We start from the raw sequence: 72,089 nt of genomic DNA, 5'->3' as shown, positions 1-72,089 counted from the left end.
CATGACCAACCTGTTAAAATAAAGTTAAAAATAAATCGAAAAGGAGTTATTCCAGTCCATTCTTTAATAATCTGATATTAGCACACAATAAATCAAGCCAATTAAAACAAATAATTATATATAAAAATATAATCAGAAAGTTCAACATTTAACACACTGCTTAGATAGTTACTGTGCATATGCAATACGTATAGATTATTTACATTGTAACCTTCAAGGTTAAAAGAATTGGAACACATTTTATGTTGGTAACAAACAATCCTTAACATATTACAGGGACACTATAGGTATCCACGTCATCTCATTAAGGTGGTCTGGGTGCAGTGCCACTGTCTCCTTAACACTGCAGTTGTAAAATCTTGCAGTTATTGAGAAACTGCAATAATTACCTTGCAGGGTTAACTCCACCTCTAGTGGCCATCTACCAGACAGCTACTAGAGGCGCTTGCGGGTCCTTAGTGGACTTTGCTCCTCTAAATGACGCTGGATGTCCTCACATTTTGCAGGAATACATCCGTCAGCTAAAACCCAACAGGAAAGCATTGATTCAATGCTTTCCAACAGGGAAGTCCTAATGCGATTACGGCGCTCGCAGCGCATGCGCATTAAGTTGCCACAAAGGGTTAGCGATGAGCAGACACTAATGCGCATGCGTAGCAATTGCTGTACATGCACTAAGACCTCTCCTTATGAAAGCATTGAATCACGGCTTTCCTATGGGGAAATAGAGTGTGAGGAGGTCCAGCGTCAATTATCGGACCAAAAGTCAGTTAAAATCAAGGAAGTGCCTCCAGTGACTGCCTGGATTCTCTGGAACTGCAATGCTTTACATTGCAGCATTAAGTGCTAAGGGGGAGGGAGCTCACATACACATGTATGCATACAGAGTAACAATTTTTTTTTTTTTTTTTTTTTTTTTTTTTTTTAAATGATATATCATGCAGTGAAAAGTTCATTACCTCATCTTCTGGAAAATGACAGTCAAGTACCAAAGTCTCCTTGGTATCCTGTTTTGTAACTTCAACAACAAAGTTGGGTGTAGATACGAGTTCTGGCTGCAATAGAGAAAGTTTAAAAAGTTGTTTTATTTATTAAATCATATCTTGAGTAGTAACTATATTTTAAGTGCCAATATGTATGCTTTTTGATTTAACTAGGAAAAAAATATATATATGTATTCCACGTTTCATACCTTTATGGAGTTTCGATTATGTCTTTAGTAATTAAAAAGTCATCAAATAGAATTAAAATGTTAGAATCTTAATAATTTATAGGTAAATATTGGCAACAAAGACACTTTTTCCTCTCTTTAAAAGAAAGTCTTGCATGCATCATATGGCCTCTAAGTATTATTTTGTAATTCAGCTCTTCATTGTATCTTCTAGCTTACACATGCGCCAAGGATGCCACCATTTTTAAGTCCTCGTTGGTCAGAAACTTACATTGTCCTTGTTGGTCACAGCTTATCCAACCAAGGCCCATTCAGGTAGCCAAATGCAAGTGTTCATCCACAATTACATAGACCATGTGCATAATCCAAAATGCTCCCTAATCTAGTTTCAGACATTCAAATTGTACATAGTCAGGGTAGATCTACTGCTTCTGACCAAATATAGCATGAATGACGGCCACCCCGTAGGGCTATGGTAAGACAAGAAATACACTGAAATGAGAGGTATTTACAGATGTGTGTGAAGCAATGTAAGTGCAATAGTATTTCCAATTAAAAAAAAAAAAAAAGCTGATTGTTTTCTTCTGAGTATATGTATTCTCTCTTTTTTAAATGTTTATTTTTGACTCCGGTCATAGCTTAGGCAATAAATCGTTACATGAGATAAACATATGACACACATTTTTGACAAAGCGTAACTGGCAGGGTGTCTAACATTTGGGTAGTGGGCCATGAGCTGAGGGAGTTTGGTTTTGGGTAGTGGGTGCTAGTGCTTAGTAAGCCCAGTATGCCTAGGCGTTTGGCCATTTCTCAGGTGGGGTTGAAGGTGTTATAGGCAGTAAGGCAAGAGTTACCTTTAAAAGTAAAACGGTGTTGTGAGTTGGTTTTCGAGTCGTGGGCAGGTGGACAGCGCGTTATCTGCGGTATGGGCATTCTTATGTTGCACTCCTGCATTGTAGGGGACTACATGTATGTGGTATAGATAGTTAGTGGCTCGCTTGGGCTAATAGTTGATGGGTTATATATCGTCTGCCATAGTGTCTCTGGGAAGAGGAGTTCTGCTCGCCCCATTTGGCTAGCCCGTGCAGTTAGAGGGCTGGTACGAGGTGAATTCTGGTCTCCATCAGGTACTGACCGCTATGGGGGCCCTCTTCTCTTGCCCATCGGGGGATGAACGGGTGTTCCCATGCCGTGGGTAGTGCCGCTGGCTTGCTTGGTACCGCAGGGGACATGGCGTCCTCTTGCAGTCCCAGGGTTGGGAGGAGGTCCAACGAACCTTGCATGTCTTGGATCTTGAATGACGTATTACCGTGGTGGATTAAAAGTGCTGGAGGACACCTCCATTGTTAGGTAATATTGTGTAGACGTAGGAGAGCTGTGAAGGGTTTCATTGTGCGGCGCTAGGCCAGCATTGGCCCTGATAAATCTGCGTAGAATGAGAACTGCATGTTCTCAAAACACATATGGGGCTTGGCTTCTTATCGCTTGAAGCACCGCTGCTCTGTCTCCATGACTCTGAAAGCACACCAGGAGGTCCCTAGGTGCCGTGGTCAGAGCTTTGGTGGGTCTGAGAAGGCAGAACATCCCTCCCAGGACAGCTTGTTTGATCTCGCCTGATGAATTGCAGTACCTCTGACTCCGTATCTCCTCTCCTAGTCCCCTGATCTTGAGGTTCAGGTTTCGCCGTTGGTCCTCCAGCTCTGCAAGCCGCTGTTCTGTTTTGCGATTCTGCTGTTGTAGCTCGTGTACTGCTAGTTGCAGCTGTGTTGTGTCGTGCCTGTTTCGGCGGGAATCTTCTTCCACCGTGCTCAGTCTGTACGGATCTGGGCCATGTCAGCCTGCATGGTAAGCTGAAGCCCCGCTACCAGCTCTTTCATTATTGCTGTGTTCACTGGGGACGCATCTACTTGTGGATGAGTTGGGAGAGGAGCCAGCGAGTGATGGATTTCTGCCTCGCTATTTAAGTCATCTGAAATGTCTGAGCAGACTTTTGCATAGTCAGCCTTGTTGGCGCCCATGGTACTGCGTGTTAGCTTCCAGAGGTCTCTGATATTTCCACTCTGCCTGGGTTTATCAGACTTTGGTATTTTTGTTTTCCGACCCATCTCTCTCCCGGTCTTGGTGGTGCCGTTTGTTACCTTGTGTGAGGGATTTGGGCTGTGTTAGAAGGTCCAATGTGGCCGTTTGTTACGGAGCTTCGATTACATGCGGCCATTCAGGTCAGCAGCTTGGCTCTGCCCCCGAGTATATGTATTCTCATGTTAAATGTAACTGACTTAAGGGATGGTGAGATGCCTGTCTTTATAAAGGTTAAATCCAAAAGCCTGATTTGTAGTTTCAGGTGCTGCATAAATATGGTAAAATGTGGCTTTGCCACAAACTGTCCCTGTTTGCAAAAATAAAGTACGCAGCACACCCTTGGAAATACTCACTACCACATAGAATGTTTTAAAGTATCTTTCTTTTAAATATTGTTTTAAAAAAGAAATATCTCACCGCATACTGGACTCATTGCCAAAATTTCAAAAGGTGTAGGACAAGTGGCACAGGTTTTCAGCTATTTCTCCTTAACTCAATTGACAACTTATTTTCTCAACCCACTCCCTGGTGGTCAGCATTATCTAAATTAAATACAATTTGTTATCCATTTACTTATGTGCTATGCTACCTTAATGTACACATTCATTTTTGTATTACTATGTACCACCACATTGCTACTACGCACTGAGTGTCACCTTTGTAAAACCTTAATGAAGATTATTAACTGGGGGGGGGGGGGAATAAATAAAAACCTGACCTTGTTCTGTGCACTACTTACTTAATGATTCACTTGTCCTCATTTACCATATCTTTATCCAGATTAGGTCTGAGCATGTGCAAGCATGCAAAATGGAACCCTGTGAAGTGAATCCTTCTTTGTATTGAAAATATATAAAGTTTTCAATTTTACCTCATTCTCCTCTGCCTTCTGACCTTCTTGTGATTCTTCATCAAACGTTGGTGGAATGCTGTTATTGGTATTGAATGTTACGGTTACCCTTTGGGGAGGGGAAAAAGAAAAAAAAAAAAAAAGATCTGATTACAAGAAGAATAAACTTAATATTTTCAGAGCCCAAACATGCCTAGATAAAACCGAATAAAAAGCAAAATCTGTAATGCTGTATTAAATTTCAAAATGTTTTTTTTTTTTTTTTTAAATTCTTTATTTTTGTCGTGCAAATGAGATAACACGCATGAGGTACCCCAAAGGCAATCCTCACGCTTTTTCATAAACATTTGAAAACAGAATGGGGTATGGTAATGCATGCACAATTTTATAGTTAATATTTAGTTTGGTATGATTGTTCACGTTCTGGAATCTCCTGCCTGTTAAGCTGTAGTATAACATATGCAACTCAGATAAGGTGGAAAAAAACAAAAAAAAAAACAAAGAACGCTTGGATAGGGATGCTTGTGTCTAAGTTGCTAGGTGTGACTGAGCTAGTTGCCCTTGCAATTAGAAAGACATCATATAAACAGTTGCTGGCATTTGAGGGTGCTGCACATTTTGTTAGAGTACATCTGACATGTGATTTTGATTTGTCCTGAGCTTATCTAACTGCTTATAATTAATACATTTTAACAGATTTTAACAGTTGGATGATCGTAAATAACAGGTAATAAGAAAATAGCGAACAAAAAATTACTCAAACAGCTGGAAAGATCCAGACTGTCCGAGTATAACTGGATATGATAAGGAGAATAAGTAAATAGAATCGATACAGTCAAGTGAAAAATACTTGTAATTAAAAAGATAGTGTGAAACTTGCCTTAATGGCTCACCTCTCTAATGCCAAGTGATACTCTAATACCCATAAAAACTCCAAAAATTGCTAACTGGCTACTGACTTTATTGGGCATAAGACTGGTCAAGTCCAGAGCTAGGAGCGGAAAGGGTAGGTGTATGTCACTTGGCTGACATAGGTATCTTAGGTATGGTTACTAAAGTATAGAAAATTCTAATGCCGTATGGCTAGTGACTGACTCCAGACTACAGGTCATCAAATGTATATAGTAACAGTAATAAACCGAGTCATGGATCAAGCCGGCATAAGGGGCAGCATATGGCTATTCCCTGTAGAAATAAAATCTAGCTATTAAGGGAGAAATACGGAGATCCCTTAAAGATATTGAGCTAGAAAACTGTAACATCCAGCAAATAACTGTTGCAGTTGATACCAGGGGTCCCCTAATTCAGTGAGAGTAAATTCTCAGTAGGCTGTTATAAAGTAACCATAACCAAAATTAAAGAGAGGTGAAATGAAACAAAGTTAAAGTGGCTCCATGTGCAGAACCATACTTAGAATGTTGGTTGCCTGCACATGGTGATAGATAGCCTTAAGTGTATAAGTGGTGAAAGAAGAGAGCCCATAGAGCCCGACGCGCGTTTCGGTGCTTTCTTAGATGCACCTTCGTCAGGGGATGATAGGAGACTGGATGCTAGTCTCCTTTTAAATGTATTCAGGTCTCTGTAAATTAAGTAGCTGTCCAATCAGATAACCAAAATCGAGCGCCAAGAATCCCACGTGGGCATAGGCTAATGACCCTGACTGGTCAACCAATCATATGCCTTGTGTCCTGACGTAATTCCAAGATCGTTAACCAACTGTGTGCCGTTAGGGAGACAGAAACACCGAGCTGTCAGTGTAAATCAGGGTATGCGAAACTGTATCAGTGAACTTGGCAACAGTAACTACATAGACTAAAAAGTCCCTCTTATTATATTTACCGGCACACGCTTGTACAGATTAACTTTACATAATACGATGTATCTATGTATATATTGAAACTCCGTCAGCTTATGCTAATGGGCTGGTCCGAAACAGCCTATCATTAGCATTGTGTTCTGACGTGTTAGAGTTAGATTTTAACCCTCTCACTGCCGAGAGGGGTCTGTATGTGTCTAGAGTGGGATCCCTATGAGGCTGTGGCGGTTATAGATCGTCACAGTTTCTAGATCAAAAAGGAGGGTGCCAAACTTCCACAACTTGTCGGCTCTAACTTCAGCCGTACGTATGATGTAACAGTCGTTGGTTTATGCTAGTACGCAAATGCAAAAAGGAGACTGTGACGATCCATCAAAAATATCCCAATAAAGGATTATTCCATATGTCCCTTTGAATGCTAAATGGCTAATCTACTGTGCGTGAAGTATATACATAATTCCATATGTCTCTGGATGGGATTAAAGGAACATCAAAGCAGTGGGAGTAATATTGATGTGAGGTCTCTTATCTCTGGCGTGTTGGTGAACAGTGCCTAGGTTTGCATTATGTACTTCGGTCTTGGACGATAAGGTATCGAAATACTAGTTGTAAGGACAGATGATAATAGGACCTACAAGTACGAAACTTTAAATAATAGAAAAAAGGAGAAGAGAAATTATATATTAATATTTACAAGTATTTACAATATATATAAGTATATTTACAATTTGGTAATGAGTATTAACAAAAGCGTGCTTAAAAGATGGATATAAAATTATAGATATATATATTTATATATATGTGGCCATCGTGGGGCATGATACAGTCAGTATATTTTATAGATAGTTCTCATATAAACGGAGTGTAGGAGAAGCCTTCGTTCAGACCATTTGGGGACAGAGTTTTTAATGTAAAAATCCAATAACTTTCTCTTTGGAGTAGTTTGTTGTCTATATCCCCTTTCCTGGGACCAAGCTTTATTTTTTCGATTCCACTGAACCGTAAACCATTCGCTGAGCCTCCGTGTTTTAGTTTCAAGTGTCTAGAGATCACTGTATCAGTTTGTCTAGTGGGGTTCACTGAGTTGACATGTTCTAGGATCCGGTTTTTAAATGGTCTAAAGGTTTTTCCTACATACTTTTGATCACAGCTGCATGTTAGAAGGTAGATCAAGCCTGTAGTTTGGCAGTTAAAGAAGGTCTTAACCGCATGAATCTGGGTATTTGTGGAATTCGAAAAGGTTTTTGAATAAGAAAATAGCGCTATTCTCATATATGCTATGATGCAGTAGGAAACTGTCAACAACACTACTTCTTGCTTACAATATGGGGAATATTATTACACAGTGTAAGGCAATGTGGGACATTGATATTAACATTATAGCCTCTCATATCTGTAATTATTATGCCTCATTTAGCTAGGGCCTGTAGCAATGTGCTGTACATTATGCATGAGAGGTATTTGCGTTTGCCTGGGTTTGCAGCTATAACGTTCAACCTGAGCGTGTGGTGGCTGATATAGGCCGGGGAACGCTCCTGGGTGGGCATCGGAATATTACAATGCAGTGCTATACGGTCCCCTGGGGTCTCCCAGGCTTAAGTCCCTCCTTAGGATTGCCTGCAGAGAGCTGATCGTTTTCCCGGTGAGGTGTAGCGTGCTGCGGCCGGCCTTTTGGTCTTGGACCCAGGTATGCAGTGACCTTTCGATTCTTCAGCCGATGCTGGGGCTGTGCTGGTACCTGCCACGGTTGCCTCTTCTGTCGCAGTTCAATACGGTGGGACTTTGGACACGACGGATGTCGCTTGGGTGAGTCAGTAGACTGGGGTAGAGTTTCCCTTATAGTAGAGGGAGCCTGAGGTATGCCCATGCTGCGTCTTGTTTGAGTTCGTGTGTGCTGTTTGGCCCATCTCTGGGGCTTGGGGTCTTGAGCTGTGGCGTCCGAGGTACCCGGCCCTGTTTTCCGCCGTATTGAGTTTCGGTTTTGTTTCCGTCTGGAGGCCTTTTTGCTTTTACGAGGGGGGTTTCCTTGCAGGTGGCGCCGGGCGGATCCACGCTGCTACTGCTCTTCTCGCCAGCCTATAGTACCCTCCGCGGTCAATATGCTTGGTCCAAAGGTGGGTGCACAGCCGTTCGAAAAACTCCAGGGTATGCCTGGGTGGCGCAGCAAGTGTATGCAGAGTCACAGGCCGTGTTCGGCCCTGTCGGTTTCGCTTGGTGGTAGGCGTTTGTTCATGCAGTGGTGTGGGGGTAATCGTCCCCTGCGAGGACCGGGATATCCCCCGCCGGTCCAGAGGGGGGGGCAGCAGGGCTGTAAAGGGTTCTCGCTTGCGGGCGCTTCCCGTGCCGGGGGATCGGCCGACTCCCCCGGGCACTGGGTCCTGCTCCGGTGTAGGCCGCATGGCCGGTATGGGTTTTTCCGTGGAGCTCCGGTGTCGGACAGGCACCCGTTTGTGCATCGGGTTGTGGTGCATCTTTTCCCGGTCGCCTTTTGCTGCTCTGTTAGTTTGGTCGTTAGCAGCTCAATTATGCCCGGAGCTGTAGGAGCTCTCAGAATGTGCGGCCGGCCATCTTGGCTGTCAGGCCCCGCCCCGTTTTTTAACCCCTTAAGGACACATGACATGTGTGACATGTCATAATTCCCTTTTATTCCAGAAGTTTGGTCCTTAAGGGGTTAAAGTATATTAATAAAAACTAAAATAAAAAAAAATCAGATAGCATGAGCAGTACAGAATTTCAATGAGTTACATGAAAAAGAAGAGACTTGACATTTTTTGAAAATAACCACAACATTAAATGGATATAGAATATTAATGGAAGTATAATGCACCAAAGCTACTGCTGACTACTAGGGTCTAGTGAAAATGTTGGGTCACATAAAGGAGACAATTGAATTTCGAATTTAAATGTCAATATAGCTAGGCTGGAAAAAAATATATATCAAGCAGTGATGCTTCCAGTTCAGCAACTTTAGCCTTCAAATTGAAATGTATTTGCATTCCCACTAATTTTCATTTTTGTAAATAACCCTGAATGCTGTTTGGCAGATTTGTCCCTATTATGAGATGGTTGGGGTAGGGGAAAGCTAGACATGGAGAGCATTGGCAATGTTCTTATGCAACCATCCTAAGGTTCTTATTTATGTATTTCTGGTGAGCCATTTGTGGATGTAAATTATTCCTATAGTCTGAATTCTTTTACCAAGCATGTTTTATACAAGGGAGTACTTAAAGCATGTATTAGCAACAGCCAAGACCACCATGCTTTGTGTCCCATTTGTGAATCAGTGGTCACAAACCAGAAGAGCACGGTTTCATTTTTGTGACATTACTTACTTCTCCCCTGAAAGTTTCCTGATCAGTTTAGCCTCTGTGCCATGGACGTCCAGCTCCCACCCACCAGTCATCTTAGGTAGGGATTTGTGTTTCTGTATTTTCTTTTCTTCTTTGATTTCATCGCTGAGGAATTCTGCAAATGCTTTGTCTCCTAAAATAGAACAGAAGAAGGAAAGCAGTTATTTAAAATTCGAGTGTGTTAAATCTAAGCATTTTGTTTAACCCCACTGAAACAAACTGTCAGATAAAAAGGAGCCATCTCAATGTATTAATAAAACAAACCACGGGTATGCTTACTAATCCTGAATGCTGTAGCTCACTGTAACACTTACATATCAAGGTGAGCGTCTACACATATAATAAATACGATTTACCATTATATAAAAAAAAAAAAAAAAATTACCCAAGAAAAAAAATACTTAAAAAAAAGCTTAAAAAACCACACACTTCTTCTTAATCCAATATAAGTCATAACTCCAGAAGAGTCAGTTACAATGATCTATATTTTGTCATGGAAAGCCTGTGCTGGACAAACAATTACAGTCTATACAAACCGTCCACACCGTTTGACACTCACCCTCTGTATGCAATCCTCCACAGCCGCATGACACCGCCGGGAATCCCCGGTAAGGGTAAAGAAAGGCTGGCCTTAGAGCAGAGCCCTGGCCGCCATGCATCCACAGAGTGCGGGTGAAGGAGCGCGCAGGGCACAGGGAGGAGAGCATGGACACGGGCCGAGAAGTGGCGACCCTGGCGGTGGCGATAAGAGCTCGGGAGAGAGAGGACAGCATGGTTGCAGCAGCCGAAACACACGTGTGCGACAAGAGGACACCGTGACACCCCTGACCTTTCAACTTCTCAAAAGGAAGTGTCGCAGAGGAAATGGCGTCACGACGGTCACTATGGAGATATGTCAATAACCTTGGATCTCAACGTTCTAAATGCTAGAGATACTGTGTCAGCTTTACACTATGATACAGAGTGGCCCATAAGTCCCTACCCATCCATATATCTTATGTACCCAGTGTATCTGTCTGCTGGATGGGTACGGATTTATGGGTCACCCTGTAGGAAGCTACCCTGTTACATCTGAGATTTTTATAAAGACAGAAATAATGTGATGATATCTTATTGCAGAGTATTTTATTTCCTATGACGAGAACATGTGTTCACCCCCAAACACTGTTAATGATATTATAATTACTGGCATATATAAAGTACCAACACATTCTATAGTCATATATCAATACAAAACATAAAGAGGGATTAATTTTATTATTGCCATTTATAAAGCGCCAACAGATTCCGTAGCGGGTTACAATATTATGAGAGGGGGATTTAACTATAAATAGGACATAAATTACATGAAAACCTACAGGAACAATAGGTTGAAGAGGACCCTGCTCAAACGAGCTTACAGTCTATAGGAGGTGGGGGTGTAAAACACATTAGGACAGGAAATATCAATCAAATAGGGTGGGAGTGAAGCAGAGCTGGAGGAGAGGGTAGAGTGATGCCCTTTAGAAGAGAGCAAAATACAGATATGTGAGGTAGAGGTTACTCTGGAAAGCTATAAGCTTTCTTAACCCCTTAAGGACACATGACATGTCTGACACGTCAAAATTCCATTTTATTCCAGAAGTTTGGTCCTTAAGGGGTTAAAGAGATGTGTTTTGAGGCACATCTTAAATGATTGAAGAATTGGGGAGAGTCTGATGGGGGTAGGCAGGCTATTCCAGAGGAAGGGAGCCGCCCGTGAGATGTTCTGCAAGCGCGAGTTGGCCATACAGGTTCGAGCAGCGGACAGGAGAAGGTCACAGGCAGAGTGGAGGGACAAAGAAGGGGCATACCTATGGATCTGTGAGGAGATATCAGAGGGGCTAGAATTGTTCAGTGCTTTATATGTATGGGTTAGCACTTTGAATTGACTGAGGGGTGAGGTGTGAGAGGACCGACTAGAGAGGAAAATCAGTCTGGTGGCAGCATTCACTACAGACTGTGGCGGCGCAATACGGCTTTTGGGAAGACCAATCAGAAGAGGGTTGCAATAATCCATGCAGGAAATTACTAGAGCATGGACAAGCTCCTTGGTAGCATCTTGCTTAAGAAAGGGGCGGATGCGGGTTATGTTTTTAAGTTGGAATCTATATGATTTGGCAACATGCTGGATGTGAGGCTCAAAGGTGAGGCCAGAATCAAGTATGATGCCAAGACAGCGTGCTTGCAAGAATTGACTTATGTTGATAGGGAGAGTGAGACAGGAGGATCAGTATTTGGAGGAGAAAAGACAAGGAGTTCAGTTTTAGAGAGATTGACATCCAGTCAGAGACGGAAGAAAGGCAAGCAGTGACACGTTGCAGGACGGCAGGGGAGAGGTCCGGGGAGGAGAGATATAACTGGGTGTCATCAGCGTACAGGTGGTAGTGGAATCCAAAAGAGAAAATAGAAGGGGACCAAGGACAGAGCCTTGGGGAACACCAACCGAGACAGGACGAGGGGAGGGGGTATCCTTGGAAAAGGAGACACTGAATGAGCATTGGGAGAGATAAGAGGGAAACCATGAGAGGACAGAGTCACAGAGGCCGATCGATTGAAGAGTTTGAAGAACGAGAGCATGATCAACTGTGTCAAAGGCAGCAGAGAGGTCAAGAAGAATTAGTATGGAGTAGTGGCCTTTGGATTTAGCTGCGATTAGGTCGTTAGTAACTTTGATAAGAGCAGTCTCCGCAGAGTGGAGAGGGCGGAAGCCAGACTGAAGAGGGTCAAGGAGAGAGTTGGAATTGAGGAAGCAAGACAGACGGGTAAAGACAAGTCTTCCCAGAAGCTTTAAGGTAAAAGGGAGCAGGGATATGTGATGATAGTTAGAGGGGGAGGACGGGTCAAGAGATGTTTTTTTCTGGATAGGTACTACAGTGGCATGTTTAAGGTCAGCATGGACAATGCCAGACTAAAGAGGGTCAATGAGAGAGTTGGAATTGAGGATGCAAGAACAATGCCAGAAGAGAGAGATCAGTTGAAGATGTTTGTTAAGGAAGGCACAAGACAAGGGGAGAGAGATCTGATGAGGTGAAATGGGATAGGATCGAGCGGGCAAGTGGTGGGGCGAGAGGAAAGGAGAAGCACAGCCACCTCTTGTTCAGTAGCCGGGGAGAAAGTCTGAAGGGTAGGAAAGGCATGATCTAAGTGTGGTTGAGAAAGAGAACCGCAAGGTGGGGAGAGTTCTTTCCTTAGCTGTTCAATCTTGTCGGTAAAGTAGCATGCAAAGCTATCGGCTGTTAGGTTAGTTTGGGGGTGGTCACAGCAGGGCAAAGAAGAGAGTTAAAGGTGTCAAAGAGACGCCTGGGATTGCGGGAGCATGAACTAATGAGAGAGGAAAAGTCTGACTGTTTGGGGAGGGCAAGGGCTGTGCTGTAAGAACACAATATGAATCTATAATGGAGAAAGTCTGACTGGGTGCAAGACTTCCTCCAGGAGCGTTCAGCACAACGGGAGCAACTTTGCAGATAGCGTGTTGATTTAGTATGCCACGGTTGGAGGTGCGTCCTCTTAGAGGTGCATGTTTGGAGCAGGGCTGCAGCGTTCAAGGCAGAGGTGAAGGTAGTGTTATGTGTGGAGATGGCCAGTGAGGGACAGGAGAGGGAAGGGATGGATAGCAGTTGTGAATCAATATCAGCTGACAGCTGCTGGTGGTCAATAGAATTAAGGTTCCTCCTCAGTTGAGGGGGGTTAGGCTGAGGTTGTTGGGTGAGGGGTACTCCAGAGCAAACGATAAGAGGTGGTGAGTAGAGAAAGGAAATGGAGTGTTGCAGATATTAGATACTGTACATGCATAAGAGAAAATGAGGTTGAGGGTATTGCCAGCTACATGGGTGGGAGAATTAGCCCACTGCAATAGCCCAAGGGAGGAAGTAATTGAAAGTAGTTTAGAGGCTGCTGAGGTCAAAGGTGGGTTAATGGGAATATTGAAGTCCCCAAGAATTAGGGATGGAATATTAGAAGATAGGAAGAAGGTTAGCCAGGCAGTAAAGTGGTCAAGAAAGAGTAAAGGGGAACCAGGGGGACGATAAATAACGGCAATGTTAGCAGATAAGGGGTTGAAGAGGTGAATTGAATGATTTTAAATGATGGAAAAGAGGGAGGCGGGGCGGACAGAGTTTTAAAGGAGCAGTCGGGTGAAAGCAGAAAACCTACACCGCCGCCTTTCCTCTCAGCTTGTCTTGGGTTGTGGGTAAAGTGAAGACCACCAAAGGATAGTGAGGCAGGAGTAGCAGTATCAGAGGGAGAGAGCCATGTTTCCGTTGCATGTAGGTTTAGGGAGTGTGAGAGAAATAGGTCATGGATGGAAGTTGATTTAAAGTGCTGCACACCGAGCGTTCATTCCAGAGGGCAGATTTAAAGGAGGAATTAGAGTGAGAGTTACATGGAATGAATATGAGATTGTCGAGGTTTCTGGTGTTAGTACCAGGTGGCTTAGTAGAGGAGGGACCAGGGTTTGGAGAGACATCACCAGCTGCTAGGAGCAGTAGTATGGAAAGGAAGAGAAGGTGGGAGTAAGATTTAAATGTTAGAGGGCAATAGGGGAACCAAAGGATCTCTCCATCAGGTTTTTTGGCGGTACGTGAGGACGTAGAGACGCAACACGTACTGGAGGTGGACGCACCCGGCCTGGCGATGAAGCGAGTAAGCTAAGACTATTGAAGTGAGTCTGAAGAAAGGAGCAGAGGTATATGAAAATCTCACGGATGCAGTGTTACAATCGTTTAAACGACATTTGGGCTGGTTAATATTACTCAACACAAGGGTAATATTGCTGTCTGCACGCTGGAAGTTAAATTTGAAGAGTTGGGAAATACACGCTTACATGTGGACGACTGTCCAGTGGTTTTGAGGAGCATTTGAGTGTAAACTGAAACACGACGCTGTAAAGTGGGCAGTGACTACACGTGGGATTTTGAAAGCGCCGCTTGGCTCCAGCCATGAGAGAGAATATTTGAAGTCCTTATAGATGCTGATTGCAATATAGACCCCATTATCTGCTGATCTACTCATTTGGAATATAATAAGAAAGTTACAGCCCGAGAGGGAAAATTAGCAGGGTTGAAAACAAGTAGGCAAAATTATATTCGTTTGGTAAATCGTACGTGTTCCAAAAAAAAAAAATCCTTGCAAAAAAAAAAAATATATATATATATTGTGACAGAGTCTATGGGAGGGTAATAGAAGGAAGGTATCTAGGACCCAGAATCCTCCATAGTCTATACTCATTCACCTGCCCAATTAGCAACTGCTGAGGCTTTAATTAGCAGGTCTCAGAGAAGAAAGAGTCAGATACAATCTGACCTGCAGAGAGAGAGCAGGTCTGTGCAGAGCAGCATCTAAACAATGTGCTAAAGGTTGGTGAAACCAATGCTTATTTTTGTGTAGTTTATTACCCTGGTGAGTAAGGGACATTTCTTTATGTTTAGTTAGTGCTCAAATTTGAGCTAGGATTTATTTTGTAGATTTTCCTTTCTGTTGTGCTGCAGTTTTTGAACAAACTGATTGCTGTATGGATTTTGTGCACGCTATAAATAAACCACACCATTTTTGTTGTTCTATGCCTGTTACCCTAGAGGACTGTGTTGCTTTGCCCATAAAGGTCACAATATATATATATTTATAAACTCCAAGTAAGAAAGGCTGCTCTCCGTTCTTTAAAACGAAAAATGTATTGAAGAAGTTTAAAAATAACGACCAACGTTTCGGTCCCCGTTCGGGACCTTCCTCAGGGTCAAATATAACAGGTAACAGGACAACGGTTGTCCTGTTATATTTGACCCTGAGAAAGGTCCCGAACGGAGACCGAAACATTGGTCGTTATTTTGAAACTTCTTCAATAAATTTTTCATTTTAAAGAAGGGAGAGCAGCCTTTCTTACTTGGAGTTTGTATCTATTGGAGCTCTCGTATTGCGCCCGGCATTGGAGTACCAAAAGCGTGAGTGCAGAGGATTTTTGTATTTAAAAAAATAAATATATATATATATATATGTATATGTATGTATATATATATATATATATATATATATATATATAGAATACCTTGTAGGAAAGCACTCACAGGACTTGATATGGTTAAAAAATAGTGCTTCTTTATTGCAGCAAAAATTTCAAGTAAAAAGTGTCAACGTTTCAGTCCCATCTGGACTTTTATCAAGACTTGATAAAAGTCCAGATGGGACTGAAACGTTGACACTTTTTACTTGAAATTTTTGCTGCAATAAAGAAGCACTATTTTTGAACCATATCAAGTCCTGTGAGTGCTGTCCTACAAGGTATTCTATATTATGGCCAGGATTAGCACGAAGGCATTACAAGACCGGGAGCAGTGAGTGCGGGACACGAGGAGTTTATATATATATATATATATATATATATATAAATCACTTTTTAGCACTTTAATGTACATAAAAGCAAGTGAATCCCTTTATGAAAAGATAAAATTTCTATGACATTAATGTAAATATGATGAGAATCACGTTGCACTTCATTGCACTTTATTGTACATAAAATACTAAATCACTTTATAATATAACACAGAGTATATAATTCCCAGATTTTACTAGTAACATGACGTAAAGTCATGATTTTATTAAAGACACGGAGGCTCATATTATGCATAACTCTTTCTTTATTTCCTCAGCAGCAAAGATAGAGGAATATAAATATTGTCAAAATGAAAGAAAAAACTGTATAGGCATAACGGGTAGCCGATCACATGGTAGAGGAAGTAGCTATATAAGTCCTGTGTCTCCCACAATCCCCCTCTTTCTTGCGAAAACCGAAGACCAGGTAAGAAGAACGATGTCCTACTTGATCAACACAGGAAACAGGAACAATGCGATAACTTCAAGCTAAAAAAGACAGAGAAATATGGTAATTTCCAGACTCAAAACTGTAGACTTACCAAACAACATTGGAAGGAGTCACAAACAACAAACTGGATTCTGAAATACAAAATATAAATAATTAGTAAACATAATAAGACGTACCAAACCATCCAATCATATAAATAAATACATATAATTAATACATACCTAATTGAACAGCAAAAACCCGTAGAGTCTCAAGCATCTCGTATCCCAACTCCACACCGGGAGGGCGGGAGGGGATAATACTCGCCTCCGTGTCTTTAATAAAATCATGACTTTACGTCATGTTACTAGTAAAATCTGGGAATTTTATTAAAGACACGGAGGCTCATATTATGCAAGTTCAAAGCTGTGCAACCACTCGAGATGCGATGTGTTCAATAGGTCTGAAATAGAAGTCTCTAAAGGTCGATTCTCTGGACCAATCTGCCGCCCGCATAATATCCTCCAGACGACATCCGACTGAGGAGGCTTTAGAAGCCATCGCTCCTCGTATAGAATGGGGCGTAAATACAGAGGTGTCTATACCTGCAGAGGATAACAGTTCACGCACCCAACGTGCCAGGGTAGGTGTAGAAACCGTCCGATGAGGCGACTTAAAAGATATGAACAAATCGTGTAGATCGGCAGAGCGAAGGGAACTCGTGACATCCAGGTAAACCCTGATGCAATCCACCGGACAGAGCGCCGGACAACCAGAAAACCTGGGATACGAAAATGACTTGGATGCAGATTTAGTCCTCCTGGATATGTCAAAAGTAACACCCTCCGGGGTGAATGCAATGGCGTCCCAATCCATGGCCCTGACGTCAGAGACCCTCTTGCAAGAGATCAAACAGAGTAACATTACCAACTTGGATGACAGTCGTTTCAAAGTCAGCTCCTGATTAGGGTACCATGAGGAGAGGAACTGCAACATCACGTTAACGTCCCAAAAGGCAGAGAAGCGAGGCCGAGGAGGACGAGCAAGGCGGATACCCTTGAGAAGACGACATACAAAAGGATGTCTGCCGACAGGGGAACCATCCAAACCCCTGTGTCCGGCCGAAATAGCCGAGCGGGAAAGGTTAATCGTGCGGTACGCCTTGCCTGAGTCAAACAGGGACGTGAGGAATTCCAGGATCAAAGGTAGAGGGGCAGATACGGGATCCACTGCCCGTTCCATGCACCAACCAGACCACGATCTCCATGAAGTTCGATAGGCAGTTCGTGTGCCTGGGGCCCAGGCGTTATCGAGGAGCAGGAGAGTTGTCTGCGGAACGTCTGGGACAATCCAAGGTCCCCTGAAAGGAACCACGCTATCAGGGGCAGCTGGTGTTGTAACACTAGTCCGTGTGAGTTCCCATCCGGGTCTAGAAGGAGGTCCTGGAAGATTGGTATCAACCGAGGATAATCGATCGACAACTCCATCAAGCGGGGGAACCATGGTCGAGATCTCCAAAGCGGGGTGATTAGCGCTACACGACAGTCGTGGCGAACCAGTTTCGAGATCGTGCGCGCTATCATGTTGAATGGGGGAAATGCGTATAGCAGACCCTGCGGCCATTCTTGAAGGAAGGCATCGGTTGCCACCGCTGCCGGATCCGGCCTCCAACTGAAGAACTTCGGCAGTTGAGTGTTCAGTCGAGATGCGAACAGATCCATCTGGAATCTTCCCCACAACATGTCCAGGCTCTGGAACACCGAAGCGTGTAGACGCCAATCTCCAGAGTCTCTCAAGTGTCTGGAATTGCAATCCGCTCCCGAATTGTCTAGGCCCGGAATGTGTTCCGCTGTTACCGAGACGTTGTTGAAAAGGCAGAACTGCCAGAAGTCTTTCGCTAGAATTGCCAACATCTTGGACTTCGTACCTCCCAGGTGATTTATGTAGCGGACCGCTGACACGTTGTCCATCTTGAGGAGAACGCAGCAATTCGCCCGTCCTGGGGTAAGGCTGCGGATCGCGAAAGCCCCAGCCAGGAGTTCCAGGCAGTTGATGTGCAACGACTTCTCCACGTCGGACCCATCTGCCTCCTGTGGAAACGTCGCCACAACGAGCACCCCAGCCGTGCAAGCTGGCATCGGATTCGATCACTATGTCCGGGATGGAGCCGAAGATGGCTCTCCCATTCCACGCCTCCATGTGTGCTAACCACCACACCAACTCGTCTCTGGACTCTGCGTCCAAACGTATCCGAGACTCGTAGGAGTGACCTGACCGAAGGTGTGACCCTTTGAGTCGTTGAAGGGCCCGGTAGTGTAGCGGGCCCGGGAAGATCACCTGAATAGAGGCCGCAAGAAGGCCAATTATTCTCGCCAGCTGTCTGATGGACAAGTCTGCGACACGCAGAGCTCTTCGAATTTCCACGCCTCCATGTGTGCTAACCACCACACCAACTCGTCTCTGGACTCTGCGTCCAAACGTATCCGAGACTCGTAGGAGTGACCTGACCGAAGGTGTGACCCTTTGAGTCGTTGAAGGGCCCGGTAGTGTAGCGGGCCCGGGAAGATCGCCTGAATAGAGGCCGCGAGAAGGCCAATTATTCTCGCCAGCTGTCTGATGGACAAGTCTGCGACACGCAGAGCTCTTCGAATTTCCTTCTGAATGGCTTTCACCTTGGAACTCGGTAGAAACAGGAACTGTTGGACGGAGTCCACTCTGAATCCCAGGAACTCTATGGACTGGGCGGGATCCAGGACCGATTTGTCCCAGTTGATCAGAAAACCCAACTTCTGTAGCAGGGCGGTAGTCCATTCTAGGTGTAGAAGGAGATTCTCCTTCGATTAGGACAAAATCAGAATGTCGTCCAGGTAAACAATGAGGCGAACCCCTCGGGTACGGAGGAACGCCACCACAGGCTTCATAAGCTTGGTGAAGCACCAGGGAGCCGAAGAGAGACCGAAAGGCAGGCAGGTGAAGCGCCAGCGTCGCCCGTGCCATGTGAAATGGAGATAATCTCTGAATTCCAAAGCAATGGGGACCGTGAAGTAAGCGTCCTTCAGGTCTAGTTTGGCCAGCCAGTCCGACTTGCGCAGAAGGTCTCTGAGGCAGTGTATACCTTCCATCTGGAAGTGTTGGTAACGTAGGAAGGCGTTGAGGGGACGAAGATTTATTACAGGGCGAACTCCGCCTCCTTTCTTGGGCACCAGGAACAGATTGCTCGTAAAGCCCTTGGCGGCGAATGGCAGTTCCTCTATAGCGCCCTTGGAGAGCATCTCCACGACCTCCGCGGAGATCATCTCGTCCTGCTCCCGTGGAAGGGACAGTTCTCTGGGGGAATAAAACTGGACAGGCACTGAAACAAAATCTAGGCGATACCCCTTTACACACTGCAGAACCCAAGCATCCGAGGTGAGCTTCGTCCACTCTCGGTAAAATAAGGCCAGCCTCCCTGCTACTTGAACGGGAGGGAAAGAAAGGGTACTCACCGTAAGGACGTCTGCTGGTGGTACCACCGCGGGGGTATCTGGAGCCCCAAGCCCGACCTCTGGCTGGGAAGAAGGGGGGGGTCCTTTGGTCCTGAAATCCCCGGGAGGGAAAAAAGGAACCTCTGGTAGCGCGGAATGCGCCTCGGAAACCCCGGCCGGGTGGACGGTTCCTGCTACGCCCGGCCCCTCCGAAAACCTTAGGCGCGAACACACGTTTCATGCTCGCCTGCGCCTTGTCAATCGCCGTGAAGGTCTTGACATATGACCCCATGTCTTTAACAAAGGAGGTGCCAAACAGCAAACCCTCCTCTGTCGGGTCAGGTTCCGCCACAGTCATAGTGGCCAGTTTAGGGTCGATTTTTAATAATATAGCCTTACGCCTTTCCGTAGACATCGCCGTATTGGCATTCCCCAGCAAGCATATGGCTCGTTGGACCCAACCTACGGCCACGTCCACGTCCAAAACTGAATCCCCAGCTTTAGCAGCATCTAGAAGCTCATAGAGTTTCGAGAGGGGTCCCAGTGTATCCAGGATCTTGTCCTGGCATCCCTTCAGGGAATGGTCAAGGCCCTTTTTGGGCTTCCAGCCCGACTTACCCAGGAACTGGGCAATCTGTGGATCAATGTCCGGGGTTTTACCCGCAGCGCCCGGGAGAGAAGGGCGTGGGCATTCGGCCCGCAGTTTATTGCGGCCTTCTCTGGAAAGGGGTGTGCGGATACGTTTGGCCACATACTGGGCAATATGATCCGGGGGGACCCATTCAGCGGACCGGGGGTGATGCAGGTCGTCTGGGTCAAACAGGGGGTTACCCTGTGGATCAAGGATCGTTTTGTCATCCCCAGAGGGGCCTAATACTGGACCCCGGGCCTTGGCAGAGGACTCCGATGGGGTAACGCCCGTAAGGGGCAAATCCTCTCCAGATACATCATCATCATCAAAGGAGTCATACTCCATATAGTCGGATTCCTCCTCCACACTCCGGTCGGTATCCGACCCATCATCAAGGGCTCTAGCCCGTTTCCATAACCTAGCCTTTTTAGCCCGGCCAGGGGCTCTTTTGCGCGTGGGGTGCGCGCCATCTTCGACCGCCTCAAGCGTGTCAGTCATGGCAGGTAGAACCTGCATCGAGGAGTGGGAGCCGACATGTTTGGACTTGGCCTTTGCCTTACGGGCTCCAGGCACAGTCTGAGCAGGGGAGGGGGACCCCACACCCGTAGGGGCGGGGGAGGCCAGAGCAGGCAAAACCAGGGAGTGCATGGATTGCGAAAATGAAGTAGTAACAGCCCCCATGGCTGAGGCGATAGCCTTCTGAATGGAGGAGGCCATAGTGGCTTCCAGCATGGCCTGAAACTCTTGGGAGGCCATAGCACCCTCAGCACTGTCTGAGTGAAAATCCCCAGGGGGACCTGTAGGCCCATCCTCCCTATCCTGCATGATGAAAAGCTGTAGTGGGCAATTAAAGAAATTAAATAGCTAAATGACACTAAGGAGAGCAAAGGGTTGATTAACCCACAGAAAACGATACACACAGACCGTCTAGCGTTCCCAGGGGACCCGGCAAAGCTAAGGTGACCGCACGGCAGCACAGGGAATGGATCGAGGTCCGCCCAAGATGGCCGCCGCACGTGAGGGAAGGCGCACGCGACCGGGCACCCGGCGGGGGAAGGGGCTCGTGCACCCGACCCGCCGAGTCCGCCCGCGAGCGGGGAAGAATGCGTGCGCAGCCGCGGCCGAAAACAGAGCGGTCGCGGCAAAAGCACATAGCCGGGACCCGTGCGGAAGCACGAGGAGGAGGGAAGGGCAGGTTACAGGAATCCCCGGGCAGGGAGTAGAGCACTAAGGGGTCCCAGGGGGAACGCTAGCGGTAACAGGTTAAAACTGTACAATCTATAAGCCAGTATACAACGAAAAATCAATACAAGTAAACGAATATCAAAATTGAGTCAGAGAGAAGCAAAACACTTATCTGTCTGAGGAAGCAGCAAAGAAAGAGGAGGATTGTGGGAGACACAGGACTTATATAGCTACTTCCTCTACCATGTGATCGGCTACCCGTTATGCCTATACAGTTTTTTCTTTCATTTTGACAATATTTATATTCCTCTATCTTTGCTGCTGAGGAAATAAAGAAAGAGTTATGCATAATATGAGCCTCCGTGTCTTTAATAAAATCTGAGTGCAGGGAATAGATATGTCACTTTAAATATGGTCGGAGAGATAACGGCAGAATAATTTTCTAGAATTATTTAGAATTATGCATACTTGATATGGATTATTGAGTGTTGATCTAGAATTATGAAATAAAACAATTTGAATAAGATAAACCTCTAATTGGTTAACAGTAATATTGTGTTTTAAAAGTTTTACATGAATTAGTATGTTTGATTTGTATAGCTGCACGATCGGCGCACAGAGAGATGAAGTTGTTTATTAGGTTGCTAGAGAGCCTGGTAAGGTATCGGGTAACCATAGCAACGATTACGTCAGCACGCTACTTCTGGGTAGCGCCATGCTGGCGCATGCGCAGATGTAACTGAAAGACGCCGAAGAGGAGAGACAGCTATACAGGTGGTGAGTGATTTATTGATTGAATTATTAGCTTGTCTAGCTATATAAGCATGTTAGTTACAATGCATATTTGAGCTGTAATGATCCTGATGAAAGCCACGGACGTTGGCTGAAACGTCGATCGTATTTTAAAGGAATGAAATAAAGGAACCTTTTTAAAGAAAAAAAGACTGTGAGTGCAAGCCTTTTTCAATATCTATCCATCTATCTATATATATATATATAAAATAGAAAAAATACCGGCACTCTAGGTCTTCCCAATGGTGGTGTTTAATTGCAGATCATCCAAGGTCAACGTTTCAGCCCTGGTTCAGGGCTTTCATCAGGACACATAAAAAGCATTAGTGAACATGACAAGCTTATATAGGACTGTATAACCTATGAGCACTTACCCGATCAGCTGTGGGGAATCAGCCACGATATCCGGCGTCTAGCCGCGCCTGACTGCGCATGTGTGGAGCTCCAGGAATGCCCTGTCCGTCACCATTCCGCTGAATCCCCCACGTGACGCGGCTACGTCACGTTACCCCAGCAACCACATATACATTGCGGCTGTGGGTAATCGTGCTTACGTGCACCGTCAGGAGAGTCCCTCCTCTCGTCCGCGGGTGATTGGACCAGCGAGGTGACGGCAGAGTCACTTCCACGCCCCTTCTCATCCAAACGAAAAAAAAATTTGGATAATGAACAGTGGGCATATGCTCATACAGGGAACTATCTATATATAATATCGACAAGGGGATAAAATCCTTGTGTATACTTTAATGTGATCTGCTCAATTCAGAGCAGTAATATTGTAGTATATTATCTACATCGTACCAGTGAAAACAGTGATCAACTATGTAAAAGAAAACGTGTATAATATAAAAGTGATATGTACATATTTATAGTGGTAACCTAAACTAAGTGTAACCCTATCCAGGGAAGGAAAAAAGCATCATTGTCTCATTTTAAAAGAGAAGAGTGTATTAAGTGGGAACATCTATAGGGCCTCTCTATGGGGGCATCTCTATGTGTATGAGCACTCTAAGAAGTGTCAACAGGCAGTAAGTGTAAAGTGATAATCCCCTGTTGGGGATTATCACTTTACACTTATTGCCTGTCCTGTTGGGGATTATCACTTTACACTTACCTGTTGGGGATTATCACTTTACACTTACTGCCTGTTGACACTTCTTAGAGTGCTCATACACATAGAGATGCCCCCATAGAGAGGCCCTATAGATGTTCCCACTTAAAGGACCACTCTAGGCACCCAGACCACTTCAGCTTAATGAAGTGGTCTGGGTGCCAGGTCCAGCTAGGGTTAACTAATTGTTTTATAAACATAGCAGTTTCAGAGAAACTGCTATGTTTATCAATTAGTTAAGCCTTCCCCCTAATTCTCTAGTGGCTGTCTCACTGACAGCCGCTAGAGGCGCTTGCGTGATTCTCACTGTGAAAATCACAGTGAGAGCACGCAAGCGTCCATAGGAAAGCATTATGAATGCTTTCCTATGTGACCGGCTGAATGCGCGCGCAGCTCTTGCCGCGCGTGCGCATTCAGCCGACGGGGAGGAACGGAGGCGGAGAGGAGGAGGAGAGCTCCCCGCCCAGCGCTGGAAAAAGGTAAGTTTTAACCCTTTTCCCCTTTCCAGAGCCGGGCGGGAGGGGGTCCCTGAGGGTGGGGGCACCCTCAGGGCACTCTAGTGCCAGGAAAACGAGTATGCTTTCCTGGCACTAGAGTGGTCCTTTAATACACTCTTCTCTTTTAAAATGAGACAATGATGCTTTTTTCCTTCCCTGGATAGGGTTACACTTAGTTTAGGTTACCACTATAAATATGTACATATCACTTTTATATTATACACGTTTTCTTTTACATAGTTGATCACTGTTTTCACTGGTACGATGTAGATAATATACTACAATATTACTGCTCTGAATTGAGCAGATCACATTAAAGTATACACAAGGATTTTATCCCCTTGTTGATATTATATATAGATAGTTCCCTGTATGAGCATATGCCCACTGTTCATTATCCAATTTTTTTTTTCGTTTGGATGAGAAGGGGCGTGGAAGTGACTCTGCCGTCACCTCGCTGGTCCAATCACCCGCGGACGAGAGGAGGGACTCTCCCGACGGTGCACGTAAGCACGATTACCCACAGCCGCAATGTATATGTGGTTGCTGGGGTAACGTGACGTAGCCGCGTCACGTGGGGGATTCAGCGGAATGGTGACGGACAGGGCATTCCTGGAGCTCCACACATGCGCAGTCAGGCGCGGATAGACGCCGGATATCGTGGCTGATTCCCCACAGCTGATCGGGTAAGTGCTCATAGGTTATACAGTCCTTTATAAGCTTGTCATGTTCACTAATGCTTTTTATGTGTCCTGATGAAAGCCCTGTAGCAGGGCTGAAACGTTGACCTTGGATGATCTGCAATTAAACACCACCATTGGGAAGACCTAGAGTGCCGGTATTTTTTCTATTTTATACGTTTTTGTTTCACTGTGCACCAGGCTATAATTTAACAAGTTGGAGTGCAGGAATTTTTTGTTTCACTATATATATATATATATATATATATATATATATATATATAGTTTCAAATGAAAAAAAAAATAAAAGGAAAAAATAAAATAAAAAAAGTCTGTGAATAAGAGACAAACCTTTCAGACGAGAGAGGTTAAAACAAGAGATTGTGGAAGAAATTAAAGCATCACATGTAACATAAGAGCTTCAGTTGTTACCTATAAGGAACTCTAAATACATTAATTTTCTTCCACACTCCGTTTAAAATGGCAACAAAAAAAACTGCAATAGACAAGAGAAAAGAACTAAAACCAGCAGAAAAAACTGAACAGAGGCTCTCAGGCTTTTTTATTTCCACCCCTTCAAAAGACCCACAAGAAGCACAGACAGAAGCAGAAAGCTCCTTTAAAGGACCACTCTAGTGCCAGGAAAACATACTCGTTTTCCTGGCACTAGAGTGCCCTGAGGGTGCCCCCACCCTCAGGGACCCACTCCCGCCCAGCTCTGGAAAGGGGAAAGGGGTAAAAACTTACCTTTTTCCAGCGCTGGGCGGAGAGATCTCCTCCTGCTCTCCTCCTCCGATCCGCCTCTTCTCCTCCCCGTCGGCTGAATGCGCACGCGCGGCAAGAGCTGCGCGCGCATTCAGCCGGTCACATAGGAAAGCATTCTCAATGCTTTCCTATGGACGCTGGCGTGCTCTCACTGTGAAAATCACAGTGAGAAGCACGCAAGCGCCTCTAGCGGCTGTCAATGAGACAGCCACTAGAGGACATGGGGGAAGGCTTAACCCATTCACAAACATAGCAGTTTCTCTGAAACTGCTATGTTTATGAAAAAATGGGTTAACCCTAGAAGGACCTGGCACCCAGACCACCTCATTAAGCTGAAGTGGTCTGGGTGCCTAGAGTGGCCCTTTAATGCAACAAATGCAGAATCTATGGCTGTACAAATAAGTGAGCATAACAATCTACATGAACAGCTAAACAATCATTAGAGTTGTGGTGGAATCTCGGTAAAAATAAATTTAGTAGGCCGAGATTACCACGTGGCATGTGTACGTGCATATGCTGACGTATCGATCAGTTGGTTGCACGAGGCAAGATACGATCAGTAGTGTACGGAGCATGTGCAAGAATACAGGATGTAGTATTCCCCTCCTCCATTGTGCTGGACAGGCCATGCGGTCAAGCAGGAAGTTAATTCTTATTTGTATTGATTGGTCAAGAGAATGTGCGGGTGGAGCTTAATATGGGAGGAGTTATGTGCCTATATAAGGAGCCTGCACTATTGTCCGGGGCTCAGAACTTGCTGTATTTTGGTGACATTAGTCCCTCTGAGTCCCGATCGGTGATCCAATAAAGAATCTCTTCCTTCCTGAAGAAACCTGTGTCCATCTCTCTGTGCTTTGCTTCCGTCAGTTTCTCCGGTATCATTTGGTGCATTGGCCGGGAAGCTCATCGTTCAACGGTAGCTGAGAGGCAGAGGCGTGAGACGGTCTATCTTTGCCCACGTTCTCTACGGCTGCACCCCTGAACTTCTGCGTGGACCTCCCTTCGTCTCGGCGCCACTGGTCTGTTGTCCAGGAGATCATCGGCCTCTACGTAAGAAGTGCTGGGGTGTCCCCGTCGATGAGTGTGAACTCAGGTTCAGGAACGAGGAGGTAAGACAACTGCTGTTTTAGACGGCAGACCCACTAGGGGTATACCGATTGTGCGGTAGGCCCATAAGGGGTTATTTGTGTATGGAATCTGCCCCCTCTGTCGGAGGGAAGGAGCGAAGGCGCACCGCTCGATCGAACGCTCTGTAGTCAGACCGTTTGATTTTGTTAGTCAGGCGGGGTTCTGGTGTAAATAGCCCTAGCCGGACACCGGTGTCTTGTCTAGACTAGCGTTCTAGGGTGTATATTTTGTTCGCTAGGTCGGAGGGACCAGGAGACTAAGCGGCGTCTGTGTAAATTCGGTTCGCTAGCTCTCAACCTATCTTGGCTAAGTGGGAAGGCGTGTAAATTTGGAACCCACTAGATTTTTGATAGTAATCGACTAAGAGGCGTCTGTGTAAATTCGGTCCTCTAGCTCGCTATATGTGGTGCTTGGGCAGTGTGGCTAACCAAAACGGATGTAGATAGTTTTAGGTAGTCCATTCAAGGTACTGGCCAATAGTTTAGTTGGGAATTGTAAATGTGTTAAAGATTGTTTAGTAAAGTGTATATCTTGTTAGATAGCGCGAGCTCAGCAGTCTAGCGAGAGTGTTAATAGTGTGTTGCTGTATTATAGTGCACGGTACCATAACCCTGTATATTTACTGACACTGTATATAAGTACTAATCATTGTCGTCCATTGCATGTTTAACACCATAACCACTAATAATTGTATTGTGACCTTAAATTGCGCCTTGACCTATGCTAACCGTACTGTAACCGCTATTTGTAAAAGACGATGTTACTGGGGTGTGTTATAGACGGGTAATTCATATATAGAGAATTATAGCGTGGGTGACTGTATAGTTTCGCCAAAGGGCATAATATTGATTATATAGTGACTGGTGTAACAGCTGTGTGTGTACGGGAATTCCCTGAGTGTTTATTGTGTTATTGTGTACGTTTCACTTGGTAACCGTACCACGTGGTGCTGTTGCCAGAGGAAGCGGGTGTGACTGTTGAAAAGTACGCGTCCATAGTATTCGTTGTCAACGACGTTCCATTGATAAGTATAGGCGCGTCGCAGTCAACGATTCCGGATCCCTTAGGTTGTATGGTGAAGAATTTTAAAAAGGGATTCAAAACATGTGATTTTGGGGTTAAAATGTCTCCTGTACGTTTGGTCACTTTGTGTACTAGGGAGTGGCCTACTTTGGTTGCGGCATGGCCGCCACGTGGTAGTTTGGATCCAACTCTGGTACAGCGCTTACACGTGGCTGTATCGGGTAGGCCTGAACTTTACGGGCAGTTTCCTTATATTGATTGTTGGAGACAGGCCGTAAATGACTCGCCAAAATGGATTCAGACATGCCACGAGGAGCAATGTCGCCTCATGGTGGCTAGGACTTGTTTGTCCACTAGGACTGGCGTTAGGCCCATTTTGGACATGCCCCCTGAGTCCGAGATTCCTTTGCCGCCCCCTTACTTTCCTTTAAGAGGAAGTGACGCGAATGCAGGAAGTCCTGCACCCCTTCCCCCATTGCCCCCATCCACTTCCGCTTCCTCCTCCAGTACAGAATCCACCCCCTCTCGTACTAAATCTCCCCTTCCGGAACCAGAACCAACCCCCATTAGATCTGAATATCCTGATTTGGCGCCACTTCAGACTTCCGGTCAAGCTTCTTCTAGCTCGGCTCGAAGTGTTCTATTTACTAACTTTTCCCAAAACCAAGCTCCCACATCCTCATGCTTTATTACCCCCCGACCGGAACCTCTAACTGACGCCCCTCTACGTAGCCCCATACTAACCCGACAACTGACCGGTACCCAACAATTAAAACATTATCAGATGCCTCTTTGTCTGAATCCCGGGTCAGCCTATATCGATGCCGCAGGTCAAATGGCACATGCTGACCCAGTCTTCGTATATGTCCCGTTCACGACTACCGATCTCTTAAATTGGAAGACCCACAATTCCTCGTACACTGAGAAACCACAAGCTATGACCGATCTGTTCACCTCAATAGTTCAGACACATAACCCGACATGGGCTGATTGCCAGCAGTTATTAATGACTTTGTTTAATAATGAGGAAAGGACAAGGATTAATCAAGCGGCCATTAAAGCGCTAGAGGATAGAGCCCGTGCTTTGAATCAAGCCAATCCAGCAGCATGGGCCGCAACACATTATCCTAACACCGATCCCGACTGGAATGTAAATGGTGCTGATATGGTTCAACTCAGAGCCCATAGAGACGCTATAATTGCTGGCATGAAAGCCGGAGGGAAGAAAGCCATTAATATGTCCAAGACAGTTGAGGTGATTCAGAAAAGTGATGAAGCGCCCAGTGTCTTTTATGACCGATTACTGGAGGCATACCGCTTGTATACCCCCTTTAATCCGGAAGACGCAGATAATTCCCGAATGGTGAACTCCGCCTTTGTCAGCCAAGCTTACGGAGATATTAAGCGCAAGCTACAAAAGTTAGAAGGGTTTGCAGGTATGTCTATCACCCAACTAATGGAGGTAGCGAATAAAGTATACATGAACAGGGAAACAGAGACTAAGAAAGAGGAAGAGCGTAAGATGCGTAGAAAGGCAGATATGTTAGCGGTAGCGAGCGCAGGCGTAGATAGACGGGGCCCAGATAGAGGCGATAGTAAGTGGAATGAGGAACCTCTAAGTAGAAATCAGTGCGCATACTGTAGGGAAGACGGGCATTGGAGAAATGAGTGTCCGCGAAGAGAACAGTATGAGAGAGACAGACCTAGGACAGGTTATGGAAACTTTAGAGGCAGAGCGAGAGGTAGAGGAGGCCCCGGAGGGAGTAATGGTAATAGAGGGAGCAATGGGAACAGAGGAAGTGTTAGGGAAGATAGGTATTTTCCAGCAGCGCAAAGGTCCCGCGATAGAGAAGGTAGGGACTTTGTAGGATTGGCTGACACGATCATGGAGGACTATTGATACCGACCGGGCTCCATCCCCCTTGGTCGAGCGGAGCCTATGGTCGATGTATCAATAGGGGGAAAAAGGAGTGCGTTCATGATCGACACTGGTGCTGAACATTCAGTGGTGACTAATCTAGTTGCTCCTCCATCTGGAAGAACTATTACTGTAATAGGAGCAACTGGAAGAAGTGCTGAAAAACCGGTTCTTAAAAGTCGACTCTGTACATTGGGAGGCCACGTAGTAAAACATAAATTCCTTTATATGCCTGAATGTCCAGTCCAATTGCTGGGACGTGATATGCTATCTAAGTTACAAGCGCAGATTACGTTCCTACCAAATGGAACAACATCCTTAAAGTTTAATGGACCTTCAGGTATTATGACATTATCCGTACCAAAGGAAGAAGAGTGGCGACTTTATACAGCGGTGACTAGCCAAAACCCTAGGAGTGATGAGTCCTTATTTAACATACCAGGAGTTTGGGCAGAGAACAACCCACCAGGACTGGCCCGCAATATTCCACCTATTAAAATCGAACTAAAACTTGGGGTTTATCCAGTGAGCCTAAGACAATATCACATCCCGCAGAAGGCTAAGAAGAACATCCAATCTTATCTGGATAAGTTCATACGGTATGGTATCCTAAAATTCTGTACTTCCCCCTGGAACACCCCATTGCTGCCTGTTCAAAAGCCCGGTACAGATGAGTATCGACCTGTGCAGGACTTGAGAGCAGTCAATGATGCGGTTGTTAGTATACACCCAGTTGTACCCAATCCATATAACCTGCTTGCTTTAATTCCGGGCGGGGCTACTTACTTTACAGTCTTAGACCTCAAAGATGCCTTCTTTTGCCTCCGAATTGCCACAGAAAGTCAATGTATCTTCGCTTTCCAATGGGAAAACGCTGTAACGGGCTCAAAACGCCAAATGACCTGGACAAGACTGCCCCAAGGGTTTAAAAATTCACCTACCCTATTTGGTTCAGCTCTAAGTCAAGATTTATTGGATTTTGAGTCCATCCCAGGAGAGTGTGTATTGTTACAATATGTAGATGACTTGTTGATAGCAGCAGTTACAAAGGAAATATGTCAGCAAGCAACGCACGATCTACTACACATTCTCTGGAAGGCAGGATACAAGGTGTCTAGAAAGAAGGCTCAGTTGTGTTTGCCAACTGTCAAATATCTGGGATTCCATATCTCTGAAGGTCAAAGAATTATGGGGCCAGAGAGAAAAGAAGCTGTGTGCCAAATACCGATACCCAAGAATAGAAGACAAGTGCGAGAATTCTTGGGGGCAGCAGGCTTCTGTAGGATATGGATTCCCAGCTACGCGATACTGGCAAAACCTCTGTATGCAGCTATCAAAGGTACAGAGCACGACCCCTTCTTATGGACTCAAGAACAGCAAACGGCATTTGAAGATGTGAAGAAGGCTTTGATGAGTGCCCCAGCATTAGGTCTACCTGATCACACACGACCATTCTACCTGTATGTACATGAGCAAAGAAGAATGGCTGTGGGAGTATTGACACAGTACTTGGGATCATGGCAAAGACCTGTCGCCTACATGTCTAAGCAACTGGATGCAGTGGCCAGCGGACTTCCACCTTGTCTAAGAGCCGTAGCTGCAGCCGCCCTGCTAGTAGCTGAAGCCGATAAACTCACTCTAGGTCAAGAACTTTATGTACGAGTCCCACATGCAGTACAGACGTTGTTGGATTACAAAGGAAATCATTGGTTTAGTAATAGCCGTATGACCAAGTATCAAGCAATGTTGTGTGAAAACCCAAGAGTGCATTTAGAGACTGTAAACACCTTAAATCCAGCTACCCTTTTGCCACAACCTACTGAAAGTCAACATGATTGTTTGGAAGTAATGGATGAAGTATTTTCAAGTAGACCAGATCTTCGTGATTTTCCCATCCAGAACCCCGATGTTCAATATTATACCGACGGCAGTAGTTATGTGAAAGAAGGGATCCGCTATGCAGGATATGCAGTAACAACAATAGACAAGGTGATAGAAGCTCGGCCACTGGCGAAAGGAACATCAGCACAAAAGGCAGAATTGATAGCACTGACACGAGCGTTATAATTGGCTGAAGGTTTAAGAGTGAACATCTACACGGACTCCAAGTATGCGTTTTTAACCACTCATGCCCACGGAGCTTTGTATAAAGAAAGAGGACTATTGAATTCAGAAGGCAAAGAAATCAAGTACGCAGCTGAAATCCTACAACTATTGGAAGCAGTGTGGGAGCCGAAAGAAGTCGGTATCATACATTGTCGAGCGCATCTGAGAGGAGATGGTGATGTAACCAAAGGAAATCGGATGGCAGACAGTACAGCTAAGCGTGCCGCTGAATCAGGAAGACAGGAGTATGTGGGGCATATAGCTGCTCTTATACCAACTCCACTGTCTCAATGGACTCCAGTTTATACAGCTCAAGAAGAGGAGTGGTTAAAGACTGAACCTGGAAAGTATTTGGAGAACAAATGGTATCAGTTAGAAGATGGAAGAATAGTCATTCCAGCATCACTAGCGGTAGAAATTGTCCAAAACTATCACAACGGGACACATTCTGGGAGAGACAGCACAGAAGAATCTCTCAGAAAACATTTCTACATACCAAGATTGTCCAACTTGACTCAGGCCATTGTACGAAGATGTGTAACGTGTGTGCTAAAAATAATGCAAGGTAAGGACCAGTAAAGCCACCTGGAGTCCAGTTTATGGGGGACTCCCCATGTCCGATTTACAAATTGACTATACAGTGATGCCTAAATCGGGTGGACATCGTTACCTGCTGGTAATTGTGTGCACCTATTCAGGCTGGGTAGAAGCATGTCCTACTCGTACAGAGAAAGCAGGAGAAGTTGTGAGATTCCTGCTACGAGAAATAATACCCCGATATGGACTACCCTGCTCTATAGGATCGGACAATGGTCCAGCTTTTGTTCACCAGTGCCTACAACAACTGACTCATATGCTTGGTATAAAGTGGAGGCTTCATACGGCATATAGACCCCAGAGTTCTGGTAAGGTAGAGAGAATGAATAGAACTATTAAGAATCAGTTGGCTAAAATGTGTCAGGAAACCCAACTTAAGTGGAACGTTCTCTTACCCATAGCTCTATTGCGAATCCGCAGTACCCCTACCAGAAGGATGGGCCTCTCTCCTTTTGAAATCATGTATGGGCGACCACCTCCCGTACTTGGTAACTTAAGGGGGGATTTGAGTCAGTTGGGAGAAGGAATTACCCGGCAGCAGGTTGTAGAGTTGGGTAAGACTATGGAGGAGGTACAGAAATGGGTACAAGATAGATTACCTGTGAATATTTATCCCCCAGTTCATAGTTACCACCCAGGAGACCAAGTGTGGATTAAAGAGTGGAATAATGTACCGTTAGGGCCCAAGTGGAGAGGTCCTTATGTTGTTCTTTTGTCTACCCCTACAGCGATAAAAGTAGCCGAAGTGACTCCGTGGATACATCACTCCAGGGTTAAACCAGCAGCAGTCGATTCTTGGCAAGTTACAGCAGATCCAGAGAATCCCTGCAAGATCCGGTTAAAACGCACGACTCAGTCGGAGTGACGAGGAACTTTGTGGATTACAAAATTTTATTGTTTCAGAGATTTGGTACGTGAGTGAGAGGGCCATAATAAAGCCTGTCCGCTCACCGACGTATAGTATATAAGCCAGGAAAGTCTCGAAGGGACTCCTGTGAAGACGAGCAGAACTCCATTCCCTGCAGCCCTTACATCCTGGAAGCTGAGGTGCCTTCGCACGGACGAAGACTGAGGATGACGACGAAAGATGTGTTTATGATAATGTTTATTTATGTGTATTTTTATATTCAGGAAGGTAGAGGTACCGACACTCCTAGCTGTGAGGTATGCATTAAGACTACAAGAACAGGTAACCATATTTCCCAAACCCTAATTTGGCATTCACAATACGAGTGTAAAGGAGATGTATCAAGATGTAGATACCTAAATATAGAATATAGTGTGTGCCATTTAGGAGTAGGAGAACCTAGGTGCTTCAGTCCGGAGTATCAACCTCGTACAATTTGGTTGACTCTCAGGAATGGAGATCCTCAGGGGACCCTAATTAATAAGACGGTGTTAGAATCCGTACATTCTTCGGGTGTTCTGCTATTTGATGCGTGTAAGGCGATATCAAGTGGTAGAAAGCCGTGGAATGTATGTGGGGATCTTAGATGGGAGAGGACGTATGGGTCTAACGATAAATATATTTGTCCCAGTAGTAAAAATAAATATGTGAGTCCTAGATGCCCAAATAGAGATTATAACTTTTGCCCATATTGGTCTTGTGTGGGGTGGGCAACTTGGGGACAGACAGTAGACAAGGACATGATAGTGACTAAGTTGCCTACCAGCCCATATTGTAAGTCTATGGAATGCTATCCAGTCCATATACTTATAAATAACCCCGACAAGTTCTTAGACAAGTATGGTAATTTATTTGGGTTTCAAATATATGGGACGGGTTTAGATCCTGGGACAGTATTGTTTATAGGGATAGAGACTGATACGGTATCCTCCCAAACTCATCAAGTATACCATTCCTTTTATGAAGAGATGAGCATAGATAATAAGATCCCCCATAATGCTAAAAACCTGTTTATTGATTTAGCTGAAAGTATTGCCGGTAGTCTTAATGTTACCAACTGCTATGTGTGTGGAGGTACTAACATGGGAGACCAATGGCCTTGGGAAGCAAAGGAGGTAATGTCCGGTTCTGAGGCAGTTGACCAATTAATATCTACACAAGCCGATTATCATATGAGTGTTAGAGGTAAATCTGAGTGGAGATTAAAGACCTTCATCATAGGTTATGTTTGCATAGCAAGGAAAGGAATGATGTATAATACTTCTGTAGGAGAATTAACTTGTCTAGGGCAAAAAGCTTATGATGATGATACAAAGAATACAACTTGGTGGTCGGCTTCAAATGTCTCAGAACCATCTAACCCGTTTGCTAGATACGCCAATTTAAAGGATGTGTGGTTTGACCTATCTATCACATCTACCTGGAGAGCCCCAGCAAATTTGTACTGGATCTGTGGTAAGAAAGCCTATTCGGAGTTGCCACAGGACTGGGAAGGGACATGTGTGTTGGGTATGCTCAAGCCATCCTTCTTCTTGTTACCTATTGAAACAGGTGAGACTTTAGGTGTTAAAGTGTATGATGTGAATCATAGGAAGAAAAGGGGACCCATAGAAATAGGCGTCTGGGAAGATAATGAATGGCCTCCCCAGCGTATTATAGATTATTATGGGCCAGCCACGTGGGCAGAAGATGGTACCTTTGGTTATAGAACCCCTATTTATATGCTCAACCGTATTATACGACTACAGGCGGTGGTTGAGATTATTACTAACGAGACATCACAAGCGCTCAATCTTCTAGCGAAGCATAATACCAGGATGAGGACAGCAGTCTACCAAAATAGATTAGCCTTGGATTACCTTTTGGCAGTAGAGGGAGGTGTATGTGGGAAGTTTAACCTGAGCAATTGCTGTCTTCAAATAGATGACGAAGGGCAAGCAATAGCTGAGCTTACTAGCCATATGGTTAAACTAGCGCATGTGCCTACTCAGGTATGGAAAGGGTATAATCCAAGTAGTTGGTTTGGTAGCTGGTATGAGTGGTTTGGAGGGCTTAAGGCAGTGGTAGGTGGAGTCCTACTGATTTTAATGTTGTGTCTACTCCTGCCGTGTCTTATACCCTTAGTAGTTAGGTCTGTGCAAAGCCTGATAGAAAATATAGCAGAGAGGAAGGCTGCTGCACAGATAATGGCAATTTATAAATATAAGGCTCTAGATCAGGGAGAACCAATGCAGGAAGATGAGTGTTGAAGATTCACATCATAAGATAAGTCTGGTCTGGTTCAAGGTAACTTGCGGTGTATGCAAACTAAGGTTAAGTGATGCCTCAAGTAATTGTGAAATATCAAGAGGCATCAAAGGGGGGAATGTGGTGGAATCTCGGTAAAAATAAATTTAGTAGGCCGAGATTACCACGTGGCATGTGTACGTGCATATGCTGACGTATCGATCAGTTGGTTGCACGAGGCAAGATACGATCAGTAGTGTACGGAGCATGTGCAAGAATACAGGATGTAGTATTCCCCTCCTCCATTGTGCTGGACAGGCCATGCGGTCAAGCAGGAAGTTAATTCTTATTTGTATTGATTGGTCAAGAGAATGTGCGGGTGGAGCTTAATATGGGAGGAGTTATGTGCCTATATAAGGAGCCTGCACTATTGTCCGGGGCTCAGAACTTGCTGTATTTTGGTGACATTAGTCCCTCTGAGTCCCGATCGGTGATCCAATAAAGAATCTCTTCCTTCCTGAAGAAACCTGTGTCCATCTCTCTGTGCTTTGCTTCCGTCAGTTTCTCCGGTATCAGAGTCACAGATACAAGGACTCAGATATGATATGCTAACCAACTTTAATGAGATTAAACAAGATGCAAAAAGGATCACAGAAGCAATAAATGTGATGGAAGAAAAATTTGCTTGTTTTGAAAACCAAATTTCGGCTCTTAAAGAAACAGTAGAACACTTAACAAGTAAAACAAACAGTTTAGAACAAAACATATCCGAACTAGAGGAAAGATCGAGAAAATCTAACCTAAGGTTCCGTGTTATACCTGAGGAAATCTTACCAGAAAAATTGAAGGAATACTTATTAGGTCTATTTAAAGCTGTACTTCCAGAAGTCCCTACAACAGATTGAAAAAGTACACCGGATATACAAACCAACTAACATTGCCTCACAACTTTCAAAAGATGTTATAGTGAATTTTCGTTCATTACACTTTAAAGAAAATTTTCGGAAAGCCAGATGTATAAAGTCACTGAAAAGTACCTGTTACAAAGATATAATATTTCTGCAAGATTTTTTTTTTTATACGAGAAATTGGAGAAAGTCATTTTCAACAGTGACTGTGACATTAGATTCCAATGGAGCGCTCCTGCGGCTTTAAGATTCATTTGCAAAGGAGAAAAACTTTTCTTTACTAACTTAGATACAGCTATGATTTGGATGAAATCAACTTCAGTAATAAATGCCCCTCATTTTAATCATGATGAAAATAGTTGAAGAAGAAGAAGATTCCCAGGTCGTGAAAAGAACAGCTGAGATGGAGAGATGAAGGAAAGAAAAAAAAAAAGACAGTAATTAAAAGACATAATTTTAAAAGAAAGAAAAGAAAGGTGGGATGGGGGAGGGAGAGAGTGAATGGGATGGGGAGGAAAAGGGTAGAGGGAATAAGTAAAAAGGGAGGGGGAAAAAGGAGAAAAAGAAGTATAAATGGAGAGAAAGTACTCAGATAAAGGTAAAACAAATACAAATGGAGATAAAGAGATAAGGTTAACGAAGCAGACCAACAATAAGTTATAAAGAAAGCGTTATTCTTTGGTAAAGGTTGATTAGAATACAATTTCACTAGTGTTTAATAATTCACGCACATATTTAAAATAGCGGTATGCACAATGTTGACACAGAAATGGTTCCATGATTTGCAGATATTTAGAGGCTCAGACAAAATTGAAGTAAATAGCTAGAGTTCACTTTATAAGTGTTTAGAAGAATTATAGTCACAATATGTATAAGAAAGAATAGCAGATTGTATACACTACTACACTAAATGAATAAGAATTAAACTATTTAATGATATATGAAATAGTGAGAAGGGATAAGAAATATAAGGATATGGCAATAGGTTGTGGTTCACTAAAAGAAGAATTCGATTTTTGGTATCAATGTTTGACGATGAAAGTACTATATTATTGTTTAGCGTTTTCGTAGGTATTGAGGTTGTTGTGATATGCTACGTTAATATATTTGGACTAAAAATTGTAAATTATTGATTAATATGTTTGTAGATTGATGGAGAAGTTGGTATCAATGTTTGACGATGAAAGTACTATATTATTGTTTAGCGTTTTCGTAGGTATTGAGGTTGTTGTGATATGCTACGTTAATATATTTGGACTAAAAATTTTAAAAATGGTAAATTATTGATTAATATGTTTGTAGATTGATGGAGAAGTTATATAAAAGGGTTCTTAGGTAGTTTATAGCAACTCCAGGAAAGTATATGAAACCTAAAAGATTACCTCCCGTGTCCTTCTCCCTCTTTCTTTTCCCCTCTTACCTTCCTCCCTCCTTTGATCCTAATCTTATGATAGAATCAATGTGGTAATATAAATGAGAATAAAGTAAAAGAAAAGGAAAATATACAGAGGGGAAAAAGACTTAAGAATAAGTTTAACATAATTATTATTATTTTTGTAAAAAAGGGTTGTTGTTGTTAAGTGACAAGACTCAAGGATTAATAAAAAAAAAACAAAAAAAACAGTAGAGTATATAAAGGCCACACCAAGTAGGCCTACTTAGTGTCTATATAATGACAAGGTATCAGACGGATTCCTCGATAGGATGAGGAAACAGTCTTTGTACCAACGGGGGTTGAAATCCTCAACCGATTTTAGATTTATGTATTTTTGTTTATATGTATATGCAACAACAGTGGAAAAAAACAAAACAAATTAATGCCAAATCAGAGAAGAAGGAGCTTTACGATTTTAAATGATAATTTTAACATTAAATGTCTAAGGTATGAACTCAACAACAAAAAGGTCTTTATTATACAAATATTTAATTAAAGAACATATTGACCTAGGCTTTTTCCAAGAAACACATTGGAGACAAGCCGATAAAAAAACATGGGGTGGGAAAAGATTCCCAAATATTGTTTATGCTTCACATAAAACAAAAAAAATTTAGGCAAAAAATAAAAGTTGAAATACTTTATCAATTACATGATTCAGAGGGAAGATTTTTGGTGATAGTTTGTAAAATAAATGGAAACTTATTTACTTTGTGCAATGTCTACCTCCCAAAAAAAATCTCCAGCAACTTATTTAAGAAAGATACTAGAAAAATAGAAGAAATAAAAACAGGACAAATTATACTTGCAGGAAATTTTAATTCAGTTCTAGACCCCAATTTAGATTTAAAAAAAATAATAAAAGGCGCTAAAATGTACAAAATGGTGTTCAAACAAGCTAAATCTTTAAATAAAATTAAGAATGAATTCAATTTTATGATATATGGAGAATTATAAATACAAACGTATAGGACTATACCCAGTTCTTAAGAGTCCAGTTTTCTTATTCAATAATAAACATGATTTGGACAGATCCTACACTCATAGATATAATAACTAAAATGTAAATTAAAGAAATAACCTGGACAGATCATAATGGAGTGATATGTGAAATTGGAGCCAGCAAAAAGATAAATGAAACTTATAGTTGGCACCTAAATGATAGTCTACTCAGTTCAGACCATAATGGAAAATATATTGAACTAAATATTAACAGATATTTTGGAGAAAATAAGATGGAGAATATTGATCCAATGATTTTATGGTGTGCCTTTAAGGCAGTAATCAGATGATATTTTATTAAATTACAAAGTCAAGTTAATAAAAATCTCAAATTAAGTGATCTTTATACAGAATTAAGAAAGCTAACAAATTAATAAACAAAACCCAACAGATGAAAATTCTAATAAAATAATTGCTGTAAAGGAAAAACTAAATCAACGTCTCATGGAAAGAACAGTTAAAAATTTAGATAGATTGAAGCTCAAATATTACTTTAAGGGAAATAGAGCGGATAAAATCCTATCCCAAAAACTTAGACAGCAAAAAGGATCAAATAAAGTGGAAAAAGCTAATAGATAAAGATAAAATATTAGAAACACCTAAAGACATAGGGCAACAATTCAATGAGTTTTATAGCAAACTGTATAATATTCCATCAATAATGACTAGAGAGGATATCAAACAACATCTTGATAAATCAAATTTACCTCAGATTACGGACTTGGATAGATCTTCTTTGAATAAAGAAATAACCATTGAAGAAGTCAAACAGGCTATATCCAATTGAAAAAAATGTAAAACTTCGGGTCCAGATGGATTTGGTAATTTATTTAAAAAGTTATTTATAGAACAAATCAGCACCCACTTAACCAATACCTTTAATCATGCGGCTAAAACATGCTCCTTTCCAGTAGAGATGGTTAGGGCAAACATCGTGCCTATCCTAAAACAAAATAAAATACTAGAGATGTCAGAAATTACCGTCCTATCTCTCTTATAGATGTAGATACTAAACTTTATGCCTCAATTTTGGCTACTAGGTTAAAAAAAAATATTATCAACCATTATACATCAGGATCAAATAGGATATGTTCCAGGAAGAAATTCTTACACTAGCATCAGAAGAATTATAAAAATCCTAGATGATGCTACAAGAAAGAAGGTTCCATTGTTGACTCTGCCGATCAATGCGGAGAAAGCATTCAACAGAGTCAACTGGAACTACCTAGAAGCTGTACTAACACAATACGGTTTTGTGGGATGGATTACAAAACGCTATTATGGCTCTGTATGTCAATCCAACAGCGCGTACAAAAGGTCCAAATATAAGCGCTCCATGGTTTCAGTTGAAAAATGGAAAACAACAAGGTTGTCCGCTCTCCCCAATATTATACTTGCTCTCCATCGAACCACTAGCTAACAACATAATAAATAATAAAGAAATTAATGGTTATAAAATTTCTGACAGAGACCAAAAAATAAGTCTGTATGCAGGCAATATTATTTTAATTACGTTAACTGATCCTAGTGTCTCATTAGATATTCTTATGAAAGAAATAGAGAGATATAGTTTGATATCTAATTAGAAGTTAAATATTAATTAGTCTATGATTTTAGATATTAACCTAGATAACAGAAATAAAAAGAAAATCAAAGACAAATATGAATTTGTGTGGGTAGAAGAGAAAATGGACTACTTAGGCATTAAATTGACCAGAGATACCAACAGACTCATGGAGATAAACTTTTTGGATCTTTTACAAAAAATAAATAGATGGTTAAAAGAACACAAAAACCTAGAAATAACTTTCTGGGGTAGAATTAACATCATAAATTCAAATGCCATCCCAAAATGGCATTTAATGCTAACTCTACATATTCCTAATAGCTGGTTGGAAATGATCCAAAGAACTTTTATGCAATATATATGGAAAGGCAAAAAACCTAGATTAAGGGAACAAAATTCATAGGGGCAACTCAAGACTACCTAGAAATTTGTGCTAAGGTTGGTAGACTAGTTTATGGTGGTGTCACCACAATAAAAACATTTTCATGAACATATAATCTTTATAAAATACTCACACTGACTGTATTTCCATGAAATTCTATCAATTAAAAGATATTACTGATACTATCCACAGATGCTGAGAAGGCGTTCAACCGCGACAACTGGTTGTTCCTGCTGGCTACATTGAAGACCATGGGATTTAGGGACAAGATGCATTGCTAACATGGATTGGAGCCCTTTATAGTAAACCATCAGCTAAAGTACGGATTAACTGTGTTCTTACAACTGATTTACAGATTCGAAATGGAACAAGGCAGGGATGCTCCCTATCCTCCTTGTTGTTTGCGTTGTCCCTAGAACCATCTTCTTGAGGTGATACGTCACAACCCAGATATTCAGGGTTACATATGGCATGAGGTGGAGCACAAGGCTGCGGCCTACCTGGATGACCTCCTCTTTTTTGTGTCAAGCCCATGGGTTACTCTACCTTGCCTATTAACGGAATTTGAGAAATACAGATTTTTATCCGGTTTCAAACTTAACCTTTCCCAAATGTGTGGTACTGAATGTCACGCTCCCTATAGAGGAATACGCTGCCCTTGATTCACTTTTCCCCTTTCACTGGTGTTATGGGAATATGAAGTTCCTCAGGATCTGGGTGACCTCAGACCTTGGCGAGATTTACCAACAGAATTATCTACCTCTCCTGAAAACAATAATGGACAAGCTCAAGAGATGGTCGTACCCACACATTTTCTGCCTCGGGCGAGTGGCAGTGCTCAAGATGAATATTCTCCCAAGATTACTGTATCTTTTTCAGACTGTACCGGTTTACTTGCCGAGAGCGTTTTTTGCGTCCTTAAAGACATCAACGATTAAGTACATGTGGAAGGGGGAATGCTCAAGTCTCCGATATTAGTTACTCTGCTTACCTTGGTATGGGGGGAGCCCTACCAGAGTTCAAGAAATATTTCCAGGCCACAACTTTGCAAAGGGTCTTGGTTTGGCATTTAAAGGATTCACAAAAACAATAGGTGACCCTGGACAAGGGGGGAATAGACATGCCGCTACATTCAGGGGTATGGATGGGAGGATCAGAGGCCCTAGAACATAGGGATAGGTTAGCTCCAGTGTTGCAGACATTGAGGACATGGAGATTGTTCCATGAGATGCCCAGATTTCATCTAAACCAAGTCATCTATTGCCAGTGACTGACAATAAAAAGTTGGGCTTTCCTCCGCAGTTTGGCCATTCCTGGAAGGGGGAAACTTTATTCAGATTTGTAGAGCACTACGGGCAAGTGAGCTCCAGGAGCTGGATGTATTATTGGTGGGGAATGCAAGAAATCCCTTGACGTCTTTTTGTTAAACAACTAAAACACTATTACCTTACATTACCCCATAAGAAAAGAATACACAGAGAGCTCACCTGGTTTGAGGGCCTTTGTCTGGGGCACAGGCCTAGATAAATCCATCACAATGCTGTACCAACACTTGCTGGTCGGAGATAGATGGGAGAAAGACACGTTTCAGAAATAATGGGAAGGTCAGCTGGGTATGAAATTTTCATCTGCTTACTGGGAGAAGGTTTTACTGTGCAACACAAGAGCTCTATTAGTTTCCACTACCAGGAGATGAATTATAAGCTTCTCTCCCTGTGGTACAGGACGCCAGCCCTTCATCATAGGATTTCTCCTGCAGTTTCCAATACCTGTTGGAGATACCACGGGGGACCGGGAACCTTTATCCATACATGGTGGGATTGTCCTATCATAACTCCCTTCTGAGTCATGGTGAGAGAGGTGGTAACTGAAATCTTTGGAGACTCCGTCCCCTGGAGTGCTGAAACTGCCTTGTTACATTTGACGGATATGCCCTTTTCCACATGTAAGAAATCAATACTACATCATTTGATTAACGCCGCCAAGGCACTTATCCCAGCCCTTTGTTAGACGACTGAGATACCCACAAAAGAATGTTGGTTACAGAAAGTTGAGGAAATTCTAATTGCTGAGGCTGCTACTGCTGGCATGGGTACCAAACATGTAGAATGGTGACAACCAGGGTTTGTGTTCATGGCAGAGAGAGAAGAGGGGTCCCAGAGTCTGTTTTATCTAATCTTTCATCTTCCCCCTTTTTTCACCTCTTCTTCTCTCATTTTCTGACTTGCACTTTTCTGGACATTCCCTACAGAAACCTCTCCAGACTGAAACGGGTGAGAAGGTTTAGACTAGGGGTAGGCAACCTTCGGCTCTACAGATGTTGTGGACTACATCTCCCTTGATGCTTTGCCAGCAATATGGCTGTAAAAGCATTATGGGAGATGTAGTCCAAAACATCTGTAGAGCCGAAGGTTGCCTACCCCTGGTTTAGACTATAAGCTCTCTGACAGTGATTGCTATACCTTGCTGTCCTGGATCAGCCCTCGTTTATATTTGTTTTCCCACTATGTATGCACACATGGTTTGTGGGAGACAGGAACCCTCCACAGTCACCATTCATAATGTTACATCATAGAGAGCCTTCTTTGCAAAGTAGGGGAATGTGGCACTTAAACGCGGTCTGCTTGACAGACCGACTGATAAAAGGGAATATGCCAATTAGACAACCTTCTAATATTACTTTGGACGGGGTACTTTTTATCCCTAACTGCTCATGATTTGTATGTGGCACTTTGTAATATGTTGTATTGTTCTTTCAATAGAGACCTGCGTGTCTTGAGCTGTTCTCTCTATTGTAACTTATGACAACTCCTTTCTTAAAAAAAAAAAATAAATAAATAAAATTATATCTAATAAAAACAGATAAAAAAAAAAAAAAAAAATTATATATATATATCACTGAATAAAAAAAAATTGTAATGGGGTGGGGCCTGACTGCCATGGTGGAGAGACGTGTCTTGCCTGAGCTCCTCTCCAAGCGTGACAATACAAGCAGTTATAGCCTTATTAAAGCTAAGAAAAAATCTTTACAAGCGACTAATATACCTCTCGACCAAGCTGCAGCACCCTGTGGGGTTCCGAGACTCGACAATCTCCTTGGCGGCAAACCTAGAAACATGTGGTCTAGAGGGAACTGGGTGTAAGAGGCCGATGCTACTCGACGGCCCTCAGCGCTGTACTGGCACCCCGTGCCCCCCCCCAGGACCGGCAGGGGTGATCCCGGTCCACATCTGGGCGGCTTCTCAGGGGGTGAAACAGCTGTACCCGCAGAGAAAGCATGCGACACATCAGATATGGCTTACGCCAGCAAGGCGGGAGGTTCCCATCCCTCAGACAGCGGATGGCACGCAAGCGGAAACTACCCCAAGCCAAAGCCAGGACTCATAAAGTGCCAGAGGTGGCTTAAAGCAGGAGAGAGCATGGTGTACTGGTAAAGTACTTAAACGCCCCGAGCCAACCCACCTTGATGCCCGACCGGACCTTACTGGGCTCAAAGGCTCTGCGGAGCACCTCAACATTCTGGGATTATGCTCTGTCCCAAGTAGGGGTGGGCTGAGAGGGGATCCCAGACTGGACACCAAAAACAAGACACTCACCTTTCCTCCCCTCACGGTGCTTTTCTGAGTGAACTGCCTCTCCACACTCCCTAATCCCTGGATATCTAAAGTATCATTTCTGTAGGCCTGGACTCATACACCTTGTTGCCTCGTACCTGGGGGCCTCCTACCGGACTCACGATACCTAGTTAAGCATAGTTATAGCACCCCAGTTAACACCCTGTATCTTATCGTGATAACTCAAAACACACAGTGTTTCTCCAAAGCTAAATGTTATTTCAAGCCATACTGTGTACGTCTTTTACTCCATCATATTTACTCACGCAGTGTCAGGCTAGACAGCATGTACCCAGCAACTTTTATGCATACTACTGTTCTGACACATCTTGAGCTAACCTGTTTAAATTCTCATAAGCTGGTTTCACTACTGTTCACTCTTCTTAAAAAAAAAAAAAAAAAAAAAAGTGCACTGTTTAACCATGTCATACAACTGTCCTTTTATGAATATGGAAACCGTGGCAGAAGCTGTTGTGGCATTGCTGGTGTAAATGTATCTTGTCTTGACTAAGCACAACAAAATAAAGAATTTAAAAAAAAAAAAAGAGAAATTGCAATCCAACAAAAATTAGTCCTTTTATTTTTCTAAATTCAGGCATACATTGTATAACTATCCTCTTATTTATGTTACTTTAAACTAAAATTTACTTGTGTCATCTGTTGTACTGGAGTGAAAAAAAACATTGTAGGACAGGCCTTCCACTTTAAATTCAATACACCCTTTTATTGAGGAGACCATATATAACAATTTTTTTTTCATTATAAATAGCTTAAATCTATATGGTTTCTAAGCAGATATAGCAAAAGCTTTATTTAATATATATATGATCAATAGAAATATTCCATGAAAAACTTCTTCATCATTTACAAAATTCAAGACTTCGTTTACAATTGATCTCATCATATAACCAATCTGATACAAAATATTTTATAGAATTTTATGTCAATTTATTGCACTAGAACATGTTTGAATGCACCACTGTTTTTCAGAATCACCAATTGTAGAATTGTTAGAAAAGCTCTGCTAGCCTTTAGTGAACATTGATTTGTACGTGGTTCATCCACGTAAGAGAACATAGAATGCAATTTTTGCACATGGACATTTGCAGACGTTATCAACTTTAAAAAGCAATCTGATAGAATTACAGATGTAACCCTACTCGTATTGCTCAAGTTTTTTTCACAACATACATTTATCACAAGGAACAATATACTATAAGTCTGTATTATTGCAGGTATATGGAAAGTAAATCATGACGTGCCTATCAGTCAATACTTTTTGAGCATACTTCACAAAATGTATTAAAAACTAATTGAGTGCACGTGAGTGATTTTAACAAGTACTCAACACCTGGGTTCTGCATTAGCCCAGGTGGTACAATATTTATATCTGATCAGTCTTGATTACCAGTGTTGGGGAAAAAAAAATTTCACTACACAGTACCATCAAATCTAATTAAAGGGAATCTGACACTTCGCTAGGAAATTACGTCAATGCATAAAACACTTAAATCACCTATAACTCGTGATAGCATTTTATTTATTTTACAGATGATGCTCTGATTTCTACTAAATGCATATTAAAAATGTAAAAGGCATCTCAGTCCCATTCAATCTTGCCACAAACCACCAGGGCATGCATTGGAAGAAAGACAAAGATTGTTCTCCTCTCTATATGCAATTAACAGGTATATTTAATAAGTAATTCATCTTAATGTTTATTAAATAATGAAATAATTGAAAATATTGATAATTTTTATAATTAAAACAGAATTGTTGTAAGTTTATAGGATAAAGTACACTCGGAAGGGCTTCATCTGCACTAACATACACATCATTCAACAGCCGTGAGTATGTTACACTGTGAAAGTGGAACTGTATCAATATTCTCTTTTTAATAGTTTACGAAGGTCCAAACGCATATTCATCCCTGAGCAATCTTCTTTTTAAATGAACTGACTTTTAAACATCAACAAGGCACACATTCATTACTATGTGAACTTTTCTGGCTACTTAAAGTGTTCATGTAAATACAGTCGCTTGCATTTGACGTTGTTGTCTTTAAAGGGGCAACCAGACCTGCTTTTAGAACAAGGTGGAAGAAACCCTGCAAATCAGTGAATTTTTCCAACCGAAGGCTGAGTGACATGGAAAGCAAATCATTTATTGCGGGGGAGAAATCGGTACCCATGATTATTCTAAAGAAAAGATAAGTATTAGGCAAACCAGAGTGGTTATTCTTTTGATTAGGCAAACCCATGATTATTCTTTTCTGTAAACAGTATTACTAAATGTTCCTTTAATTGTGCGATTGTGGGGCTGTGCTTCTTATATTACAAGTTATCTAAGAATTATTTTTACTCCTACACGGACATGCAGTAAGCTGCTAGTATACAGGGTAAACTGGCAAGCACACCTTACCAACACAGAATAGAGAGCAGCTTGTACAACTAAAATGGTCTTGCAAAGCACGGCAAAGACTATGTTTTAACCCGTTGATCTGTAGCAATATTAGTTCCTCAGATGGAAAAACAAAGTTAGCAAGATATGTTACTATCAAATACAGTATAGCAAAATACTACTGACATATAGATATGCATTTATATAAAAGAGTAAGACCTTAAAAAAATGAAATAGCTAATCACTGAAATTACATTTACAATCATAAAATTCAAAATAAGTATACCAGAATGTTAAAGGTAAACTGCTATTCAACAGAACTAACCAACTCTAGCACTCATTAAATGAGTTGTTTTGGACTATCCAAATAGAGATTGTGCACCCATCCAAGAATGCTTTAAAGTGCACCAGTCATGAACAGAAATATATATATATATATATAGCAAATAAAATTCCACATCCACACTGTCCTAGGTAAATTGCAAGCATATGCATAGGTTCACTTTTTTCAAATATTTATTTCTGTATTTCGACTGAGGTGTCTTTACCAGAATTACTGTGCACCTGGGCAGCTAAGTGTACAACCATTCATCTTGTAGGAAGAAAATATCTTTATGTAAGCATATTTATTGTCACCCATATATTTCTGAGTATTGTATAGCTTAAATGCATACCAAAAGGGGACCATGTCATCCAGTATTCTAGGATGTGACCAGCTCATTTACCATATTGGGGTGTCATTCACTTAAAATATATTCTAATACTATACTTAACATAGGCCATCTTACAGCAAGGAGAGCTAAGAGACGGACAACCAAATTAAATTAATGTTACTCTCCTCTAAATCAGGTTTGATATTGATATTCCTTAAACATCACTTGTTTAATATAAACACGAATAAAAAAAATAATAATTGGAAATATCTTGTATCACTACAGGCAGGGGGAATAGACTTGTAATAAGAGGAATGGATGCTAAGAGATCTAAATGGCGCTACCATAAGTTATGATACATAGCTTAGATATATATTTAAAAATCCATTTGCAATTAACTATACAGCAGCAGCCTGGTAAAATAAGGTTAAGAACAAAATTGATGATGGTAATTAAGAGATTTAATTTAGTGCACTGCTAAATATGTAGTCCTGCTTCAGGTTATTTAATACTAAATGGCTAGAAGTAGGCTTGATTTTCTCATAGTTTTAAAGAGTTACTCAGAGCACCATTTCCACTTCAATGACTTGGGAGTCTGTATGTACAGCACTTCGCTATGAAAAAATGCACACACTGAATTTAACTCCTCTGCTGCAAGAGGTTTAACTTGGCAATATCCGTGGGGTGACACTAGTCAGCCTGAGAGTTTCGGGCTGGCTAATGCCAATTCTGTGCATATTTCTATTCATTGGCTGGGAGTAGTCAGCTGACACTCTCTGCCAATGAATGGCTAGTGAGACAGACACACAGGTTCAGCAGAAGCTGGATGCACCATCACCGGCCATAGAGGACCCTAGGCGGCCAGTGGACACCCAGGTAAGAGGGAAAACCAATTGCAAAAAAACAGTTTGCCCCATTACTGGGAAACGTGGCCAGGGGACTCCTAGCATTATAACCACTACAGGGGTTTTGATGGTTGGGATAACCCTTTAAGATAACTATTTGTTGAACATGCAATATCTTTTTGAACTTTGTTTTCAAATAACACAGCTCAACAGAAACTGATCCTAGTTTGAATTTGCTAAAAACATTAGCAAGAAGATAAATTATCTGTTTACAATGATCTACCAATGCTGACTGAGATAAAATTAGTTTCTCTTAATAACAAGTCCACTTTATTTTCTCAAAATAACTGTTCAATTCTTGCAAGTTTTTAACTTCCTTCTAAAATATTCTGGAGCTGTCTCAAACAACCAGTCTGCATCCACAACACACAAGTCTCTCATGTAACACTTGGATGTATGAAGGAGCTCGTTGTAAATGACACAGGCTGGCTTGCAGTGGAAAAGAACTGAAGAAGGATGGATGGCAACAGGTTGGTGAGTGTCCACTGTGGTGTAGGTTCCATCAGGCTGCAGCTCTGCTGCATTCATAAACAGGCCGTGAGCCAGACACTGGCGGATATTTCGAGTGTCTGTTCTTGAAGACTCAATGGGCATTGATAGCTGTAAAATAAAGACAAATCAGATTCACTGTATTGGCATTGGTATAAACACCCACTATGGTAGAGATTGAGGCAATTTGAAGCTTCTTGACAGAGTTTTTATTGTATTTACTTAAGGGGAAAGCATCTGTGATTTTATTATTACAGATAAAGATAATGTTTTAACACATATCTCCCATCGTTAACCACTGTTGGAAATATACTTTACATCCGATTACGTTAGACATAACTTGTTTAGAAGTTTATATACTGAGAATAAAGGGGTATATACACATCTGTACATAAATACTACAAAATAGTCAATAAATGTAGAAAAACAAGTAATATGAAAAGATTTGCGTAAGACACAAATGGTTATCATCAAAATTAACTTACAAATACCATAAGGAACGTTTTGCAGCCGTCCAATCATAATACTCTTCTGTTATGTTCTGACTTGTGGAATAAATGTGTGTTTGTACTGAAAACACATGATTACAAATAAACATGAAAAGGGGAGCAAATACCTTAATACAAATGTCCCTGAGCTGGGAACGGACCTCTGAAACCAGCAGCATATTCCTGGAGTTGATGAAGTTCTCTCTGCACCATTCCTACAATTACAAATGTAGAACACATTAAAGGTATATACCTAATAAAACAAGATAGAAGTATATTTGCCGTCCTGATAAAAATGTGATACAATTTCAAAACTGAAACTGGTGAAAAATGGTCCCATCAAATGGTAATTATAGCTTAATTGGTATAGTTTGGTAAGATATACATAATCTGTTGGAAATATACCGTCTGAACACTGTTACAAAACAATGTAAAGGATTTACCTTATTTTTACCCAGGTTTTTGAAGGCGCGATATGTGTTGAGCAAAGTGATATGGTCACCTTCACTAGAAATGAACTTCTTCCTAGAGGCTTGTACTTCATCACGTTTAGCAGGAGGGTTATGGAGAACACTGTCCACTGACAGCAGAGAGACTATTGTCAAAATCTCTTCAGTGCAGTGAAAGTTTGAGGAAAGCAGGATAGTCTGTAAGGAGAACAACATTGTAATCATTTAATTCAAGGAAAAATAGAATGCTTAGTTATATAATAGATAATACGTCCCCAGGTCTCTATCATTGTGCGGCTTCCAATTCCTTCCAAGACTCAATGAGGAGAGATAGGGGAGGGAGAGCTGCTTGGCAGCAGTAACCCACAGAGATTCATGAACTACATTTAAATCTAACCACTCAATATATTCAGGGGCTAAAAAGATCAGGAAGCAGAAGAGGGCAGGCAGCTCATTGCCCTGAATAACTCACTCTGTATTTGCTATAGAAGCTTGCAGTCACAGACGCTGCATGATTTGACCATTTGCTTCCCCCCACCCTTGACATAGAGCATAGTGGCATAAGGTATAGGAAGAGATATTGGAACCAATATTTAATTTTTAGTGTGTGTTTATGTTATGTATGCATCTGTGAATGTGTGCGTGTTTATGTATTTGTTTGTGTGCATGTTTATGTATGTGATGCCTATAGGCATATCTTGCAGGTGTTAAAGGATAGCGTTTGGACCTTTGGGAAGTGGTCCAAAGCCCCAAGTATCATTTGACACTAGCAATGCCCCTGGAATAAAACCATGAAAACCATCTAGAACTGCATTTATTCATTTTTATGTGATGCTTGATTTTAAATTTATATTGAAGATTTAGTAAATTCCATCACAACCCTGTTAATTTAGGCACAGTCAGGGTAATACACCAAAGCAAGAAAAATTAAGAAAGGTTTCTCTCCCGAAACACTTTTGGGACTTGGACAATATAACCCCTTTTACTCCGCGGAATGGACAGGGAGCTGTGACATGATGTGCCACCTTACTTTACGTTACGCTAAGTTGATATGTTCCGATTTTTTTTTCCTTTTTTTTTTTTAACTCGCCACCTCGTTCTCACCTGTTCCCAACACCTTGACCGTACTGACCTGACTGGAGCTCCAGAATAACCTGTGCACAAAGATAGTCCAAACCCTAGCGACGACACTCATGGTGTTCACCGCTGAATGACTTTACGTCATTCCCCCTCCACCCCCCGACATCCCCTATGGTTAGGCCCCATGCAAAAGCCTATGCACACTGGAACACACAATCATGCCCTTACACGGCACTCTGACATCAACCCCTGCATACTGCCAGTGGGTATAGGTTTCTGGTTCACACGCATTCACTATGTCTCTCTAAATACATACACAACCCATAACAGAATAAGAAGACCATAAGGGACACACGGGCCCTAGACAAACCGGACTAGCTCCCAACATTCGACTATAACACCCTCTCGAGGGCACTACACCTAGACGTCATACAGACACGGGAGCCCTTCACGCGAGACTTTAATCTCGGTAAACAATTTGACTGTTAGTTCAACGGTTAGACATTCCTGACTCCTCTATTACGACTAATTACCAATTAAAAATGTGCAATGTTTATACAAGCCATGCTTTATTCCACTATGTATGTCAATAATTAACTTGCCTGTGCTGTCGTGGCATTGCAAGTGCGTATGTTACTTAGTTGTTGCACACAAAAAAAAAATAAAAAATAAAGGTTTCTCTCTCTATGCTGACTGCCAGGTACAAAAGACAGACCTTGTAAGGACAACGGGAGCAAAGATGGAGGTGCCCAGCTGCAGGATAAAGCAGTGCGGATTTCTACACGTAATTACACTTTTCACACTTCACAAATACATATTTATAAAAAGTAAATATACGATCACAAATTCTAGGGAAATGTCACTTTGACTGTGCACTAGCCAATTTATCCATTAATTACAATAAAAAGTAAAAATCTAACTCACACACCCTTCCAAAATGACAATCAAGTGGCCTTCCCTATGCTATGCAGCTATTGGTGAGAGTCAAAAATCAGACATTTGGTGTTCAAGGACAAATGTACATTTTGTCAAGTACTTTAAGTAAATACTAGGAATTGTGGAAACCTGACAAAACAATTGCAAAATTGTGGAGATGGAAAAGATTTCCAAGTACACTATAGATTTTGGATATCTTAGCCTAAACGAAAACTTTTTGTCAGTTCTCCACAGGTTCTAGTTTACCGAATACACCCCACTATGTAGAGACATGCTAAGGACTTGAAAACAAAGTTATACTACCACAGCTACCTTGGAAAACTTAGGCTCTAATGGAAAAGCAGCCATCTTCCTCCCCAGTGGTGTTAGGATGACCTGGTCCTCTTTCCTTTCCACAGCACCCAACAGATCCAGCTGCTCAATGGCAGCCCGTACAGAGTCTGTGATATAAGCAAACAGGTTTTTAAAGCCACTATAAACTTTGTGTACTGCAATGTCCACAAATAGCAAAAAACATTTATATCAATGTACTTTATTTCAAAAACAGCCCCCCAAAAATTGAATTTTTTTTTTTTTTTAAATTGCTTCTCTCTCATTATGGTACTTTCACCAGTGAAATAACAGTAAAAAAATAAATAAAAATTAATTGCTGACTGAAACCAAAAAAATTTCATCCCACAATTTAATAGGAGCTTAGGAACAGTAAAGTACTACATAGACACGAACATGACAGTAGCTGGAATGTATTTAACTAATACTGTGTAAAGGGTTAAGCAGGTATTGGTTTGTATATGATTACTGCTTTGTACATACTCACCAGGAGAGGGCTTGGACATGAAATCAAAGGTAAGGATATTCGGTACTCTCAAGACAAGAAGCTGCAGCATCACACTGGCGAGATTACACCTGGAAAAAAACAGAAAAACTTTCACAAATGTCCACTTTAACATTCTCTCTCACTGAAATGACGGCATTTGTTTTCAGTTATAAAAAAACAAGCATTAACTGTGAAATAAATTATGGATTCATAATCATTTCTTTATTTTTTAAAGTTGCATATAGCAATCCCCTTACATAGGAATATATTACACACAGAAAAAGTGAAAACTCTAAATAGCTTTAATACATACCTCTGTATCTCGGGAATGGTCATTTTCTCAAGCATATCAAACTCTTCTTCCGTGTAGAGTCTATAACATATCCCACTGTCCTCTCGTCCAGCTCTCCCTGTGCGCTGCCAAGCTTGTGCTTTAGACGTTTTCTGAACAGCTAGCACCTCAAGACCACTCTCTAGGAAGACATGGAAAATAAATCAGTTGTATTGTTAAGACATTCATTATATAATGTTTGCAGGAATCTCAAAATATTTAAATGAAAAAAAATAATAAAACATTAAATGTAGCGACATGCAATACGTTTGCTGTTTCTTAAAGCAACTAGACTAGGTTTGTCTTCCAAACAAAAAAAAATTCCAAACGTAAAACACTATCACAGGGATGCTCAAAAAATATATGTAGGATATAGAGTCCAACATAGAATATCTAAACAGACATCATAGGGAAACCACAGTAAACAGACTAATCTCCACAAAAAGGAATTTTGGAGATTAACTAAATGTTTACCCACTAAACCTGGTAATGTTCCCCAATAGAGGGCTCTAAAGGATGTGCAGTCATTCCTCAACAGATTGTTTAAATGTGGGATGTAAATCAGAGTAACAGGGGTCATAAGTACCTAAATCTGTAAACAACAGCTCTAAATAACATCACTGTAGCAATTGTCATCGAGACTACCCCAGTAAATTCTGAAGAAAGGTGTGAATAGGTAGAACGATAGAGTAACAATGTCGTTAGATATACCCTACAATCCCGAGTACATGTAGAAACAGACTATCTTACATGGGTGCATAGAGAGAGAAAATCGCTCTAGTTACACACAGATTCGAGGCACACACTAGAAAGTTGTGTGCCTACATATACCCGTACTACTAGACAATCAGAAATGCAGGGCAGAGAACTTGGAATAAGTGTGCATTAAGTGCTACCGTAGTCCAATAAGCATTTCGTCAGGGACACCCCTTGCATATATGTCTGGTCGTGTGTATTTTAAATATAAGTGTTGTCTCAAAGATTTCATTAATTTTCTTTAGCCTTCCTTTCTACTATCCAAACTTTACCCTGGAGTAAGATTTATTTTTTCCCCCTTCTGGTTCTAGATTCATGTGGGGTTTACCCTTGAGGCCTTGCTTACCTTCTCCCTGCACTTGGTAGTGCTCTCCTCTTCCTAACCTAATATTTAAAATATGTGAGATTTATTTATTTACATGCATCTCATTAAAATATTTTCCTATGATGGTAAGACTATTATCTTGTGGTTTTTTTCCCTGAAGGTCTTGTAAGGCTCAGTCAGAATGTTATCTTCCGGCATATGTCACTTTCCTCACAATGTGTTATTTAACATTAAGTCAACTAAGAAGGAGTTAGTGGTTTCATACAGGCCACATATTTACACAATAACTTTTATACGAGACACAACTTGAAAAAAACCATGTGTATGGCGAATATACAAAGGATGACCGTGACAGCGCTTGAGTTATGGAATCATACCTGGGTTGTATTTCTTTGCCTTCACCATGCCTGTATCTACCACATACTTGATTCCTGGAATTGTAATAGAGGTCTCTGCAATGTTGGTGGAAAGAATAACCTTGCGGTGACCCTGATAAAGATAAAAAAGGACCATAATTTAATTTGCATTCTGACATTCAAAAAACAGTGTTTTTGTGTACTGTTGTACTGTACTGTTTGCACTTCGGTCTAAATTAAAGAGTTACAAACACATTAACGAGTTACAGAAAAATAAAAACAAACCACAAGGCCATTAATCAACCTGGAATGTGCAGTGCTGCCACATTAATACTCTACTGAGATGTACACACATCACCAGAAACACCAGAAATTCCGTTCCTAGAGAATCACAACATTGTCAACATCCACTTTTTAAATTCATGGCCAATTGCTAAAAAAAAAAAAAAAATAAAAAAAAATTGGAGCATCCAATTTTCTGCTTCTTTCTAACCTTACCCTTGACCTTATTTTCCTTTTATTTTCACTCTTATTCTCCATCATTAGTGAAGCGCTGGAAACAGTGGCAGGGGAAAATGCCCCTTGGGCACTAGCATACTGGTAGGCAATAGCCTCAGAGCACCACTATTTTGCTGAATTAACGTAGCAGGAGGTGAGTTGGAATGTCTATTGATAGAATACTGCAGGAATGAGTTAGCGGAGTAAAACAGTCATCATTGATGGGACAAATTGTGCAACTCTTGAAGGATGATGAAGGTTTGCAGGAATAGATGGTGTCATACTCTGCAATTTTATCAGGAATTAACCAACAAATAATGCTGCCATGGTTTGCCAGGCAAGTAAAATTAATACTTACAGTCATTTTATCTTCCTGGATATTATCTATGGCCGCATTGGTTTTAGTGTTACACAGACTAGGGACCATAGTGGAGGTGAGTGATATGGAAAAAAATAATTGCACATTTCTGTGTTTTATTAAACTAAAGAGGCAGAGCTAACCTACAGTTAACACTGCCATTGAGAATTGTCAGGAAAGGAAAATTAAGGCAAATATGACTATATTTATAGTGAGAAAAGGTGGGAAGGGAACAGCGCTATAGTACTGATCACAAGGGGGAATAAAGCTGCACACCTGAGAGGAAGGGTAACCCTCAAACCCTTCAGAGAATGGAGAGAACAAAAGACAACAAATACAGGGTGCGCTGGATAAAATAAACGAAAATGGAAACACGGAAAGGAAAGTCTCTATGGGTACAGTGTAGACCTTGAGTAACTGTTCTTCTGTTCTCGCTTTGGAATCGCAGTAGTTGGATATGAAACACAAAAGCAGAGAAGGGGGGGACCAATAGTGCAAAACCGTATTGCTGAGAGGATCACGAACAACACAGACGTAGAGAAATGCCAACTTACAATTTTTAGAGCTAAGCCCAGCTCTAGGTAAAACAGCTTACAGTGGTATTTGATACTCCCCACATGTAGGATATTACTGGGCAATTGGAGTCTCCACACGATTCTTTAAAACTTCTGAGACAGACGTCCGCATATAAAATATATAAAGGGGAAAAACCCAATGGTGCAATAACTTTGGTAATACTGCAACAACAGACAACACAGAGGTCCTAAGAGTGCCAACTTACAATCTAAAGAGCTATAACCAGCTCTAAGTAAAACAGCATACAGTGGTATTTGAACTCCCCACGTATAGGATATTCCTCTAGTGATGCTTGTAGTGCCGGTCTTATGAAAAATAAGATCAAAAGAAAGGGCCCATAGTGTTTTCCATATGTAAAAATGATAAAGAAATAAAAAGAAACGTACTTACAGTGTTCAGAGCAGCCACACTGCTCTATGAACCAAGCGTAGGTGGAATAATCCCCACCAAAGATTTATTTTGCAGTACTGGATCTTGTTAAAAATGATGATAAAAAATCAGCCAGGATAAAACAGCAACATATAAAGTAAATGAACTAACCCAAAGTAAAAGGTAGTAACAAAATACTTTAATATAAAACAAAGTAAAAATACACAACGCGTTTCGCCAAACAGTAGGCTTTTTCAAGTTGGTCCCCCCCCCTTCTCTGCTTATGTGTTTCATATCCAACTACTGCGATTCCAAAGCGAGAACAGAAGAACAGTTACTCAAGGTCTACACTGTACCTATAGAGAGACTTTCCTTTCCGTTTTTCCATTTTCGTTTATTTTATCCAGCGCACCCTGTATTTGTTGTCTTTTGTTTTCTCCATGACTATATTTATATTAAATAAAATCCTGTAGTTTTCTGGAAATATTATCCCAGACTGTTAATAGACTGCTGTCAGTCTAGTCATTGAAGGTGTAAAGCCAGCAAGGATTGGCCTGCCTGCTTAGCATCAGCAGATGCATGGAGCAGAGAGTCAAGCATTCCCTTCAGGAAGAATTTCTTTAAAGAAAGATTGTTGACAACATTCTTTGGTGTTTATAGGATAACTATTCTCAGCTATCTTCCGATATTGTTATTAAACAGAGATTTTGAGCTCTTGGCCGATGTGTAAAGAATGTCTTGTCGTGGGGCAGAGCTAGCAGGGCAACAGAGTGTTCACACTTCTTTGAGCTCTGGCTCTAACCTGCTCTAAACGTGGCTTTTTATGGTTGAATCCGAGCCTAAAAGACCCCACAAACCTCACTAAAGCAAGCAGGTAAACTATGGGCCGCAAAACAAAAAAAGCAAAAGCAGAAAAAAAGCTCCCATGGCAGGGATATAGGAGACATGCTGCAGAACTCGCAACAGGCCGCGTGGTCTAAAATGGCACTGGCCGACGACCTCTCCTCGGAGGAGTTTGCCTCGGACCTTTTGGAAGGAGCATCTTTTGAGCCAATGCCACACCGCATAATTAAACCACAGAAAGCCGGGGACCCGGTCACTGCGGACCAACTTAAAAAGATGCTGGTGTAGCTACTCAAAGACCTGACGGCAGACATGGCCTGCTATGAAGAGGAGATTGCTCAAGTACTCACAACACCAGACTCACCAAGGTGGAACAGCAGGTAGCAGACCTGGCACAGCAGCCGATCGCCACATCAGATAGACTGGATGCTTTAGAAGATCAGAGAAGACGCTACAACCTGAAAGTCCGGGGGATACCTGAGTCAGTTGAAATCGCTGACCTACCCCACTAGATAAGGCGCTGTTCTTGGAGTCTTGCTCCCACCAAAGCAGGTGAAATCTTTGAAGCTGGATGGTAAGTTCCGGCTACCAAAGCCAGCCAGAGCGCCAGCGTCGGCCACAGCAGACCTCATACTTGGATTTCAAGCCCTCCCAGATAAAGCCTCAATCCTGGCCGCTCTGCGAGGGAAAACCCCCCTGCTGTTTGAGGGCTCCTCGCTAACAGTATTCCCAGACCTCACCAAGAGCACCCCAACATGGCAGAAATCATTGCAGCCTCTCCTGCAACACCTTCGTGCCAGAGAGATTTCCTACAGATGGTAGACTTCCCACAGAGCACAGGGATATCAGGAGCTGCAATCGCACCAAATCAACGGGCATACTGCAGGCCTTACCACCAACTGGAACAGGCCTGTCCCGGGCAACCATTCGGGAATTTACTCCGAGAGAAAACCAGAGAGCCTCAACTGCCAGGCCACCCATCTGAGGAAGCAGAGGCTGACCCCAAGGGGGACTCTGAATTCCACCATTATTATACAACATGTTTACCACAGTTAGAGTTTGTTTCTTTTTTTTTTTTCCTTTTTCTTTCATTTTTTTTTTCTTCTTAAAAATCAAATACTATTTAGTAGATATACTCCCATGGAAAACAAGCATTTAATTAATTATGCATTTTTTTCATTGGGGTATATACAGCCTGTAAATGGTGCAAATCACATCTTCAAAACAGCTCAATGAGAAGTTTTTTCAAGGCAGGTGCTCTGAGCAATGGTCTGTCTCTTCAGTTTAGCTCCAATGAGCTAACAAAACTAGGAAGTAACATGACTGTCTGATAGCCAATTGCATTTAACAAGGTTTTTTTTTATTTTATTAAAATCTGTACTTTTTGTAAAATGAAAACAAAGATACACCCTTCACACATAAAGCACTTCAGTAAGCTAAAGTGCATTAGGGGTCTTGAGTGTCCCCTATCATAGGCCACTTACAGATGAGGTCAATATCATGAATGGAGCAGGCAAGGTTATTCCTGGTCTCTACAGCTTTTTGTACCTTAGAACGGTTTCCCATGACCATCATTTTCTAATTCAATTGCATGGGACTGAAAGTGTAGACTGATGATTTACTTTATGTTGAACAGCCTTCTATTTCTCTCTCAAATATTTTGGAGTCTCAAATGTGCTTAGCTGAGCTATCTTAAACTTAACACTGACAAGTCTAAGACTGTTAATGTACTGTTGCCCAAACGTATTCTCTGCAGATACAATTCAGTTGCCATCTTTGAATTCTGCTCTCTTTTTTTTTTTTTTTTTTTTTTTTTTTAATTGACTTTATTTTTTTGCTTAACAACTTGAATTGATTCAGTAGCATAATAATTGATTTTAATGCTGAGTTTAAGTATTAACTTTTTAAAATTCTTTATTTTATGCGTGCAGTGGTAATAACAAACATTCGCCATGACTTATAACAGGAGCCACAATGGTAAGGACAATGTGCTAACAAATAAGTTCAAGATAGGCTGCACTTTTTTTTTTTTTTTTTTTGAAAAGGGAAAACAAGCTTAGTCACAATGAAGGCATGAAGGACAACTCAAAAGTTACGGCTAGTAATAATTAGGTTTAGATGCTGTATAGTCTGGTCTATCGATGACACAGGTAACGCCCCTATACGTATAGGTGATTACGTTTAGCTAGGAACTGTGGGTCAACTTAGTAGGTAGGTTTGATTAGTCATGTCAATATTGCGGCTGCAGCGTGTACAGTAGTTTCATAAGACATACAGACTAAGTCAGTTCTGACATTTAAGCAGTTTCCTCTTCTGTAATAAATCTACCGCTTAAGCAGGCTAGGTCTGATATTGCATTAGATCATCACTGAAGCATTACTGATACACTCTGTTAAGCCTAGTTGGCCAATATTAAATTGTTAGGTCTGTCAGTTGCACCTAAAGCCAGAAGTAGGTCCTGGACCCATGAACCATAACATTAGAACATGGGTTAATATACGTCAGGTATCAGAGCTAAAAACAAGAAGCAAAAATCACGTTGCTTAACAGATTGTAGACATTGCTTACATTACGTGGTCGTAGGTACATCGTGGTTAAACTGTACCCGTTCTAAAGTGGTATGAAATATGCTAGTCTAGTAGCACTGTGTGATTTGTGGAATGCTAGGCAACTCCTTTGTGGATCGCTAGGTAACTCATATGTTGGTTTAAGACAGGGTAATATCTGGTTAAGAGAGCTCTGTATATAGAAGGGAACGTGTTGGCATAGTCATGCTCCTGAGTAGTGCGGTTGGTATGGAGTCATCATACCGCTATGTATCGCTGGTTAGGCGGCTAATTTAGTGGGAAGTGTTGTAGTACGTCTACAGGGAATGGGGGGGGAAAGGGAGAGGGGAAGGGGGGAAACGGGGGGGAAGGTGGGGTGAACTGTGGAGGGACGCCATGTTGGTGTAATGTGTGGTCTGACAGGACCGGTCAATACCATCCGTATCTCAGGTTGCGCCCTGTCGTGTGAGCAGAATGGCATGTTCTATCTGTGCCATGAGCGTTGTGTGGTATTCGCTGGGTAACAGATGGTTGGTGTTAGCTTGTTGTGTTGTGTGCGATAGGGGTCATGTGTCCTGGTGTTGGGGGGGGGGGGGGGGTTGATGACCCAGGCTAGGTGTATGTGTCAGCCAGATTAAGTGTACTAAAGAGGGGGTTTGGGATCAGAGTTGAGGCCCTTTCAAAGCATTTGTTAAAGTCCTTAAAACTAAAGTCTCTGTGTCAGAGTCCCTCAGCAGGAGGTGGTTTCATTGTCAGGTCGGTTGTTCTCTTCTGTGCTGTACCGTGCCCGCCTTCAGGTGGTGAGTGCCACATATGGATCAGGTGTGCCTCTTGTTGGCACGAACGGGATGGATCTCTCGGGGTCCCACGAGAGTCGTTGGGGAGTTGCCCTCACAGGGTCTGCCTGATTGAGGATGTCTGGAGGGAGACCCAGCGCTTGCAGGAGCGGGGCTGCGTCGTCCAGTTCCCTGACTCGGTGGGAGTCTGGTCCCAACTGTACTGTAAGTATGTGGGTCGCTTGCCATCTGTATTTAAGGTCCCGTTGGCGTAGAAGTGTGGTGAGTGGCTGGAGGGACCGCCGCCAGGCCAGGGTATCTCCCGAGAGGTCGGCAAAGAAGCTCACCGCCATTCCCTCAAACTGGTATGGTGTCTTGCCCCGCAAGGCGGCTTGGACCGCCATTTTATCCCTCCTGGTTTGGAAGGCGAGTATAACGTCTCGCGTGGCTTCAGTTGGCGCTTTGGGTGGTTTTGGTATTCTGAAAATGTTGGTGAGGGCTATCTTGTTAGCCTTAGCGGGTGGTAGAATAGTGGCCAGTAGACGCTGGACCACCTGTGGTAAGTCCGTGTCGGGGATTGTTTCAGAGATCCCTCTGATTTTCAGATTGTCTCGTCTTCCGGCATCTTCCTGCTCCGCCATCCGGTGTTCGTGTAATTTTTGCTGCCGTTGGAGATCACTTACAGCCCGTTTAAGTTCCCCGAGGTCCTGAGTATTGGTGCCGGTTGTGCATTCGAGTGCATTTAGGCGGGTTGTCAGACCCTTCAGGTCTCCTCTCAGTGCCGTGATATCTTCCCGCAGGTCTTTGTGATGTTCTGCAAGCAGCCTCGTGAGGACCGCTACGGTCACTGGTGCGGTGTCCGGGCTGCTGCCAGTCGGCTGTGTCGGCTTACTCAGTGTGGGGGTTGGCAGACATTCATCTCCGGATAGATCTTCAGAGAAGTCGGAGCAGCCTCCGTGAAGCGCCGCCATATTGGTCTCATGGGCCTCGCGGGCCTGTCTCCACATGTCCCCAATTGTAAGTCCCGGAATGGGTTTTTCTTTGGGTATCTTTCTTGTTTTTCGCCCCATGGCACGTAGGGGGGTGTAAAGTGTCGCTGTTAGTCGTTTGAGGGTTTGCAATCCGTTATTTTTCTGGTTTTTCCTTGTTTTTGCCACGGAGCTCCTAGTCCATGCGGCCGCTTAGCTCGGCAGTCAAGCTCCGCCCCCGAATTCTGCTCTCTTGAATTATGCATGGAAGGGCAGCATGCCTAGAGTTAAATTCTATCATCTTACTTATTTTCCTGAAGCAAGGTAGCTCATTTGGATCAGGTTGTGGAATGGCATACCTATAACACGTTAAGTTGCTCCCATTTATTTATACTCCCAGTTCTTCCTTAAAAATTTGGTATTGTGTCCACAAACAATTGTCACTCTCAACGAATAACCCTGCCTTCCCAACAGGGAATTATGAGCGCAACCCTCTTTGTGAGAACCCTCACTTGGGATGAAGACATGTTGCCATTACCATACTTGATCCACGGTAGACAACCTACAAATGTTATTGTTATAGATTGCTTTCTCTCTCGATCTTCTTACACAGGCAACTTATGACCTTTGAACAACACGGTTTTCGAGCAAAACCATTGGCTCAGGGTATATATAAATTGCTTTTGCTTGGGACTCAATATCAGTATTTAAAATTTGTGTCGTACTAGGAAGGTGCTCTGCAGATGTCCTTCACGGACCAAGACTGGTCCAAAATGAACATTTTGCATTTAAGCACCAGATTATGGACTTATACTCTTTCACACAATGCCGGCTCCAGTGGCATACTCAGCCTAATTTAACTATAATGGCCAGCCTGTAATGACTCACTCGCAAAAGCGCCTGTTAATTTTCATGTACGACTCAATGATAACAAAAATGTGCATGTCTATCATATACCCCTATGTAATATATAAATGTGGAACGGTAGAGGATTGCCTTTGGGGTTCCTCACAAGCGAATGTTATTTGTCTGCGCACAAAAAAAAACAAAAAAAAAACTGATTATTAACTATAAGATTATGATGAATTGGTATGACATTCTCCAAAAGTTACACATTTTTTCACTGAAAACTCAAGTCAGTGCTGCAGGTGCTGCAGGTGCTGTGCAGCGCTTGGCTCATAACTACATGTTTTTTTTTTTAGAAATTCCCTATTCTAGTTCCATTCTGGAAAAAGGTATTCAAAGTTATGACTTCAGTTGCAGACAAAGGGGTGGTTTTTGCTATTAAATCTTACTACGCTCCATACTCCTAAATACATATAAAAAAAAAAAAAACACATTTCTACCAATTGTTTAAAGAGACGTTACACATGGACTATGTTCTCCTCAAACACGCATTTTGGGGAAAATTGAAGAAACAGATTAATTTTATTAGCATCTTAAGTAGCTTATTTCATTACGGTTTTCATTGCTCCAGCCATTCCAACTACTTTAATATGTGAAAAAATTAAATAAATGCAAAATTACCTATTATTGGAAAAATGTGTTTAGAATGTAGAGAGCCAGGACTGCTATTTGTCTATGCATAATAAAAACTACAGACCTCAAACAATGGCAGCATTTACATACAGTAGTAATGTTTAATGTATATTTTAAGGACTGCAATGCAAACAATGGTAACCACCATATACAAACTCACCTTTGGTGTACTCTGAAACACTCGAAGCTGTTGAGAATGTGGTAAAGAGGCATAAAGAGGCATCACCATCATCTGTGGGCAGCCATCAGGGAGGTGCTTTGCTATGTCCCTACATGTTTTTGTCATTGCTTCAATCTCTTCCTGACCCGTCAAAAACACCAAAATATCATGAGATGGCTGTGCCTCCTTTGGGAACAACAAAATAATTCATATAAACATCATGACAAGTACATCAAAAGGATCATGAGAACAAAGGGTTAAATGTGTATACCGTTTAAAGACAAGCATGTATCAACAAATTTCCCTCTACATTTTGTGTATCTAATAGATAAATCATGGTTATTCATTTCCAGTCTATTGGAGGCTATAAGTACATTATGATATATGTAATGGGAATATCAAATCCCATTAACTAGGCCAGGGCTCAAAATTTTAACTTGCCACTAGCCAATTGGGTGTGAAAATGTAGCCATGGTAAACAGAAATTCACCTGTTGAGCATACTATGGCTTGCAGTGGACAGTAACTTAAGGCCTGGCTTATAGCATAGGGGTTTTAATTTTTAATTATGGAACATTGCTAATAAAAAAAAAATAAAAAAATGCTAAAACGAGGCCTGTATGTGTGGCTTTCAAAGTATGATGGGAGGGAGTGGTATATGTTAGAGACCATCTGTATGTGAAAATATTATAATGGTAAAATATACTACATACACTACAAAGGAGGGTCTTCTAGGAGTTTCTTGAGTGTAAAGATGGCTATGTGTCAGTCCATCATCGTTATTAATCTTACTGGTGGTAACTGATGATGCAGAGATGTTTGACAAACACCTTTATTACTGCTCTCTTGCAGCAAAGAATACTTTGTGATGTAGTCAGTTTGATTGCAATGGAAGTTCGCTGTCACTATGCTATTTTAACTTATTTTGTCATACTACTTGACAGAATACATTTATTCTTAAATGCTGAAGATTACATGAAAATCTCCAGTGGTTAGTGGGTCATGCAACAGCTACTAACAGCTGACCTGGAATGTCCAATGGTAAATTTAATAACCAAAAAATAGATTAAAGGGGGTAATAGGTTATAAAATGCATGATAATAGGATTTCTATACCAACATATTAACCACAGTATATATAGAATTGTAGTTATGATGCATTTTTATAGTGCACATCTTGGAACAGGGAAGGGGCGATTTTTTTGGTTTTCTGAAACGTTAATAATCATACAGAACACTCATTAAACCAGAAATGTAGTATAGAACACGTTATTAGTGCTCAATAAATAGTCAATAAATGTCAGTGAAGAGATTCAGGCTGTGCACGGCTAAGCAAGTGTTTTCATTGTGGTTGTTGCATGCATTCTGTCACAAATGCTGTAGTGTTTGCTCGTACAGAGATAACTTGTATGTTACATTTGTGTTGTATGTTACATTTGTTGCAAATTACTCAATGGGAAACTCTAAGAACCTGAACAATCTTAACGTAATGTTGTAGGACTACAACTCCCATGATGCTGTGCATGCCTTTAGAATGACAAAGCATCATGGAAGCTGTAGTTTTAACACATCTAGGTACACCTCTGATTGGGCACACCTATCCTACAGTCTCACTGCTCAATTCTCTGCCATTAAGAAGTTAAACCACTTAATTGCAGCTCCAGCCCCACCTCTTTGACTCACACAGCCTCTACACATTTCCTGAAAACATAGTAATCATTTTTATGCTACCTTATTACACAAAGTTCAGTAAACAGGCTGCACTGTCACATCTGACTGAAAATAAAACTTTTTTTTTTTTTTTAAATGTATGCAGTGTCAGTCAGAGCTAGGGGAAAAGTGGTTAGTGGTGCATAAACAAAAACAAAAGTGATTTAACTCCAAAATGGCAAAGATGTGAGCAGTGCCATTAAACGTATGCTGTTACTGTGTCACTTTAAATTGTTAAATAAAAACAATAAAAAGATAAGTTACATCACCAAATATTGCACCCTGCTAGCAACATTAGATTATGTTTCACATTCGTTATTGTGATGTGTACGGCTTTTGACTTCTTTTGTTGCCCAAAGACAACAGATGACATCTTCTGTTCCGTCAAGCAAGACTAGTAGAGTAGTAGATTCCTGACCCACATGTTGCAAAGATTACGCGGTATCAGTCGCTCCACTAACGATAATATGAACATATACAGATATCGCATTCAGATTTTACACTTATCTCATGACCGCCGAGTCTGACAACCAATACCTGATGAATCTGGAAGACTGTGACCAGCGCAGCTTGAAGATAGTCACTTTGTGACTGCTTGCTGTAGAAGACTTGGATGGGATGCTGTCTACCTTCGAGGTAAAGAACCGGAGCACCGTTAAAGTACTGAGAAAACAGATCCACATCCATGGTGGCAGACATAATGATTATCTGTAAGGTATGAAAACAGCAATGAATGGGGTGCCAGATGAGGAACATTGCAGTAATGCAACACTGGTAGTAAGTAGAGAGCAATATACATCTCCTCTACTATCATAACACGTGCTATTTAATGTGACCCTGTCATGACTTATATGGGTTTCCAGTTATCTGACCACTTGGCTTGACTCACATTATACAATTAAGTGTTTCTCCCTTAATACAGTTAAAAGCTCATGTTTTATTGTATTTCCATTACCCCTGTCTCTTGCTGAAATCACAAATCATATTTTCAGTGGGTGTTACATGTGTTGTTAGACACAACTCAACTGCATAACCCCATTTGGGAAGTACATACTTCCTTCCCGTAACAGGTTAAAAGTCACCAATACCTTATGTTGGCTTTTTGATATGCAATTAAAACATCTGTTCTCTGTCTACATTGTCATGCCAGTTAATTCTACAATAAATAATTCTGGCACACTTTCTTGCGCTGCTGCACTCACACAGAGCCTGCCCCTCATCCTTCACCTTGCAGGCTTTGCTTTCCCTTAGGCGGAAGGGCAAGCAGGAGTGATGCCCAGAGGAGGATTTCCCGTATAACACAACAGTGTATCTCTGTGCTGATAACCACAGACTGAATTGATTGTTTTGATGTACATATGCAGGCTACTCAAACAAACAAAAGTTGTTGGGTTTTTGTTTTTTTTTATTAAAACTAACATATTGATTATTATTTATTCACTACGTTTCTTGCAGTAAAGAGATCAGCCGTCTGCACATTTTTCAGATAAGCGATTCATTTGATTCTCTTTGAATGGAGGATAAAGTGGGATTTGCTGAATTGAAATAACAGGATATTAACTTTGTATGATATTGTCAAAATACCTTTTCACCCTTTTAGATTAAGGCTGTTCTTACTTTGAGAGGTAGTTTCCCAAGCTCCCGTCTTTTCTTTTGTGCAGCTTTTACAACCCCAAAGAGCACATCAGTATGCACTGTTCTTTCGTGGGCCTCATCCAAAATGATGACACTATATTTGCGTAGAAGTGGATCTCCAATCGCCTCACGGAGCAGCATTCCATCAGTGAGGAACTTGATTTTTGTCTCTTCTGATGTGGCATCTTCAAAACGTACTGTGTATCCCACCTGACAAATTAAATTCATGTTTAAGTATGATCAAACAAGAAAACTGGGTCACTTTTACCTAGCAAAATGGAGGAAAGGATGACCACAGAGAGGGACAAAAAAACAACAACACATTTACAGGGATCAGACTCCAAGTAGCATTTTTCAGTTAGTAAAAATTAAACATCAAGGGAGTTGGAGGGGGGCGGGGCCGGGCCGCCGGGCCGACCGGCAGCCATGAGCGTTAGCTCCAGACCTGAGCACAAGAAAAAGGCACTAAAAGTGGGTGCTGAACACCCCAAAGTCGACAACTTCGCACTACCGGCAAGGAGCATAACCCCAGCATCAGACAGACACCCGATAACCACCATTGGCAAACTGGAAGGTGGGTGCTGATAACCCCGGCCTACTCCTAGCTGGGAGCCTCGTGAGGCAATTGAGCAGGGCCGACGGCGTGAGAGAGCCCTATGCGCCAACGATGAGTGACTGACATTACACGGCCGGTGCCTGCCGGCGGCACGGCCCCGCTCCCCCCCCATGGTCGGCGGGGGTTACCCCGGCCTCATGGCGGCGGCCCTTATGGTGGCGGGAGCCCCCGGGCTGGTGTTGTGCCGATCGCCTACACTGGCAAAGGCTGCCTGCAGAACAGCCTGTCAGGAGACTGCACTGTACCGATATGGGTACAGCCACAGCGGAAGTTACCTTACAAAAGACTGCTTGGAACCCCATTAACTGCGCTCTAGACCGCTCTGAGACGGGACACAGCAAAACATACTCACCTACCGTGGGGGCCCGGCTTGGACAGTACGTGTGGCCTTCGGTGCTGCCGGCCCCCGGATGGATTCTCCGGCAACCAGCTCGCAGGGGGAGTAGATGCCCTGGCCTCTGGATCTGAGGGGTCCCCAGAGGAACTTGTCCCTGTTGCCGTGAGCCCTGTGGACCAGGTGGTGGCGGGCTGTCCGGCGGACCGGTGGCCGTGACCGACGTGCACCATCCCCAAGAGTGTGGCCGGCGCCAGGAGAGACATGGGGGCACACGCTCCACAGGGGCTTGAGAGGTTCTGGGGAGGTGCAGGAGGCAGACAGTTCGTAGACTCTAGGTGTGGGGGTCATGTGGACGGCACCTGCCTCTGAGTGCCCACAGAGCCATGGAGAGCCCTGCTGGCGGGCTGAGACCTGCCTGGGGGAGACAGATGGGGGCTCGGCGGGCTGGGGGTCATATTGCTGCTGTGCCACAGACGGCCCTTACCAGACTATTATAACGTCCTGTACAGCTATAATCTTTCATGTGTGCAAAGTTCCGTAGGTCTGACGACCTTTACTGTATGATAAGCCGGGCTACTACAATGCGTTCTACATTGGGCCAAACTTGCCACTTCTCTTAAATGTGGGTGCCCATAGGCAATATATATATAGTTTATTTGTTGGTTTACCTATGCTTAACCCTCTAAAAATCCTGCATACGAAGCACTCTTTTTTTTTTATAATGCTAGTTACCACCTGCATTTCCAGGCACTATTTGAAGTTAAATAATGGTTGAGACTTTTTTCTGAAATGCCCATACTAGTAATATTACACTGCATACAATGTACAATGTCCTATCAGGTCATATATCAGCAAGGCAGATGTACTGAATGAATACAGCACAATAACTGCACTGCACGTCCCAACGTCCCAGAAATCTCGCATCGTACCTAACCCAAAGCACTGACACAAGCCAGCGGTCACGTCACTCTTGCATACAACCTGCTGACACAGACCACAGGCATACACCTACTGGCATGGGATAATGGCTCGAACGGCTAACACAAAGCACCCACGTAACCAACAAACACGCAACACTTGCACGCACCAGTTAATACACAACGCTTATTTAGGGTTAGACACGAGTACGGCACTGATGCCCAAACAGCCTGCATAAAGCGTTAATATATATGTTAAACGTGCCCTTGATCTAACTCATTTAAATTTAGAATACGCAAAGTACATGTACACTTCATCTACTTTAGGTATGGCTCGGACGACTAAACAGCCTGCAAAAAGCGCTAATATGCCGATTGAATGCCCTTGATGTACCAAATCTTGCTAATCTATGTATGTTCAGTTTTCTATATTACTTGTCTGCTCTGACATATATGCCTCTGCGCAGGCACCCTTATGTTACTTTTACCGATTCAAAAAAATGCCTGCCCACGCTCTATGGCGACTCTAATAAACATATTTAAAACAAAATTAAACATCAATTCACACTTTTATAAAGTGTGGAGCTTTACCAACCATAGCAAAAAAACAACCGTCAAACCCTGTGGTAAAGAGAAATCACATGCAATTGTATAGGGCCATTGTACAAATAGATGACATCCATTGCTGTGACAGTTTTCATAGCTGCTCTAACATTCACAATTCTAGCAAGTCTAGTTCTGAATTGCTCAGATTTCAACAATTATAATTAGAGCTTTGTATGGGACTTTATTTTACAAGCAAAAGGAAGTATAAAGTAATCTAAATAAGTATATGAGAGCATTATATAAACTAAAACATACATCTACTTTAAAATCAGGATGACCAGATCCATCATGTTTTCAGGGACAAATCAAATGTTGTCATATTTCTGAAAATGTATTAAAGGGTTGCCCTGCAGTACGTATAATGCAGGATTCTTCATTGCCCAATTGCTTAATCTAATACACCTTCTTACTACAGAGAAACCATTTTCATGTGCTGCCATCAGTATGTATATGTGATATGTGTCCCTGGTGGATATGGTAAACCCTGTATTTAATGTAAAGATATAGCCATACATTCTGGCATGGCAATATTATCAGTCACAAAAGCCAAGACAAAATAGCAAAATTAGTGCTCATTATTAATATTTGTATATGTATATGTGAAATCAGATTTCACAAGCAAGGCAGAATAAGAGTATTCCATATATATATGGAAAAGATCATAAAGAAATTAGAAGAGAAATCATGAGAGAACAAGAAGTTTAGGGGACACAAAGGGACCAAGGAAGCAATGTGACAAGGGAGGGGTATGCTGGGAAGGAATCTAAGAATCTCAAGCAATAGAACTAAATTATGGTTAGCTTGAAAATTCTTATGGCCTCCCAAAAGTGCCTAGAGGCATATCAGCCACATCTCAATGACCAGGCCCACCAAAGCCCAAAAGGTCATCTAGGTTTGCTATATTATTTGCCTTGCTAGCATTACAGTTCTCAACTGCCCTCGTGGGAAGGATCATTCTGATAGGCAAAGAATCTAGGTTCACTTTGTAATAAAAAAAAACAAAAAACGTGAACTAAAACTTGTAAGAGACCAGAGTTTAAAATACCCAAAGGGCATGCTTTTTAGTTGCTGTCTTTTCTCGGTTTATCAGCAAATTAAAACAGAATGCAAAAGGGGGCACGCTGGTGATTAAAAAGCACAGCAGTGCAGTTACTTACAAGTTTACTTAGCTCTGTTTTCTTCTCCTCTGAGACCCTCGTTGCAAGGGTTATAGCAGCCACCCTCCGAGGCTGTGTCACACCTATCATACCTTGTCGCCCAATGCTGGCTTCATAGAGGTACTGAGGGATCTGAGTGGTTTTACCAGAGCCTGTCTCACCTGCAAAATAAACACCAATATTTACACAAAGTAGAACATTAATCAGACTTACAGTTATTTAGTCATTACTATTAATGGTGCTTAAAAAGAAAGAAAATTGTTACTTGAAAACGAAGAGGCCAATGCTGTACAGCAAATTTAAATGCTCTAGAAATTAAAATTACTGTTCATCATTGGGCTATTAATGTTGTTCTAATAAAAGAAGTTTCATGTTAACATTTTTGTGGTTTTATTTCTGGTGCATTTTCTTGTATTCCCATCAAAATATTCCTCATTTCTCCTTACCTGTTTGTTGTTGTTGTTGTTGTTGTTGTTATGTTCTTTTTCGGGGGGTGAGGGAGAGGAAGGGGGGGAGTGTTTACAAATCTGCCACTTTCAAATGTATAAAAAGTATTTTCTTTATTGCCTCTGGCAATCCTTTCTGCAAACGTTTAGACCTTTTTTAACCACAAACCTCTAGTTTCAAAACTATAGTATCAGGAATACACATTTGCAATAGGTTTGACAACTGACTTAGAATCTGCCATGTGCATGTGGAGCAGCTTTGCAAGGACCTTCTGTTAGCTCCACTGAGCTAAACCCGGTCATGCAAGGCCGACTAACTGGCTGAAAGCCTCAGTTGGGCATTCTCAATGGTTACATTCTGCCAAGAACTAGAACTGTCAGATTGACAGCTATTAGAGATTCCTTATTGAAAAGTTCAATTATCTAAAGTCTTTACGTTCGGCAACATAACGCACAGTATGATGCTCCCGAAAGCCATGAATAATTCCCAAACAGAAGCAATGGATTCAGAAGTACTCCACTGACCATGGCAATGCTTTTCAATATGAAAAAAGCTAGTGTAATAACTTTTACTTACACTAGAAGATGCATTCTGCCACCTCTCACACATAGTACACATACACAGAAGTGCCACATACAAACACAAAGATCATTGCTTTAAAACATTTTTGCCACAGAACACTTTTCCCCTCAACCATCACGAGCGACAAATGAAGGCTTGACAGAAGCAGATCCACCTATTTGTCGAGTGTAGGAAAAAATACATCAGATAAAATAGTCACTTACTTTGTCCTATGATATCTTTTGACTGGGTTGGCATTTCGGTTAAATTCCAACACAGTCTTTATGAACTCACAGTAACATACAGCACGTATGAATGTATCAGTGAGCTCCTCCACAATAATATGCACATTGGTGTATCACAGAGCTCCACAGCTATGAAGCACAGAATAATATATTTTACGACAGTATCACAGAGCTCCACTGTAATAAATCTCACAATATTGTAATGTGTGGAGGCTGTGTAATGTGTGTGATGGGTGTGTTGTCTGTGCGTTTTACATGTATACTGCCAGTTTCATTCCCATGTCTGGGAATGTGTACATATCGGTGTGTTCCTGGAAAGTGTATGGTTGGAATGTGTACATATCTGTGTGTTTCTGGGAATAAGCACGTTGGAATACGTGTATGTTGGAATGTGTACACAATCTGTGTTTATGTTGGAATGTTTACATATCTGTGTGTTCCTGGAATGTGTATGTTGGAATGTGTACATATCTGTGTGGTTCCTGGATAGGAATGATAGGGGTTGGCCAGTGGTTTTCGTGGTGACCCAATATTGCTGTCCAGGACCAGTAATGTATAAAGCCTCCATGGTAACAGAGCTGGCCCCAGCAATGATAGCAGGGTGTTTTTAGCCTCTCACCGATGATGACCGCACTGTCCAGCTGCCGGAGCTGTGCTATGAGCTGAGCTCGGACATGGTAGATGGGGAGGCTCCGCCGCTGCAGCTCCATGGGCACCGGGGGCTTCCTGGGTCCGGGCTGCATGGCCGCTCTCCGGCTGGCGTGAAATGGAGGCGAGCCCGGCTTGAATCTCTTGGCCGGTGGGTGATCGGGGTCCTGAGACATATTATCCGCGGTGACCGGAACTCCTCAGGCGATGTGCCGGCTGCCGTGGCCCCGGGTACGCAGAGAGCAGCCCGGGAGTATCATGTCGGCACGAACGTCGCCACACGTGCTTCCGGTGCATTGCCCTGCAATGTCCACTTACCTGCGACAGAGGGAGCTAGAGAGACAGATTCTGATCATGTGTGCAGTACCTGGGGGTTTAGCAGAAATTCCATGTGGCTTTCTATGCAGATGGATTGTTTGGTTGTTTGAGAGGCAAAACTGTTGATTTGGAAAAGCTCTCTAACGCTGCTATTATCACCCTATGGTTGGTTTAGGCTATATGTTACTATTCAGGTTTCAATTTGTGACAATTTTGGAGTAACATTTTTTACAATCAGCTAGGTTTGTACAGAGTTAT

At 42.3% G+C, this 72,089-nt stretch overlaps 2 protein-coding genes across 2 annotated transcripts in view; both read right to left on the bottom strand.

The window, feature by feature from the left end:
- Positions 1-10,126, bottom strand: part of C1QBP (complement C1q binding protein) — an 11,853-nt gene extending 1,727 nt beyond the window's left edge. The window contains exons 1-5 of the mRNA XM_063444603.1: positions 9,826-10,126; positions 9,249-9,399; positions 4,122-4,209; positions 960-1,055; positions 1-10 (exon numbers count right to left, since the gene is read on the bottom strand). The exon at positions 1-10 is cut by the window's left edge and continues 116 nt beyond it. Of these exons, the coding sequence (XP_063300673.1) occupies positions 1-10; positions 960-1,055; positions 4,122-4,209; positions 9,249-9,399; positions 9,826-10,039 (559 nt within the window). The 5' untranslated portion in view covers positions 10,040-10,126. The remainder of the gene's footprint in view (positions 11-959; positions 1,056-4,121; positions 4,210-9,248; positions 9,400-9,825) is intronic.
- A 36,977-nt stretch (positions 10,127-47,103) lies between these two features.
- DHX33 (DEAH-box helicase 33) lies at positions 47,104-71,826 on the bottom strand. The gene is made up of 12 exons (XM_063457434.1): positions 71,485-71,826; positions 69,613-69,773; positions 65,962-66,189; positions 64,882-65,052; positions 62,637-62,822; positions 54,025-54,136; positions 52,549-52,708; positions 52,236-52,324; positions 51,731-51,858; positions 49,397-49,600; positions 49,082-49,168; positions 47,104-48,576 (listed from the first exon to the last, which is right to left on the bottom strand). Exons 1-12 carry the CDS (start codon positions 71,687-71,689, stop codon positions 48,268-48,270), a joined length of 2,040 nt encoding a protein of 679 aa, XP_063313504.1. The 5' UTR covers positions 71,690-71,826; the 3' UTR covers positions 47,104-48,267.
- Between the last annotated feature and the right edge of the window lie 263 nt (positions 71,827-72,089).

Source organism: Pelobates fuscus, chromosome 1, assembly GCF_036172605.1.
Source record: "Pelobates fuscus isolate aPelFus1 chromosome 1, aPelFus1.pri, whole genome shotgun sequence".
Classification (NCBI taxonomy): Eukaryota; Metazoa; Chordata; class Amphibia; order Anura; family Pelobatidae; genus Pelobates; species Pelobates fuscus.
The sequence above is the reverse complement of the archived record's forward strand: the minus strand, read 5'-3'. Positions and strand labels throughout refer to the sequence as shown.

Coding starts and splice junctions, on each gene's coding strand:
- DHX33 (XM_063457434.1), bottom strand. CDS start 71,689: ATGTCTCAGGACCCCGATCACCCACCGGCCAAGAGATTCAAGCCGGGC. Junction 54,137..62,636: donor TGTTTCAGAGTACACCAAAG/GTGAGTTTGTAT, acceptor TATCTTTATCAG/GGTCACCGCAAGGTTATTCT. Junction 52,709..54,024: donor GGCAAAGAAATACAACCCAG/GTATGATTCCAT, acceptor ATGTCTTCCTAG/AGAGTGGTCTTGAGGTGCTA.